Source organism: Neltuma alba, unplaced genomic scaffold (assembly GCF_004799145.2).
Source record: "Neltuma alba isolate B1F8T4 unplaced genomic scaffold, ASM479914v2 tig00011326_pilon, whole genome shotgun sequence".
NCBI lineage: Eukaryota > Viridiplantae > Streptophyta > Magnoliopsida > Fabales > Fabaceae > Neltuma > Neltuma alba.
In genome coordinates, this window is record NW_021636032.1 from 4,076 (window position 1) to 72,885 (window position 68,810).

General features: G+C 36.2%; 10 protein-coding genes and 2 pseudogenes across 16 annotated transcripts; 4 read left to right on the forward strand and 8 right to left on the reverse strand.

The window, feature by feature from the left end:
• Positions 1–1,135: 1,135 nt before the first annotated feature.
• LOC114712030 (anthranilate N-methyltransferase-like) lies at positions 1,136–4,080 on the forward strand (annotated as a pseudogene).
• A 313-nt stretch (positions 4,081–4,393) lies between these two features.
• Positions 4,394–7,321, reverse strand: LOC114712035 (protein CURVATURE THYLAKOID 1B, chloroplastic-like). The gene is made up of 6 exons (XM_028896490.1): positions 6,932–7,321; positions 5,640–5,782; positions 5,300–5,386; positions 5,120–5,182; positions 4,778–4,815; positions 4,394–4,640 (listed from the first exon to the last, which is right to left on the reverse strand). The coding sequence occupies exons 1-6, from the start codon at positions 7,098–7,100 to the stop codon at positions 4,580–4,582; spliced, it is 561 nt and encodes a 186-aa protein (XP_028752323.1). The 5' UTR covers positions 7,101–7,321; the 3' UTR covers positions 4,394–4,579.
• Positions 7,322–13,226: 5,905 nt separating this feature from the next.
• On the reverse strand, positions 13,227–16,570 carry LOC114712031 (transcription factor bHLH67). The gene is made up of 4 exons (XM_028896484.1): positions 16,113–16,570; positions 15,184–15,756; positions 14,701–15,084; positions 13,227–13,622 (listed from the first exon to the last, which is right to left on the reverse strand). Exons 1-4 carry the CDS (start codon positions 16,146–16,148, stop codon positions 13,536–13,538), a joined length of 1,080 nt encoding a protein of 359 aa, XP_028752317.1. The 5' UTR covers positions 16,149–16,570; the 3' UTR covers positions 13,227–13,535.
• Positions 16,571–21,401: 4,831 nt separating this feature from the next.
• Positions 21,402–25,709, reverse strand: LOC114712028 (metal tolerance protein 1). 5 transcript variants are annotated; one of them, XM_028896482.1, is made up of 5 exons: positions 25,481–25,709; positions 25,193–25,336; positions 24,918–25,002; positions 24,743–24,836; positions 21,402–22,978 (listed from the first exon to the last, which is right to left on the reverse strand). In XM_028896482.1, the coding sequence occupies exon 5, from the start codon at positions 22,976–22,978 to the stop codon at positions 21,740–21,742; it is 1,239 nt and encodes a 412-aa protein (XP_028752315.1). In that variant the 5' UTR covers positions 24,743–24,836; positions 24,918–25,002; positions 25,193–25,336; positions 25,481–25,709; the 3' UTR covers positions 21,402–21,739. The 5 variants fall into 5 exon arrangements, with proteins under 5 accessions (XP_028752315.1, XP_028752314.1, XP_028752312.1 ...); XM_028896481.1 differs by lacking the exons at positions 24,743–24,836; positions 24,918–25,002 and having other exon boundaries at positions 25,584–25,708; XM_028896479.1 differs by lacking the exons at positions 24,743–24,836; positions 24,918–25,002 and having other exon boundaries at positions 25,541–25,708.
• Positions 25,710–31,763: 6,054 nt separating this feature from the next.
• Positions 31,764–32,942, reverse strand: LOC114712034 (NDR1/HIN1-like protein 12). The gene has a single exon (XM_028896489.1). The coding sequence runs from the start codon at positions 32,699–32,701 to the stop codon at positions 31,994–31,996; it is 708 nt and encodes a 235-aa protein (XP_028752322.1). The 5' UTR covers positions 32,702–32,942; the 3' UTR covers positions 31,764–31,993.
• Positions 32,943–33,575: 633 nt separating this feature from the next.
• LOC114712026 (pentatricopeptide repeat-containing protein At4g01400, mitochondrial) lies at positions 33,576–35,308 on the forward strand. Its single transcript, XM_028896476.1, has one exon. It carries the CDS (start codon positions 33,645–33,647, stop codon positions 35,070–35,072), a length of 1,428 nt encoding a protein of 475 aa, XP_028752309.1. The 5' UTR covers positions 33,576–33,644; the 3' UTR covers positions 35,073–35,308.
• A 93-nt stretch (positions 35,309–35,401) lies between these two features.
• Positions 35,402–37,831, reverse strand: LOC114712032 (30S ribosomal protein 2, chloroplastic). Its single transcript, XM_028896485.1, has 5 exons — positions 37,394–37,831; positions 36,849–36,950; positions 36,451–36,756; positions 36,294–36,364; positions 35,402–35,805 (listed from the first exon to the last, which is right to left on the reverse strand). The coding sequence occupies exons 1-4, from the start codon at positions 37,829–37,831 to the stop codon at positions 36,308–36,310; spliced, it is 903 nt and encodes a 300-aa protein (XP_028752318.1). The 3' UTR covers positions 35,402–35,805; positions 36,294–36,307.
• Positions 37,832–39,219: 1,388 nt separating this feature from the next.
• On the forward strand, positions 39,220–43,608 carry LOC114712024 (conserved oligomeric Golgi complex subunit 4). Its single transcript, XM_028896473.1, has 2 exons — positions 39,220–40,964; positions 42,877–43,608. The coding sequence occupies exons 1-2, from the start codon at positions 39,333–39,335 to the stop codon at positions 43,504–43,506; spliced, it is 2,262 nt and encodes a 753-aa protein (XP_028752306.1). The 5' UTR covers positions 39,220–39,332; the 3' UTR covers positions 43,507–43,608.
• A 632-nt stretch (positions 43,609–44,240) lies between these two features.
• On the reverse strand, positions 44,241–47,754 carry LOC114712027 (pyruvate dehydrogenase E1 component subunit alpha-3, chloroplastic). The gene is made up of 3 exons (XM_028896477.1): positions 47,391–47,754; positions 45,945–46,725; positions 44,241–44,701 (listed from the first exon to the last, which is right to left on the reverse strand). The coding sequence occupies exons 1-3, from the start codon at positions 47,637–47,639 to the stop codon at positions 44,424–44,426; spliced, it is 1,308 nt and encodes a 435-aa protein (XP_028752310.1). The 5' UTR covers positions 47,640–47,754; the 3' UTR covers positions 44,241–44,423.
• A 1,459-nt stretch (positions 47,755–49,213) lies between these two features.
• On the reverse strand, positions 49,214–50,847 carry LOC114712011 (pyruvate dehydrogenase E1 component subunit alpha-3, chloroplastic-like; annotated as a pseudogene).
• Positions 50,848–52,115: 1,268 nt separating this feature from the next.
• LOC114712025 (granule-bound starch synthase 1, chloroplastic/amyloplastic) lies at positions 52,116–56,147 on the forward strand. The gene is made up of 14 exons (XM_028896474.1): positions 52,116–52,218; positions 52,527–52,897; positions 53,006–53,086; positions 53,180–53,278; positions 53,365–53,454; positions 53,782–53,845; positions 53,939–54,039; positions 54,155–54,264; positions 54,351–54,594; positions 54,693–54,869; positions 54,974–55,165; positions 55,273–55,359; positions 55,464–55,592; positions 55,751–56,147. The coding sequence occupies exons 2-14, from the start codon at positions 52,544–52,546 to the stop codon at positions 55,865–55,867; spliced, it is 1,845 nt and encodes a 614-aa protein (XP_028752307.1). The 5' UTR covers positions 52,116–52,218; positions 52,527–52,543; the 3' UTR covers positions 55,868–56,147.
• A 2,314-nt stretch (positions 56,148–58,461) lies between these two features.
• LOC114712033 (RNA-binding protein 24) lies at positions 58,462–64,814 on the reverse strand. 3 transcript variants are annotated; one of them, XM_028896488.1, is made up of 8 exons: positions 64,487–64,814; positions 64,241–64,373; positions 63,849–63,923; positions 61,430–61,432; positions 59,508–59,553; positions 59,275–59,350; positions 58,818–59,027; positions 58,462–58,717 (listed from the first exon to the last, which is right to left on the reverse strand). In XM_028896488.1, the coding sequence occupies exons 1-8, from the start codon at positions 64,688–64,690 to the stop codon at positions 58,664–58,666; spliced, it is 801 nt and encodes a 266-aa protein (XP_028752321.1). In that variant the 5' UTR covers positions 64,691–64,814; the 3' UTR covers positions 58,462–58,663. The 3 variants fall into 3 exon arrangements, with proteins under 3 accessions (XP_028752321.1, XP_028752320.1, XP_028752319.1); XM_028896487.1 differs by having other exon boundaries at positions 58,815–59,027; XM_028896486.1 differs by lacking the exons at positions 58,462–58,717; positions 58,818–59,027; positions 59,275–59,350; positions 59,508–59,553; positions 61,430–61,432 and adding exons at positions 62,366–63,094; positions 63,239–63,506; positions 63,648–63,690 and having other exon boundaries at positions 63,806–63,923.
• Positions 64,815–68,810: the final 3,996 nt, after the last annotated feature.

Below are 68,810 nucleotides of genomic sequence, written 5' to 3' on the forward strand. Positions count from 1 at the left end.
TTAATAGAAAAAGAGGAAATTTTTTTAATCCAAAACCGAAGCTATTAATACTTGATTGAACTATTTGAATTTAGTTATTGGACTGTGTTTGAATTTAAAAAATAATTTTGCACCAGTAAGAAATTTAAAAAATTTCAAAAATAATCTTTCTAAAAATTTAAAAATTATTTTAAAAAAATAGGGAATATTAATTTCGAGTTAAAATTGAACATCCCAAAATATTCATATTTTCAATCCAAAATCTCAATAGTTATGAAATATTTTAAAATTAATCAATTAATCTAATAATACATAAAAATTTATTTGAGCCCAATTTAGTTCCTAGATTAAAGTGGGATTAAATATATAAAAATTAAGCTTTATTAATATACATACTAGATAATTGAGTTTATAATTAGAGATACCGGGTGAGCATGATTTTAGCTATTTAACTTCATATAAAGTTAATTGAAGTATATTAGAGAAAAAGAAATTATTTAATCCTAACAATCATGACATGATTATATTACTAAAATATTATTTATATAAATAAATTATAGTAGTATATTAATTTATAAGTTAAATAAATTAATTTAAAAAATAATAAATAAAGATTAAATAAACTAAAATTTTATATTTAAACCAAAGTCAAATGTTTAACAACCCTTTGATGTGGGACTAGGGGCTACTGAGCTATGTAATTTCATTTTCGGTGATCGTGTCCATACTGTAATCAGTATCTTTAAATTATTAGGTGGTTTATTTTTCAGCTATCATATCCATACTTCAATCAATATCTTTAAATTATTAAGTCACAGAGAAAAATACTCCTTCAATATTAGATATAAAATATAATTATTAAATTGATTTTAATTTTAAATATAAAATTTATTTTTAATTTTTTTATATTAAGAAAAATAATTGTGATGTTTTTTAAACAAACATATCATATTTTTATAATTAATTAATTAATTAATTTTTTTAATTTAATTAAATTAGTTAAATAATTTATATTAAGTAATGAGAAGAGTAAATAGAAGAAAGTAAGAAAATGATTAGGCGAACGAAATGCCAATTTATTTTCTTTTCGAAATGAAGAGGCCCCATGGTCACTTCCTTTGCCAACACTATTATTTGTTCTTCAGAGCCCTATAAATCTGGTGATTCATAAATCTTTCGAATCAAAGCATACACATTTCTCCCTTCAACTTACCCACTCATGATGGCTCAGGCACCACAATCTCAGTCTCAGTCTAAGCCTCTTCACGACGAAGCGAGCAGTCACCAATCGCCAAAAATAGATGACATCGAAGAAGAGAGTTTCTCCTACGCCATGCAGCTCGCGACCTCCACCGCGATTTCCATGGCGATGCAAACAGCGGTGGAGCTCGGTGTCTTCGACGTCATTCATAGAGCTGGTCATGGCGCCAAGCTCTCCGCCGCTGAGATCGCGACGGAGCTTTCTTGCAAGAACTCCGAAGCGCCTTCCGCGCTCGATCGTCTCCTCTGGCTTCTAGCGTCGCACTCTGTTCTTACCTGTTCCGTCATCACCGATGAGGATCGAGGGCCGGCGTGTTCCCGACGAGTGTACGGCCTCCGTCCGGTGGCCAAATCTCTTGCGAGAAATGAAGATGGGGTGTCGTTGGGCCCTTTTATTGCGTTGATTCAAGATAAGGTCTTCCTTGACAGCTGGTTAGTAAGTGTTTTTTTAAATACAAAACAAAAACTAGTGAGAGATTCAATCTGGACCTACTCATAAAAACCGCATATATTAAAAAAATTTCATTCTAATAATATACATAATTAATAAAATATTTTAGAAAAGATAATACTGACAAATAAGTAATTTAACTAATTTTTTTAATATTTATGATTTGTTATATAACTCTTATATTAAAAATTGAGGATAATATTATAGGAATATATATGGATTTTTATCTTAAGATGAAAAGAACAATAGTCTAATTGAAATTTTTTGGGCCAGCGAGTGTGATTAAATATTGGATTCATTTATTATGATATATATAAGGTTAAATTTTAAGCTTACAATAAAAAAGGTTAAATTTATTAAGCTGCTATAAAGAGTGAAAGGAAAAAAGTTTTAAACTACAATTATATATATATTAATTTATTCGTTTACGCCTTTCCTCTATTTGACTCAATTATATATATTAATTTTAATTTATTAACTATTGAATAGTTGAAAATAGTTTAAAGCTTTATGATCATTCGATATAAAAATATTAAAATAAAGATAACCAAATTGGGAGAATTATAATGAGATTTCAAGGAAGAAAAATAATTATTAAAAAATCTTAATAACAACTTAATTAAACAGCCTGTAATAAGGTTTTAGAGTAGAAAATAACAATTTCTGAGACTTATTTTGTAATTAATTTTTTCCTTTAGAACTTGATTACAATTCTCTCTAACCAATTGACTTTTTACCCCTATTATTATCTCTGGTCTATTGCTTTTGCTTTATTTTAGGTTATCATATCATTTATTTTTATCTACGAATTACATGTAATATGAAGAAAAAAATTAGAATATAGACAAATAGAAAAGGGTTAATATAATTTTTTATCACTAAAATTTGAGCCTATTTCAGTTTTGATCCCTCAAATTTTAAACCCGTGATTTTAGTCACTAAAATTTAATCCATATTAAAACGTTATTTCCTGACAATGCAAAAGCTCCTAAAAACAATGTGTGAAAAAAAAAAAAGAGGCTAAAGAGTTTTGTTTTGAGGATCTGTTCCTTTTGTTTCTTCTATTATCCACACAAGGTTCGACTAGGTGTCATTTGGTAAGTTTAAATCACCAGTTTAACACTGTTTATGACACTTTAATAGATTTTAATACTATTACATATCCAAGGATTAACAGTTTAAAATTAACTAAATTCTAAGAACTAAAACTATGTGTTTGAAATATGAGGGACTAAAATCAAATTATACCCAAATTTTAGAGACCAAAAATTGTATTGGCCTGAAAAAATATTTGGTCGTCCCAATAATGTATTACAAGAAGTCATTTTCGACTTGCTGTAAACTTGACAAGTATGGAAATTTTAGGCGAGAATTGAAGGATGCAATATGTGAAGGAGGCATAGCGTTCAATAGGGTGCATGGCTCACATGCTTTCGAGTATCCGAGATTGGATTCAAGGTTTAACAATGTCTTCAACAAGGCAATGGTGAATCAGACCACCTTAGTTGTGACCAAAATTCTTGAATCCTACCGAGGTTTCGAGGACATCACCCGACTCGTCGACGTTGGTGGAGGTCTTGGGGTTACTCTAAGCTTGATCACTACTAAATATCCTCATTCAAGGAATCAATTTCGACCTGCCTCATGTCATCCAGCACGCTCCTCCTTATCCTGGTATGTCATTGCACACTGAATTTGGAACTCTCTGAAGCCTTCACGTAAGCTTTTCTTGAAAAAAAAACAAACAAACAATTATCGGTGAATTATATCAATGATTGTGACGTTCTAGGAGTCGAACATGTGGGAGGAGATATGTTTGAAAGCGTGCCTCAAGGAGATGCCATCTTCATGAAGGTGGGGTTGTGAGTAGTGATAATTATATAATCGATATGGTAATAGTTAATTAAAATTTCAGCTTTATTTGGTAAACTTTGTAGTGGATACTTCATGATTGGAGTGATGAATGGTGCTTGAAGCTGTTGAAGAACTGTTACAATGCAATTCCTGAAGATGGAAAAGTGGTCGTGATAGACGCAGTTTTGCCCATTGTACCACAGACTTCTGCTGCGGCAAAGAGCACCTCCCAGCTTGATCTCGTAATGCTGACTCAGAACCCAGGTGGCAAAGAGAGAAGTGAGCAAGAGTTCATGGAATTGGCTACGGCAGCAGGGTTTAGTGGCATCAGATATGAATGTTTTGTTCGTAACTTTTGGATTATGGAATTCTTCAAATAGATATTTCCATTTTCTGAGAGTATTATTACGCATTTTATAATTAACCTAATAATTAAATATGATAATTTAGTTTGCATTCTGTAATCCAACTGCGTTATTCGGAAGAAGTGGAAGAATCTAAATTGGATATGGAAGTACGGTATGGTTACCCTATAATTCTTCTCTCTTGTCACAACATTCCACACAACATATGTTTCTTTTTGATGATGACAGTAGCTTTACTTAACTCAGTAATACCTAAAATTCATATAGACCGCTAAAAGAGGCTTCAAGACTGTAACACCTAAAATCATCCTTGAGGTGAGATCTAACTAAATATGCTTTTTTAGGAAACGTAATTCTGAATGAATTGAATGAATCCCAAAGGATATCTATATCAAATAGATGCGATCTGCTCATGAGGTGTGCCTGCAGATAACAAATACAGGGGAGACAATATTCTTGTACTGGGTGAATGTGGCGCCATAAATTTATTGTTTTTCCCACCCTTAAAAACTGTACGAGATAATGGTGGAAATGATGTGAAAGTTACATTTATTTTCAGTACAGATAATCGCGTAACATTACATTGGATAATGTAGTATATGGTCAGAAGCATTTATCAACAATGGTTCCACATCTTCAACCAGAGTCCTTGCTTGTGTCAATGGCTCCTCTAGGCACTGCTCCCAGTTATTTCGTAGTATGTTTCTTTTACTTTTCGCACAAAAGCTTCCCTGTAATTGCGTTAAACATGCTTATTAATGGCATGGTTATGACTAAAAGCAAAGTAATTGGGATTTTGAAAAATATTGTTCAGAACTTGATGAATTGATTAAATTCAAAATTTCAAACCAGTGTATATAAGGCTTACCTGTCTGGCTTGAAAACTAGGTTCTTGTAAGCGAACCACTGTAAAAAGGAACAGAGATGATGAGTTAATAGATAGACCAGCAATATCTGTTACCCAAGAAGCAATAAGAAACAAAAGGATTACGAGGCAGGTTTCAAGTTTCTTGAGAAACTTGTTTCTTCTTCTTTTGATATTATAGAGCATTTTCCTGGATTAGCGTAGTGCATTTAAAGCTTCACTGTTCTAGTGTTTTTCAAAAGAAGCAAACACAGATCTCCAGGTTCTGGACAAATTGTTATAATCATTAATTGAGAAGAGTGAGTGACATACGGTGATAACAGTAGCGAAGCATATTAAACTTACCCCAGTGTAGCCAATGCCCACAACCTCAAGCATCCCAGGAATCAAAGGAAGCCTATCGATTGCCTGTTTTATAAGATAGCTACAAATAGTTACCAACTGAGCTAAACAAAACTTGAAACTGGCTGTAAATAGAAGGACGTTATGATCAGAGAATACGAACTAAGAATTCAGATAACCTACCGACATCATCCCAGCTGTGCCCCACAACGCAACTACACCAGCTGCTGCTACTGTGCTCACTGCATATTTATCTTCAACTTTGTCCCACTATGAACCCAACATAAAGTCAGTCACTTTAACCATTAGGGATAAACAAGTTAAAAAATATCAAACACATTCCTATAACTTGGAGCGGATCCTCTCTATTCATAGAGCCATTCATTCAAAGAGAGAGAAATAATACAGTGAAACTGCATCTGGAATCTAATCCAATCAATACTTTCATTGTATGCATATTCTTTTTCCTATCATCTCTCTGAATACATTATACAAGTGACTGCGGAGGATCTGAATTGCGTACAGCTTGTTGAATCTTCTTAACAAGCTCTGGGGGCTCAGCTGTGACAACTTCTGTTGAAATCTCTTGTCCTGTAACAACTGCTGGAGGGGCTTCACCTGTTGCCGAGCTTGCCATTGCCATCACATTGCGAGCAATTTTGCGACCTGAAGTAATCACTTAATGAATTACCACTTCCTGAATACGTTAAAAGCATTAGCAGCTAAACGCCCTGATAGTAACACAAACATGAATGGAGCAAGCACAGCAAAACATACAGTTTCTATCTGTAATTTCAAGGACCATATCATCTTCCATACAACAATTTTAAGCGTCCATACTTTATAGATTAGCTGTAACATTCACGAGGCTTATGTTTATATGGCAATGTTGTGGTCATTGCCAGAATATTGTGGCGATTTTGCGACATGACACAACCATTCTACAAAAAATCTCATACTACAAAAGCACTGGCAGCCAATGAAAGAGGTACAAACACATACACAAAAGACAGGATACTACACAGTTACTCAGACACAGAGAGAAGACACACAATAAAACACCAAGTGTTAATATAGTTTGAAAAATTGCTTGGTGTCTTAAAGTATTACACAAATATGGCGCTTTTTCTCCGTTTTAGGTTCCAGTGCAAAATTTTACATCCTTAGACAATCCGTCTGCATGTTACTTAATAGTATCTAATAAGAGTACCTAACATAGCCACAGCTCATTACTCGAATGCCTGTCCTTTAACAACGTTAGTGAGGCTTTTGTTTTGGTGATAGGTGATTGATTGTCCAACACTCCAAGCAGGTCTGATGTATCAAAACTGATACGTCTACATGACAAGCCTCACTCAAGCATAATAAAGGATGAGTGTGTGTGTGGGTTTGAAACAAGTGTCTGATACGAGCCCAGTTAAATATTTAGAATGTGTTTGTACTTCACCAAATTTGACTCCTTTCTTTTCTTTTGAGTTTCCATTGCAGAAGTTTATATCCTAAACCAACCCGTCTACAAATTACTCATAGTATGTAAAACAGTGTCTACATCATGGTACCAACGTCAGTGATGCTTTTATTTCGTCGTTTGGTAATTAATTGTGCATGCAGGCCTGATGTATCAAAACTGATACAAACAGAGACACCAACAAAATATCGAACAGCAAAACATGAAATTGAAGTAAATATATGCATGTCCATGTATTTTTTTTCTCCCAATACAAGTGTGTGATATATGAAGAGTTAAATGAAATATTTAGAATGTGATTGAGCTTGAACAACATGGATAAGGGCGTTTAGGGAAAAAGGACTTACAATAGGCAGCGGCCTTCCAGGGACGGTTCTGGGACTGAACCGGCGGAGGAGGGAGAGAGGGAAGGCTGACGCATTGAGAGGAAGCAGAAGCCGATTGTCTGGGAGCCTTTGCATCAACGAGGGAGGAAGAAGAAGAGATAGTGAGAGTGGAGGAGGAGGTGGAAGCCATTGTTATGAGTATGAGGTAGCTAGCCGGTGAAGGCCCCCTTGTTGAGTATAGGAATTTAGTGAAGAATGTGAAGAAGAGGAGGCTTTAGAGAGAGATTGAGATATTTGAGGATTTGATTATGGTGGGAGGAGAGGAGGAGAAGCTCTCTGGTTGGAAATGCTACAGGAAGAAGATGCAGAGCCACTCATTTGCAATGGTGTAGATAGTGTGGTGCTGACCTGGCTGCAACCAGATAGGGCTTCTATGGCATTTCTTTTGCCAGACCACTCTGCTTTCTTCTTCAAAACCTCCCCATATGCAATGCCAAGCCATCCTATTATCTTTCCCACCTTACAAAATTATCTTTATTATCTTTGCTCAACGCATTTAACATCAACCAGAAAAACAAGTTGTGATGGTTAGAGAGCAAGTCCCCAGCATGCTTTTATTGTTATGGATAACAAGTCGATAGCCCAATAGGCCCATGGTTAGGCCCAACTTCTAAACTGGCTGTTCCCAAATGATGTTTCCAGCTTCCCTGCTTCTCGTGGACTTGGATCCTCTGCCTTCGTAAAATTGGGAAACCCATCAATGATTGGAAAGGTGGGTAGACGACAGATCAAGGAAGAAATGTAGATGAAGGAAATAAGATAAATATTGCGAATCCATTTCTTAATATAAGACATATTTAACTAATTTGATTAGATTATAAAAATTAGGTGAGTTGGTTAATTATAATCAATATGACATATTTTTTCTAAAACATCATAATCATCTTCCTTAATATCTTCTATCCTTTTTTTATTTAATTATGGTTGAAAGAGTATCAATACAAATAATTTAAAAAAATTGATAAATATACAAAGTAGGTTTTACATTTAAAAACAAGATTAATTAACAATTAGATTTCACATTAAAGATCAAAGGAGTATATAATTGTTCTATAAAATAGGAAATCAAAACTCAAATAGCTTGTTTGGAATATCTTATGAGCAGTTTTTTAATCATGACTTACGAAATGTGAGATAAATATGTAAAAAAAAAATTTATCTCGACTTATATGAACATATTTCAAAACACTTTTAAATGTGATTTCAAACACGCCGTAAGAAAGTGATGAGATGGCTGTTTGAAATAGGTTGAGGTGATTAACTAGGAACAATCAAAATGGGATATAAGTAAAAAATTGAGTTTTAAATAATTTTTTTAGTAAAAGAAATTGGTGAGGCATGGTTTAGATGAATCTGTAGCTAACAAAAGCAAAGCCCGCAAGGTTAGAGGTTAAGGTTTAACTTCTGAAATTTTTTTTTTAAAAAAAGAAAAAAGTAACTGTGGAGAGGAACATCAAGACGAAAACAATGGAACGAGATCGAAGGATAAGGGGGCAGGCTAAAAACAAAAAAGAAACAAGCATAGGTATTAAAAAATGGAGGAAAATATATATTTATATATATATAGGCAGAATAGGGAAAGTACAAGGACAGGTACATAATACAAGGGTGGCCAATGATGCTAGGAGATAGTAATTAAGATGCGCTCCTGGAAACAGACTTGCCATCTTTTTTTTGTTTTGATCGTGCAGAAAACCACAGGGGCTGTGAATCTGCAGCAAGATCTCTGATTCTCTGTCTATGATCTGCATACCTCAGGATCCGAATCTCTGACCCTCCATTCCTCTTCCCCATGCCTATCCTCTCTCTTCCTTCCCATACTAATTCTGATGGCTTTCATGTTGAGACAATAAATTTATATATATATATATATATTCTTCACGACAAAATATGGTGAAACACACCAGCAACAAGCAAACCTACTCAAATACATGTCTTTATCCATTTGGTTCCATCTTTCCCTCAGATGATGCATCTTTCTTGGACGGCCCTACAATAATAATGCATTATATTGTTGCATGCATGCAACTACTCGGACGACATAATCCAATAAAGTTCCGTCAATTCAGTGCTGCAAAAACATTAATTTGGAATCTGGAATTATGACACACATTATTTGTGGGCTAGCTAGTAATATAACACAAACATTCATTTGACCTCAAACGTTATATCACTATTTTTTTTAAAAGATAGGCATAACATGTTTGGAATTGCGATCTGTTGGAGGTTGCTTGAAAACAAGACAACAATCCAATTTTAATGCAGAAAAACTCAAGGTACAGAAAACGTTGAAAATTGTGAAGCAGAAGTAACAACGAGTGAGAAACCCCAAAACATGGAAGCCATGGCCCATGGATGAAACTTTTCACTGTAATGCATAGGTGCAGACTAAAGAGAGGAAGAAGGGCTTGTCGTTGGAATTTGAAGCATGACCAGCAGCTGGAATAGGTCAGTGCAGGCTGCTAAGGAGCTTGCCAGCAATTCAAATGGTATGTACCACTTCTGCCTTTACCTCAGTTCCCCATTTTCCTCTCTCAGCTTTTCAATTGTCAGCTTCTCATATTCTCTTTCTCTCTCCATTTCCACTTTCCACAATGTTCATGGACATCTGCTTCCGCTTTCACAGCCTTCGTCCGCCTGAATCTTTCATCACCCATATGCATATAATTCATTTATATATGTATTTATATGTTTGCGTATGGGCACAGATTACCAAAACACTGTACTAGTGATGAGAAATCCATGGACCGACTAAGCAGAAACGGACTGTACACTTAATCTTATAGCCAAAAGGTCCAAAGGCTAGGAATATATATTATTAAAACAGCAAAGACAAGTTTACATTTAGTATTCTAAACCCGAACCGCCTCTCAAATCTTTAAAGGAGTAGTTATATGATTTAAAACTAGCAGTGTAAAACTTATGTCAACTCACTGCTCAAATCATCTATTAAGAAAATAGATTAGTTTAGGACTTTTTCCCATAAATGTTTAGAAAATGATCTGTCAACTGCTTTGATGCTAAAGTGGTGATTACGCACGTATACCCAGGCATCATTCCTCAATCTTGAAATATACATGTAAGACTTGTTGGTTGATTTAAGATATATCTATGTAGTATGCATACATAAAAGAACAATAATAAGTCGAACAAGGTTAATTGTATGGAAACGATGGGAAAAAGAGAAATGAACAGTGCACTGAAGAAATAAGAAAACTGCGATGTGGCGTCTCAATCAAAGCACGGGGAGATTTAACGCAGTTGTATGGATCAGAAATTGCATGGCAGGGTCACGTCAACTTTAAACGTAATATAACATATATATATTTATATATATGGACACATAGAGAGACAGGGAGAGAGAGAAATAAGTTTGAAAAATCACCAGGCATGAGCAACCGAGCGATCACCAGCAAAATCATTATGTTCTGGTCCACCTTAATAATGTTCCCTTCCTCGTAAATACTAATTTTGCCAAGCCCTGTACGACTACATTATCATTATATCCCTTTCCCCTCTTTTCATTGGTTTAGAGATCTTTTTCAAGTGTTAATTTTATTTGTAGATCAATTTTACCTTGTCTTTAAAAAAATATCTAAGATTTGCCTATTATCCACCTATATATCTTGTTATTAATTAGCTCGCATTTTATCATAGTCTTCATATACAATTATTTTTCCAGCTTTTAATATGCAATATACAACTCTCGAAACTCTAGTTTTAAGAATGAGTGTATATATTTATAATTTATTATTTTATGAAAAAACAAACTTTTTATATACAGCATGACCTCGATTCTATAACAATGGTAATGAAGTAACCCCAATATCTGAAAATAATGCTCACATAAATCTACTTGCATAATATTAGGGGCCAAAATTAAACTTATATAATGTATACGGTACTTTTACATCGAACTATCGGGATTTGACCAAATAATCAGATATAAAAATAGAATAGTATTATCCCGTATTAAATATAAGAGTTATTTAGCAGTTTTAAATATAAAATCTCAATTTATAATATGTTATCAAATATCCTTATTAATAATAAGGTATTTTCATCCAAATATAATTTTAATATACATGATTGAATGAGGATGAGTTAAGAAAGTCAACACACATTTATTATAAATAACTAACTTAATTTTTTTAATCTTGCTGAATAAATTATCTAATTTTATATTAAGAATTGAAGTACTACTTCCAATCCTAATTATAAGATCTTGTTTATAGACTATAATCAATATTTCATAATTAGGAGATGAGGTAGTGGTAGTCAAGGGACAGATTATTTGTGTACGGGGGCGCAGCTGAATTAACTGAGTCAGAGTGCGGCAGATGAATGATGCTAATTACAGGACACTAATGGCGGAAAAGCTAAAAAGACGGCTCATCTTTTCATGTAAAACACAGATTAATATTCAACCATCTCACCCCAGTTTTCCTTTCCTGCGTGCTGATGCCAGTGCTCATCCATGCGAATATCAAGGCATAGTTGAAAATCAACTCAGGAGATACTGATCCTATTTTTTTTAATAAGATACTATTAATTAAATTATATAGTTTTAAAAAATAATTAAAAATAATAAATATATAAAAATTAAACATTTTAAAGTCTATTCTTATTTAATGAGAGAATAAATAAATAAAATAATAGTTGTGAGATAAAAAATGAAAGAGAATATAAAATTAATTAAAGACAAAATTAGTAAAAATACATTTACTGTTGAGACAATCTTTAGTAGGATTTTATAAAAAAATCAAACCAATTCAAATTTTGAAATCTTATAAATAAAATTAAAAGAAATATTTGAAAAGTTCTAAAAACATATTATAAATTTGGAAAAATCGCAAAAACAGACCACTGAAATATAAAAATTGCACAAAGGATCTGTTCATAAAAATTTGTTATTTGTCAAAACACATACTAATGTTATCATGAGTCCTGATTTATAATTTTTTTATTTCAGTAGCTTTTTTGTCCTTTTTTCCAAATTTTTCCCTAACGATGGAAGGAAGAGGAGAAAAAAGAGGGGGGGGGGGGTGGCGTGTGGTCGCTCTCAGAGTAATGAAGGAGGGCGGGGCTTCTGCCTGATGTGGGAGCGTGGGAGCGATCTCATAATGTGATTAATATGAATATTATATATTATTTGCAATATTATAATATTCCGGTCCTTAAGATGTTGCGCATGTCTGGTGGTGTTTGTTGCCTTCCCCTTCCTCGTTATTCCCTTTCTTTGACTTTTCACTCTCACCGCCCTTTTTCCTATTTTACCCTTCTTTTCTTTCCTCAATTCTATAATAGCGGCAGATTATAGCTTTTAATTTGATTTTTTTTTTACCAGCAGCTTTTAATTTGATGTTTGACGGTTGGTTCATTCAAATTATAAATAAATAAAGTGGCCATAAAATTGAAAGGATACAGCGAGTGTGTGTCTGTGTATAGATTCATGGTCTATCTCTTTTTAAATATTATAAAAATGATAAAAGAACGGATTTATTTGGAATTAACTTATAAATAATTTCTTAAACATAATTTATAAAATACGAGATAAATATATAAAAAAAAATTTTATATCGGTTTATATAAACTTAATTAAAAATGTTTTTTGAACACGACTACAAATAAATCCAAGGCTGTGCAGACAGTAGCCAAAGTCAAATTGAAAAGAGAAGCATCATTCCTTCTATTCTGCATCAACGCCCAATCATTACTTCTTTCTTTGGGCCCTCTTTTCAATTCCAACCTTTTTCCCCCTTTCTTTCTTTTTCAACTTTATATGTACAATTAGACATTAAGATACACGCAAACATGTTAATCTTAGCTTTTAATTTTATAAGTTCATCTGCTGTTACCATACTAAGACAACTTGTTCATTGATAACTGCTTTTTCATTTATTTCTTATTTATCCACATTTTCATTTTAACAGTCTAAATCTTTTTACATGACAACAGATATTTTTGTACATTTATTCATAATCATTCCAATTCCAATGCCAATTTGTCAATCAAATCAATGTCCCACGCATATAAACAGACACAGACACACCCAAACAACCGCGAATAATCCAAGTTAGGCGTTACTTTTTTGCAGGTCTTTGGTTTCACACTGTAAAGTTGAGATGAGGAGAGAGATAAGAAGAAATGAAGCATATATATATATATATAGATATAGATGAGGGGATAATGTGATTGAAAATACTTTTTGGCAATCCTGAACAGATAAAGCATTCTTCTTAACCACAGCTGTGAATCTTATCCATCCAAAAAGGACACCAAACAAGAGTGAGAAAGGGGATTATATATGATATGCATATGATTGAGCTGTGCTGGTTCTTGGAGTGATTAGAGTGAAGAACACGCCCAGATAAATACAACTCACATGCATAAAAGCAGACAAGATTTTGAGTGCCCTGTGTTCCCCGTTTCCCTTCCAAGGCGTGCCTTCTCCTTCTCCTTCTTCCTCCTCCTCCTCGTCTTCTTCTTCGTCGTCCTTTTATTCTTGTTCTCTCTCTCTCTCTCTCTCTCATCGTCAACCTCAGTGCCCTCCGTGTCTGTCTTGCTACTGATTACCAATGGGTCTGAATATATGCCGGACCGCTTCTGCTATTTCATTCGCCGACGTCCCTACCCTGCACTCTTCTTCTATCTGCACCATCAATACCCTTTTGTACATATTTCTACTTCCATTACACTATAACATCAACCCAACAATCAAACCCACATGCATACAAAAGCTGACCTTTTTAATCTCGTTATTTTCAGAGTCCAGGATTAAGTCATCATTTTTGTTCTTTCATTATTCTGCATGTTTTAGGAATAAAACTTTTTTTCCTCTGAAAACACTGCCCTTATTCTGATTGATTGACATATAATAAAAGAAAAATTAGAGATAAATCCCTTGTTGCAAATTTAATTAGTAAATAGTCCCTGGAATGATTGATTGTGTGAGAAAAGATTACTTATACATAAAGAAAGATAAGTTGCACAAAAAAAAAAAGATGATTTACATAAAACAATTTGGATGTAAGGAATTAATTTGTATATAGAGAAGATGACTTGCACATAAAAAAATATCATTTGCTCAAAAGAAAATTGAATTACACATCGCATAAAGAAAGACTACTAGACACAAGAAAAGATAAATTACACACGAAGGAAACTAAGTTGCATGAAATCCTGAAGTCTCATTTGCTAAGTAAATTTTTAACGAGGATTTATCACCAATTTTTTCTATAATAAATTGAATATTAAAAAAAACGTGTCATGATAGGATCATATTGCTACCCTTGAGATTTTTTTTGGATGCTAAGCTTTTCATACTCTCAAAAACTTGGATAAATTGTACATGGCGTTTATCCATGAAATTATGAAAGCTGTAAAGGAGCTGTAAATTATACTATTCTTTTATTATTATAATTATACATATTTTAAAATATTTCAAAAATAAAGAATCTTAACCTCCTCAAAAGTACAGCCTAGCCGAAGAGGAAAAATAAAAAGAATCCAAAGAATAAATAAAAAATTGATTTTTTTAATAATCGTAGACATCGTTGGAAATGGGGAAGCTAGGTTTTGCTTAGGCTGCAAGTCAGAACACCGAAGAAGAACGGTACACTGACTCGATTCCCTTTTGATGAGTTGACCCTCTTTTTGTTTTTCAAAAAGCAACAAAATCGAAAGAAAAAGGAGGGGAAAGATAAAATAAAAGTAGACAAACGTGATACCTTGAGATTGAAACAGTAAAGTACCGATCCCAGCGAGGAGGTGATGTTGAGATGCAGAATGCTGAGCCTAAGATCTTCCAACCCAACAATGGCTCTCACCAATTGCCCCTGTTTCTTTGTGCATCGAATCTTCAAATTCACATGCGTCTGAATCACCATCACCTCTATGATCTCTGCTTCCTTCACCTCTTCTTCTTCGCCCCCAGTATTACACTCTACTTCTCCTTCTTCGTAGCTAAGCGTCGATGGTTTCACAGTCTCTCCATAAGGAGATCCAATCTCTTCGTTCTTTCTAATCCTCTTCTGTGCCTCGAGAGTTTGAAGTAGTTGCTCCAATTCCTTCACGAAATCAATTGCACCTCCGATGATAGACGCTTGGTCACCCTGAGAAATCAGACCAAAGATTGAATTTTTAACCTGAATTAGGAGAAAATAAACGATAATTTGAAGTGATGGGGTTTCGTTCAAATATTTTGTCATTACCCTTTGAATATAGGAAGGAGGCATGAGTGTCCTTAGAACACTGAGATGGTCGTTCATCTGGCGTCGCCGGTTCCGTTCGACAGCAATGTGGGTCATCCTCTGGTTCTCCACTTCTTCCTTGTTCTTCACAGGTCTCGTTCTCTTTCGCTTTCTCCGTTTGGGGTCTCTGCTAGAATTTTCAGCTTGATTGGTGGGTTCTTTCTGAACCATTGTGGCTGAACGAGGAAGAAGATGAGATTCTTCGTTGTTTTCGGATTTCACTGGCGAGGGGATCTCGACAACGTCGTGTGTGACGCAGCTTTCAAGTTCTTTGGCATGGAGTTGGGTCTCCAACCTGGGTATGTGAGCTTTTTCTTCCCATGCTGGTTGTTTCTTCAGGTTCTGTAGCCTCAAAAGTGTTTGAAAATTTGCCTCTGCGAATGGGAAAAACTGCTGTGGAGATTCCACACTCTGCAACATCTGCAGAAACGGCATCTTTTCATCCTCTAAGCTCGATATATAAGGTTGTTCCTCATCCTCTGCGTTGATGAAGCCTTGTTCGAAACAATTTACTTCCAAATGCTCACCAAAGAACTGCAAGACAAGTTATTGAGAACAAATAAGATAAGAGTTATTTATCTCATTTTTCAGACTAACCCAAAAAAAGCAAAGAATATAGCATATGCTTCCAATAGTGGGCTTCGGATTGAGGATCTCCAAAGAGAGGTGGGGCTATGAAAATCAGAACACAAATGGAATGTCAAAACAAGGAAAACACTAAACCAGTGCAGATATATATATTTCCTGGAAAATAACAGAATGTATTTAATGCAAGCGTTTTTTAGGGGAGTAAATGCAGTACTTTCCTTGATTCTAGAAATAGGGTTCGAGGCAATGAAAGGTGAAGAAGAGAGAAGAAAGACAGGCATGAAACTAGGAAAGTAACATACACAGGGATTGATGGGTCCTTGAATCCTCTCCATCATCAGAACTGAATGAGAGAGAGAGAAGAGAAGAGATCTTAATTAATTTCGCTCTCACTGTAGCTGGTGACCAACATTCCGTATAGTGATACTCACAAAACAATAGTAATAAATGTTTATCCCCAAAGAGGCAGAAGAAGAAGACGATATATTCCTCCCCTCGGCTATATATTCTTTTGTTTTCTGATGCTAACGATACTCTTATATATGGAATATAATAAATGCTGGTGCGTGAAGTGAAACAGCTACGACTCACGGCGCAGGGAGGTATAAATAGAAAACTGGTAATTTGGGTCAAATCGATGGTGATAAATAAGGAGGTTAACGGAGAGCTTTTGGTGAACAACGACGGGATATTGAACTCTCAGGCTGGGTTTCAACTTTAGATAGAAGAGATATAGCTGACGATGCATTTGAGAACTGTGACGAGTTGGTGAAAGCTTTTGAGAGTGAGAGAGAGAGAGAGGGTTGTCTGGTTTACAAGGTCCCGAGCATTATTGGGGGTGGCAGTTTTGTCCATCACAGGGCACGAACAGTTGTGGGACACACACACACACAAGCACAAGTCCCTCACCCTCACCCACACCCTCTCACGCGCTACCGAATTGATATTTTTTCCCAGGCAAGTATGTTGTGCATTATTTATGATAGACAGTAACATTTATAAATAGTGACAAGGTCTCCTTGGATTGAATATGAATTGAGGGCTTATTTAAAATAACTTATAAATAATTTTTTAATTATAATCTATGAAATCCAAGGTAGGCATTTGAGATAAATTTTGTCTCAATTTGCATAAAATATATTCATAATTGATGCCAAATAAGCACTTAGAAAATGTTTAAATTAATTTATTTTAAATAATTTTACGTTATACTTAGATAAATACTTAGGTCACCCTGTCAATTCTCCATAGCTCAAAATACTTAATTTTTTGTCATGAATTATTTGTGTCACTCCATTGGTTAAATCCAAAACTTAGGATAAGTTGTGTCTTGTGAAAAAGATAGACATTAAATTCATTCTCATCTCCTCCCATTTTTTGGCTACGTTTGTTCTTTTTTTTTTTTTAACTATGACTTTAATTTCTATAAATTCTGCATGACAAACTAAATGATAGTTGCAATTCATATGTCACTCCAAAAAGACTAAGAAGGTGTTTGGCATCACATAAAAATTTCTAAAAAGTATTTTTTTACAAATCGAGACAACTCTTTCATGTATTTATCTCGTATACTGTATAATTATTTTTAAAACTAATTTTCATCCTAACACTCTTTAAAAAGTAATGGCTTTAGGCTATGCCCCTCTTTCTCTTCGTATCTGACGTAGAGTGGGGGCGGGGCAGGGCAATGCAGGGAAAAAGCACCGGAAAGGGCTTCCGTGGCTCGTGTCACTCACTCATCTGATGAAGAGTCATTTCCCAATTTTTCCATAACCCCCCCTCCCCGGCTCTCTGAGGTCAAATTTTCATCCGGGAGAATAGAGATGATGGCTCATTTTTCCCCCTGCCTTGAGACCCCACTCGTCAATTGACGCAGCACATGGGGTGTGCAAGTACAGGGCTAACTAGCTAAGTTTCCTTTGTATAGCATGAGTAGGAGAAGGACACTAGACAGAATCTGTTCCATCTCTTTACAATTAAACAAGGACAAAAAGATCATTAGGGGCCTTATCTAGAGCTTCACGATGTGTCATAATCTACCCTCTGCTTTTACAATCCATACTCAGCTAAAAAGTATGTGATTGCCAAGTGCCAGTCCCAGTTGGTTCGCTTTGGCTAGACATCATCATGCCCTGCAATTTCAATTCTTATATTATCAGAAAACCGTATTTTTAGTCAACTTCTTCGGAGTTTTTTGACATTGAAATTCTTCTCACTCTATGATGCTCTGTTTCTGCATTGACCATTTTATATACACAAATGACAATCCTTGCTGTCATTTTGCCTGCAAAACACTAAAATGTGTAATTCTTTGCATGCACCGCTGCAGAGGAATTTGGTGTTTGGTAATGTTCAAGAAACAGAAGATACTCCTCTTTGTGGGCCCCCATCTATCGCTCTTTTCTTTTCAGTGCATCTTCTCTCCTAACTGTAGTCTGTGTGTTCCGTGAATAAACTTCTTGATGTTCAACCTCTGTGAGTAGGGTTTTGCTCATCTCTCTGCACATACTGAGATGTTGCATATTATTACTAGCGGAGAAAACCCCCCCCCCCAACATCAATTTCTATCTGTTCAATGTTAATTAATCCGTCTTCATGATTACAATAAACAGAAACCACACAAAACCAAGAAGAGAGTTGGTTGAAGTCAAGCTTTCAGAAATAGCACAAATGTTGATGCCTACAGAGAAGAGTCATTTTTGTTGCATAGACATGTCAGGCATTGTTCTGCTGCTGTGTGCTCTGTTTCTAATAATTGACTGCTTTTGGAGGGATGCCTGGTGCCACCAACTACATTACTACTTGAGTATTGATTGTGTCGGGACCTAAAGCTTTTTGTTTTGTTTTCCCTCATGGAGGCCCCCAAACTGGATCTCATACTCCTACTAACTAAGTTTTAAAAACCTTCCTTTCCCTTCATCTATCCCAATTCTAATTCTATCTTTTAGGGTCTCTTTTGCTGTTAGTTTCGTTTCCTAAATGTAATGCCAGCCTCTTCTTTGATTCTTGGAGGATTATGCTGGGGATGAGATTCTCCCTATTAATGATCAGATTCTCCCTATTAAAAGCGATGTGTGAGATGCGTGTTTTAAGCAAGCTAATGAGAACTAGACAGCATGCACAATTGGAAAATCAGCAAGCTAAAGATTAGTGGAATCACTGCTTTTACTAGGTAGAATTTGATGATTGATTCAGATTTTAAAACTGCAGTTTTAACATGCTCAACATCAACATTACTATGATGAAAAAGAATAAAACTTGTAATCTAACTGGAGCATAGAACTATTTCTTTATCTTTTTTCAGATAACTTCATATTATATGATTTGCTTCCCCATCCTCACCGCGCCAATAATGGCCCTCTTTGTACATACTCAATTTACCTCAAGTGATTTTCTCTTCAATAGATATCACACTAACTCTTCTTCATGTATGTTTATTGTGACTCTAAACTTTTCTTTTATGAATATACATTTATCTCAACCTACTCATCTAAGCTATCCTAACTTTATGCTCTTCTAGTTTGTTTAAAACCTAATATTCATTATCACATAGCATTGTTGATTTAGTAGTAGTTTGGTAAAACTTTCCTTCTAACTAATTACCTTGTTAAGTACTTTGGTATTACAAATAATCTATGAGTAATATCTCTATCAATGCAAGGCATAAAGCTGCAATTGAGGACCCTCCATGGGGGGTGATAAAAATGAAGAAAGGCTGTGAAATTTTGGGTTAAAAATAATATACATGAAACTTGACGCTCTTGATAATGCGAAATACAGGGGGGACCCTGGTTGACTTAGCAGATTCGGATAATCTAGTATATCATGAGCCACGTCTCTGTATGATGAACCAAAGAAAACGGAAACCTAATCTCTGGCCTCAAAACACCTCCCTAGTCTATCCATTCATCTCTTTTGTCATAGCCAGAACCAATATACTATCATCCAAAATCATTAAACACAAAATCTTTCTCACATTATGTATTAGAAAAGGCCTAATAAAGACAACCTACTGAAGCTTCAATCCATGTTATCAATCTGTTCACTGCTGCAGAAGCAAAGTTTTCCCTTTTCTGTCGTATAAGGCCGTTCATATCGTCTCAAGTTTCCTTTTCTCTCGGTAATCATATTCCCAGTGTCCAAACCCATCAGCTTTTTACGTCGTGGGCACTAGGAAGCAATTGAATGGAGTATATTCTCTATCCATTTTGCTTGTGAAGATCTTTTTCTGTTTTTGGGAATTGAATAATTTAACTAGCAAGCTGAGTTTAGGTCCCTATTTTATTCAATAAGGATGAAGATAGATTCCACCAAATAGATAGGCCTTCACTTGGAAACTCCAAAATCATTTGAATTCCTGAGAATCTTATCTCTTGGGTTTGGGGCTGCGGCTCCAGCCACACAATCACAGAAATTCTTTTCTCCGAAACATGATGTTTGTCCTCTAGGTTTCACAGGATGGTCAATTTATGCATAGGATTCGAGGTAAATTTTTCCCAAAAGATTCTGAGGTAACTTCACCCTGTTTTATTACAAGCATCACAGCGATTAATTCCACTAAAATAATACTTGACATATTGATAAATTTCTTTATAAATCTGTTTGATCCATAAAAGTTTAGTTAGTTTCTTTAATAACAAGATTCAAACATGACATGTTTTATTTTTCTTAAAAAAAAAAGAATTCATCATGCAATTCATCATGCGCGTCCCCATTCTCACCAGGCTGTCCAGTAACTCTACAAGTGAGGGGGAAAATGGAGACTGATTCAAAACAGAAAATAATAAATAATAAAATTTATAACGTTATTATTTTGTGCGGTGAAGATGCAATAATGGAAAGTTGAAAGCGGGGTAAGCCAGGTCTGTAAATCTGCACCAAACACTCTGAAATGGTATGGTAGCTATCAGGAAAACAACTAAGGACGTAGACATGCTCATGTGGTGTTGATACCTTCAACTTTGTCACTATTTCTATTTAAAACATACTGTACTGTGTGGTGGGACCCTCTTTGCTCCTGGCGTGGCTAAAATCTTGATCGAGACTTCAACCAACTTTTTGAAGGCTATGGGCCTGGATATGTATGGGAGCTGAAAGGGAACAAAAAGGAACGACACAAATTCAAATAGAAGAAAAAATGAGAGAGAGAAACATGGTTAAATAATGTGTTTTTAATTTCCTTGGCTTGGCAGGAAATTTCTCTTAAGAGAAGAGAATTCCATTGTTTCCATTTCATCGTTTTGGAGCGATGGTTAAGAAAACGCCATGATAAAGAGAAATTTTCAATTTCTGCTTCTCTAAAATCTGGCAAAGACCCGCGTCCTCGTATTTGCACATTTCGATCTGTAGGACTTTAGAGGAAGAAACTTTTTGAATGTAAAATCAACATCAGAGTGATTATGTAATGCATTTGAATACAAAATAATACCCTTAAAGTCTTTCCACCTAAAATTGTCAGAGTGATTATCGGATGCTCTTGAAACCGACAAGGCGTGATTTGTCAAAGGCAACTAATGAAAGCTTTCAGCGACCAACATCCAAAACTTGCCCAAAAGAATACAGGATATCACACATACAGAGAGAGACACAGGTGGGAAAAAGCAAGGATTTGAATTTACGATACATGCTAAACTACATACAGCCATGCAATTCCGAATCTAGTGATTCGGATGCCAAGATTTATTATAACGTACTGGAGTTCAGTGCAGCACTTTACATCTCTCATGTCAAATTCTACAACTAAAACATGACAAATATAAGAATCTTCACTCTTAGTTTCAGAGCTTCTTGATAAGAGATAATACAAGATACTGCTTAAATTTTTCCCTGCCACCACACAGAAGGTTTGAGTAGCAACGACACAATGCGTAAAGTCTAACCAGATCTTTCCCTCTAAAAATCATCACTCCCCAGAACCCAAACAAATATGCTAACGCTCTATCTGAACAGTTACATGGCTGATGTTATAAACCCTCCTTATGTAGTCTACAACCTTGTCCAGCACCATATCTGCATCTGCTTCAGGTCTGATTTTAACGTGACAAGCCAACAAAATCTTGCCCACTGTAATTGCCCATATATGCAGCTCGTGAACAGCCACTACTTCATCCATCTCTAACAGACCCCTCTCCAACTTGGTCGCATCGATCTCACGTGGTGTGCTCTCCATCAGAACTTCAAGAATGCTTCGCAGCATATTGATTGTTGTTAACAAAACAATTACTGAAAAAATAAGAGTGCAAATTAGATCAACTATTTGCCACTCCGGCTTGTACCAAATGATAGCTCCCCCAACCATTACTCCAACGCTTTGGATTGAGTCCCCCAGAACATGGAGATACGCCCCTCGTACATTTATGTTCCATCGCCTCTTCTTTTCTGGTTTGTCTTTTGATCCACCACCAAGAAGTGGCTCAGCAGCACTGTCATGACTGTGATGATGCTTATCATCCTCATGAGAATGATGATGATGCTCATGTTGAGGATCCTCTTCATCATGATGATGGTGCTTGTGATCCTCACCACTATGATGATCATGATGAGTTGACGCTTTAAACCCATGACCATGGTTGTGGCCATGGCCTAAACCATGATGATGATCATCATGTCCATGGCTATGATCATGACCCAATAACAAAGCCATGATGATGTTAACCACCAGACCAAATGCTGCGACCAAAAACATTAAGAAGCCATTCACCTTGTGAGAACCATCAATGATTCTTGCAATGGCTTCGTATACGAGAATCCCTGCAAGCAGCCATATTAGCTGAATAGAAACCAAGGCACCAAGAATCTCTATTCTAAAAAATCCATATGACTGACGGGGTGTGGCTTCCCATCCAGCAGCCCATAAAGAGAACAAGGAGATGGCAAATGCTGCGACATCTGAAAGCAAATGGGCTGCATCAGTCAGAATTGCTAGACTATTGGCTTTAATGCCACCAAATACTTCAACACTCATGAAAATGACACAGAGGATCACTGCAGTCCAAAGCTTTCGCATTGATGTTGATCGTTCTTTAGAATCCTTTGAGATGGACCCAGCATCTGCAAATCCACATGGTGCTTCCCCACAAATCTTGGTTCCTCCGGGATTTCTTCTTCCTTCAGGAAAATCACCACTGACTTCAGTAATTTGGGCATGTTGAGAGCTTTGTGCTTCCATCTGAGACACCAACAGGAAAGTGTAATATTCCTTCAGTTGCGTAAAAATAAACAAAAAGGGCCCCAAAAACACAAAACCAGTGTATGAGAGGGAAGAATTGTATGTCAAAAGGAATATGATTCCAAATGCACTAAAGAAAAGAAAAAAGGAATTCAAAGAAATTCAGCAAATAGCAAAACTCAATAAATCCACTATGTACAGCACAGCGGCTGTGTCAACCATAATCCAACAATACAGCTAGGGTTAACATTAGATTCTGATGATTTTCTAAATCATCCTAAAAGAATCAAAACTGTCATAAGGGTTATATTCTAAGTCAACACATAAAATTCTTTAGTTTGAAGATAATTTTGCATTATTGGAATTGAAATAGAATAGAATTTCCAACCCAAAGTAACAATACACCAGAACCAACGCTCATCTTCACTGCTTCATACTTATATAAACACACTAGAAACATTCAATAGGCTAGATAATTTTAGGAATAAGCTAAACAGCTATCAACTTCCCTACCACAGACACTAAACAATAACAGCACATGGAGAACACATACTAAGAACAAGCAAGCAGACACTCTCCATTCAGTTTTTGAATGGTGAGGCAGCAATCATGGCTACCTCATCCATTATTTTTATCCTGCATCTCCCAGATGCAACACATGGACAACCGTTTGTTTCTTTTCTGCCTTTTCAACAGAAGAAAAGACAACATTCTGGAAGGGATTTTAACCCCTGTGTTTTTGCAGCAACAAACACAAGTTAGCTCCATGAAAGACAGCCTTTTGCACTACCTGGGCTGCGTGTCCAGATCAGCATGCTTTGAAGGAGGGAGGGACATGCAGCGGCCATCATTCGGCATTTTGAATGATAACTGTATGTTTCAGGTGTGTTTATATAAATAAAAAAGAAATAAGCTACACGGCTATCAAGTCCCCCTATCACCAACACCAAGCAAAACAGTTATGGTGCACACAGAATGCAAACTAAGAACAAGGACTGGTAGGATCTGGTTTTCAAGCAAGTTACACTGAGTTTACACTAAGCCCATTGTATATGCATTAATCAACTAAGTAAAACTGTACTTTAAGTTACACACACACACACAACACACACACACACACACACACACACACACAAAAGATTATCTAGGCACGTTAATAATGAAATAAGTAGACCTCAAGAATTGATACTTGAACAATGCATCTTTAAATGGCCGTTGAGCAGGCAATGCATTGTTGAAGGGATAGACAAGAGCAACATTGATTTCAGATCTTACACCATAACGGATACTGGATCACATGCCATTACAGATATTCAACTCCTAAAGATTAGGTATAGGAAGAGAAAAACCAAAAACTACCATTCTGCGCATTGAAAAGATATTAATTTTTAAGCTCAGCCCTAAAATAAGAACAACAAAATTGAAGTTAAGAGAAAATAAAACACCAAGTTTGGTAGACAATAAGAGGCAAGCAAAGTAATAAGCACTTCCAAACCAAAGGCGAACCAATACAAGTGCTGCCAATCTAGTGTCTTGACACAAAAATCCCAAGTCCAGAAAGACGCGAAATAACAGCCTTTACAATGTCAACCCATGACCACCAAGTTAAGGATCGTCAAATGATAGATCAGCAAAGCAATATTAGTGAACAGCATAACAAATATCTCCATGCCACACGAAAACATTAACAAAAGAATAACACTTTGACTTCTTAGGGTTCACGAAGAATGAAGAAACAGGCATAATTGATACAGCAAACAATACCTCCAGCAACAACACAAATAATTGCACTCAGAAGCAAGCAGCATGAACTTTTTCGCCAGTCCCAACGTTGAAAGGTTCTATCTAAAAGATGCTCCTAGATGAACATAAAGATTTGCTCATAAAAAAAGATATAAAGCAACGGTACTAGTATTTAATTGATTAGGTGACTCGACACCTTGTTCTCACATCCATTTTAACGTCGAACAGAAACCAGAATGACCTTAAGATTCTTGACAAAGTATGCTGACAAAATTACAAATCTGCAACAGCATAACAAGAAGACTCACTTAAATAAGAAAAACAGAAGTCACCTAACAATAGTTTATCAGACAAATAGCAACCAGCCGATTCCGCATAAAATTAACAATAAAGCCTTGAGCTTTCCGACAAGATAAAACGAAGTCATGAGTCCAGTAGTTGAACGACATAAGACAGGGAAATAAGTCTTACATTGCTGGCACCGCCTGTCACTTGACTTCGAGCTTGTTCTTGCATTTTCAAGTATCAAGCTTGGGTTCAAACATTTATATCATTCACTCCACTCTTATGCTAGCAACAAGGGGGAACATGACGACGGAATTGATCAAATGGAATCTGAAAAAGACGGGGAGAAATGAAAGAAATTCAGGGATATAACTCAACCATCTTGCGCACAGATTAAATTATCTCAAACAGAAGGGAAAAGGACAAATAGAAAGGAGGTGGAAAGTGGGCGACTCGCAAGAGATAAATCATTACACAAACTTTTCACCCAACGCGAGAACTAATGAGTAAAGAAAAGAAAAGACGGCTCTTAACCGGACTCATTCTTTTCCCTCATTATGATGAGAAAAAGTAATACGGTTCTACTGAATCCACTGGCATGCTCCTGGGGATGAACTTGACAGTATGCGGGTGGCTGGCACCAAGGTTACGAATCTGAAGCCAGGTTTGGTGGAGTCATCGTATGACCCCTAGAAGGCTCTGGGATTCGCATAATCTGTCTGCCCAATCCACCAAGCTTCAAGGATTCATAAACAAAAACTAACAAACCCAAATGCGGGGCCAATTTTTTTTCCCCCAAAAATGCGTGGCAAAATTCAAAGAATAAAGTGAATGAATTGAAAAGTTGCTTTCCTTTTTAATTTTTTAAAGATTATATTTTATTTAGTTTCTGACCGAATAATTTATTCATGAAGTAATAATATCATAGATTTTTAAGATCTGATATTTAAAATTTATACTTCTCACTTCTGTAGTTGGTTGGTATCATTAGGAAGGAAAGATTCCTGTGCATTCTCATTTGGTAAACGTATTTTCATTTTTAATTAGGTGATCATCCAGTAATTATTCATTTCTTAACTTATATATTCTTTTTATTTAAATCATTGTACTACCTTCGTTCTTAATATAAGACCTTATTTGATTTTATTTTAATCCTAAATATAAGACTCCAATTCACTTTGTCTCTCATATTTATAATTTTTTTAAGGTAGTCCTTCTAATAATAGTAATTCTGGCCAATACACTTGATTAGCAGGGATATTTTAGAAAAAACAATACCTATTTATTACAAATTACTAACTTAACTTGTTTTCTTAATTTTCTTAAATTAGTCAACTAGCTCTTATAATTAAAACTGGAGGTAGTGTAATACGTCAAAACTAGTCAATCAATAAACCATATCACATTGATTTTTTCTAATTTGTACTCATTCGTATTTTATATTGTAGGACCACGTGTTATTAATTCGTTTAGTTTTTAATAATATATGTTATCCATCATATTAAGTGAGAATGGGCACATATAATTATTATGAAATATGAAATCCTGCTATCCTCACTTCACATGTAAATTTTTCAATGCGAAATAGTAAATTATAGAATTTACATTATTTATGAACTAGACAATTTTTACTAGATTATTTCATGAGAAATGAGTCACAAAATTTAAGATTTAATTATATGCTAAACATGTTTTTCATATATTACACGAAAGTTGAAAAATACTTTATATTGTCAATAACTTATAAATAGTATATAACTTACTGCATGTTTAAACACACACACATATATATATTGGCATATCCATGTATTAAGGATATTGATTAGGGAGAATTATAATAAGGTCCCAAGTAAAAAAGATAATTATTTCTTTTTTGTGGGACTTGATTATAATTCTTTTTATTGATATTATATATGTATTGGGATGCATTTCCAGAAAATCTTAAAGCCTAAAAATGACTTCCATCAATTGTGAAATATGAATTACAAAACCCACATTATATACATAGAGAGAGGGACGTTTTGTTGTTACTTTATCAAGAGTCGTTCGAAGCAGAATATTTTAGCAAACTTTTTAAAAAGGTGACTGAATATAAGAAGGATAAGATTATAATTCTGATACATTATTTTTCTTGCATCTTTTATTTTATTTCACATCTTTTCCACCAACTTTTGAAAGGACAGGGCTGCCAACACAATCTTTACTTTTTTTTTTCCCAAAATATTCCTTCCAATTATTAACGTGAAAATTAGTATATAAAATTATTTTAATTTTAAATATAGAATCTCAATTTATTTTTTAATCTATAAGTTCTTTCAAACTATTTTTATTAAGTATAAATATTAAATTAAATTACTTATTTAATTTCTAATACATGTGATTAAATAAAGTTTTTTTTAAAAATTAACACGTATTTTTATTAAAAAAAATAACACAGTTAATTTTTTTTAATTGCTATAAGTTATTTGCTTAGCCCCTGCATTTAAAATTAGAAGGAACAATAATATTGACGATGATACCTGACATTTTTGTTGAAAATAAGTTGGGCAAATCATATCTATAGTTATAAATTTAAGTACATGAGTGGCCAATTAGCCTTATATTATTTTTGCCATCACAATTGCCCGGATTATATTGATATAAAATGGGAAGAGAGAGGAAAGAGATCAGAAAGAGTAGAGAAATGGAAATAGGGAACGGAGAAGAGGAAAAAGAGAAAAAGATATTTGCAATATCATTCAATATCTAAAATTTGTTGTAGAATAAAAATCCTAAATCTAATTATACTTAAACAATAATAAAAAAATAAAATAAATAAAATAAAAATATTAAAATACTAATAAATTTAAATAAATCATAAGATGATAATAAATTCAAATAACTCAAATATCCTAGAAATATAATAAAATCATTTTTTTTTCATATCTCATCACATATCTATTTCCTTTTTCTGCTTTTATCCCTAAAGTGAAGCTAAAATGGGTATGGTGCAATTAAAATGGATGAATTGCTGTGTTGATTGTTAATATGATACCCATCCATTTAATGATGGCTTCCTTCCGTTTGAGTAAACAATGCCATGATAAACGTTTCCTTTTATTATTATTTTGATTACTTTCCCAATGCAACTCACTTTAAAATGATTGCCAGTACTCACGGGAGATTTTTAATATTTTAAAATATATTTTAAACCAATAACTAAATCTACTAGATAAATATATGATTATTTAGTTTAATTAATAAAGCAAAACAAGTGTTTATATGGAATGTGTGAGTATTCAAAAAGATCCCTGGTTATTTACAAATATCACAATTTATTATAAAAATTATATAATTTATTGATTGATGATTACATCAGAAGTTGGCCTGTGAGTTGCCCTGCATTCCATGACCTTGTTGGCTCCTAATGCTTAATATTGATCACGGTGTTATGAATATTATAACATGTGGATATCCATCTCCTCTTCTTTCTCTTCCTCTCAACTTTATCATCAACTCCCACTACTTCTACTAGGCATTAATCTTCCACTAATCCATTACCTTTCCACTATGCCTTTAATCCTGTAACTCCCCCACTCATATTCATGTGGTTTATTGTCCACTATCTATCATTTAAGTACAAATGTAACTTATGTGTAAGACTATGCCTATAAATAAGGCGTGCCATTATTGTGATGCAAGTGAAGCAAGTGAAGGAATGCAATATCATTTTCTTATTTTCTTGTCTACTTCTCTTCTCCAATCTAATTTCATTGTTGGTTAATTTCATAACAAGAGAACATGTTTGTTAATTAATACTCAAAAACTAGGCGAGCAAATCAAACTTAAAATGATCCAGCTAATTAATAAAAAAAATATAGTACTCCTCCGGTCCTTAATACAGGATCTAATTGTTAAGTTAATTTTGGTCTTAAATATAATATCTATTTCTCATATTTATCAATTTTTTCAAAATTATCCTTATAGATACTCACTCAATCATAATCAAGTAAGGAAGGAAGGAAATATATTGAGAAAGAAAATTATGATATTTTAGGAAAAATATGTCATATTTTTTATAATTAACTAACTTGCCTAACTTCTTTAATCTAATCAAATAGTTAAATATATTTTATATTAAGGATCGGAGGAGTAGTATTTTATACTAAAGATGTTGATATCAATTGATGACACTAATTGACATATCATACAAATCTCTTTGTTTTACATATTATGAAAACAAACAGATATATCTGTGAATGTCATCTCGGAGTCAAGTGAAAGCTATTGATATCCGTGTGTTGTCGTTCAAGTTCCCGTGCATAAGGTAAATGTGGGATGCTTCTAGTGCCATTAAAAAATAAAAAAATGAAAAGATCTGAACAATTCTTTTTTTTTTTTTAACCAGCAAGATTTGAACACTTCAAATGAAAAGGAAATATAGAGAATACTAATCAAAGCATGAAGATTGGCTGGAGATCCATTATGTGGAGCATGTGTGTGTTTTGATGTTGATATGCTGTCTCCATAACTTGTCTCTTTGTGATAATGCTACTGTCCTTTTCGTATTTATGTGTTTGGCTTGCCGTCTTCCGGTTCCGTGTCCCCTTTTTCCTGCTTTAAAAAACAAGACTTCAATCTTTTAAATCCCGGGTCAAATATCAAAGTTATTTTAATCGTAATATTATCGCATAATAAATTTTACAATTTTTTTTTTAAAAGAAGAAAGCGATCGGATACTAAATGAGAATACTTACATATAGATCCTACGGAAGAATATTTAATATTAATAGGATTCATGAAACTTAATTTTTACTAGTCAGACTTCCATATTTATAAATTTAGGTTGTCTCCTTCATGAATCAGATTTACAAATTAATATATACAACTTTTATTTTTATATTTATTAGTTGAGTCATGTGATTTACAAATTTACCTGATAAATATTAATTTTTAAAAAAATTTATCGGTATTAAATAAAAGTTGGTAGCCTTTTTTTTTCCCCAGTACATAACAAATTGGTAGGAATTCATTCTTTTTGGCTATGCATAGAAGGTAATTCTGTTTGAGATACTTTTAAAAACTAAATGTGAATATACTTTTTGATAAAAATTTAAATATTAATTTAATACGTTAATCGGCCGATGGCCATCAATAATTTGTATGCATTTTAGGTAATGGAAATTATAATAGCTGCTGCGTGGATCTTGTTTCTTAGTTTTGTAGCCCAGCCCATTATCAAATTAAGATGTAGCCCGGCCCATTACTGACTTTTCAGATAGCCCAAATGGCTGATCCACATTAGTAGGAGGAACATGAGCCAATTTTTGTCCATCACTTTATAACGGGACTTTGGAAAATTTACAATTTTACGTAGAATGTGAATGCGTAAGAATCAAGTTATAAACCTTAAAAGTGAAAAATAATAACGACTTTGTTAATTGAGCGGCGTGAATTTATTTATATTAAAATACTTAAGTAAATGGCACGAAGATTCGCACTTAATTCACAAGCGAAGGAGAAGTGTAAGCTGTGGCCCATTCACACTGATTAGTCACGTCGTCTTCCATCTATTTTAAAGTTTAATCACAGAATCAGGTGCTAATGCAAATGCTTTACTCTCAGAATCTTACCTCCCTACATTTTTCAAAAGAAAAAAGGAAAAAAAAAAAAAAAAGAAAAGAAGGCGAATCTTACATATTTTATCATTGTTTCTTCATAGATGCCATGCCCATATTGGGGGAACCTACCCAGGCGCCTTTTTTCTGAGATTTTTCAAACTAACAGTATCGTCAATCCTTAATACTATTACTATCCGCTCAAATTTTGAATTTCCGACTCTTTTAGTACTGGAAAATAATAAAAATTAAATAATAATTTATATATAAACATATATTGTGTTCTTGAACACAAAATAATAAATTTACATCGTGTAAAAAAATTCGCACCCTCATCCGCACCAAAGGAACTGTAACGCCAATTAGTTCAAAGTTCAAAGTGAGTGACCGTTAAAATCATACATATTACATATTACCTTTGGTCCTAATTATAAGACCTCGTTTATAGCCTATAAATAAGGTTTTTATAATTAAGACTGGAGGTAATACTTCTTAATCCATATTATTAAAATAATTGAAAGTTACTTATAATAAATAAATGTTATCTTTCTTAGAATACTCTTATTAATCATGTGTATTGGCTAAAACTACCATTTGATAGAACCTTTAACATGTACAATTACTACAAGGACTACTTTTAAAAAAATAAATAAATATAAAAAACAAAATGAATTGAGGTTTTATATTTAAAATTAAATTAATAGTCAAATTAATCCATATATATGATTCAAATAACTGAATGCTCTAGATTGCGTAGAATAAAAAAATATAAATAAACTCTCGACTAAATATGATCATATAAATATTATTTTAAGCATTTGGCAAGACTTGTCACAGGTGAATTATTTTTAACTTTTAAAATCAGGTATTTTATTCATATCTATCTCTAATTTTTACAGGGTCACCAAATGATTGGTTAATTGTAATTAAATTGGTAAGTCCTATACGTTGAGTTGAGTTTAAGGAGCAAGATGAACCACGCTTATACATGCAGGTTGTTGTGAATAAAACGGGTTATTATAAATTTTACCCACACATCCAATCGAATTCGATCGTGAATTAACAAGTGCAAGAAGCTACTTAAGTAGAGATATTTTGCTGCTAAAATCTCGCAATTGCATGAATTGAAATCCTTAAAAAGAATTAGGGGGATTAAGAACAAGAACAGATACAACTAACGTTCTGGTATATATATAATTATGATATGATGCAACCGTCAAGAAAATTGAAGTACAATATCTGTCACGGAAAAACAAAGATATGCGAGTATGCTGTAAGCACGAAGATCCAAAACAAATCAAAGAAAATGAAGAGTACATGAGAGGAAGTAAATGATCCAGAAAACTGTATGTATTAACTCTTTAATGGAGCCTTCGCAGCACAATCTTCTTCATACATCGACGTAGCATGCCGGAGCTCCGGTGAGAGGAACCTGACCGGATACCCCTTTCTTCAAGCTCATCATGACGTCGCACTTCACGTAAATCCCATAATGCCCTGTTTTTATACCTCCGGTCTTCCACCTCAACTTGCCCTGCATGATCACGCTCACCCCAACGACACCATAAGCTTCATCCGTCGCCAACCCATTTGACACATCCGGAGAAACCGGCACCGGCGACCCTCCTAGCATTGGCGACAGTGACACCGAGCTGTGGACCTCCATGTACAGCGGTGGAAGCGCCATCGGCGTTGTGATGGGGTCGTTCCGGTACGACACATAAACGTTGAGGGTGTCGAAGTAGATGGCGACGCGCCTGTTGGGGTTCGTTATGATGATAGTGAACTGCATGGAGGTAGTCATGAGCGGTGGGGCTTTGGCGTTGAGGCCATACACGGCGGCACCGACCACATCAAAGTGGGGCTTTGTGGGGCGATAGACGAGCCACAGGACAAGGATTACGAGGCCGGCTAATAGGAGGACGGTGGCGATACAGGCGCAGAGGGCCCGCCGGTTGGGCTCCTCCGGCCGGTATCTTGAGCCCATGGGTTTGGGCATGGGCATGGGCTTTACTGGAGTCGGTGGGGGTTGAGAATTTTGGTTTGGCCGACTGTTGGGGTTTTGCTCCTGTGGAGGAGGAGGAGGAGGATCCGCCATTGATATAGCAAGTTAAAAGGAGATGTGTGTCTGTGTATGGATGTGACTTTAGAAAGAGAAAGAGTGGGGGCTAGCGAACAATGTTGAAACTGGAGGACAGTGAAGTCCAAATTGATGGACCAGAGAGAGTTATCATATAAACAACAGAAATTGGAATCGGGTCACTTGCAGCCCAAGTAGAAGGCAGGTTTATCAAACGGTTTATCCGCTAGGTGATTGTTGAGTTGGCATGAATGTAGGCTATATGTTACTGGTGAGCTTTTTGCTTTTGCTTTTCACTGGGAGGGACAAAGAATACAGAATAGTAGTGGGGAGTGGAGGGAGCAAAAGGAGAGCGGAAATGTGTCGCATATGGCATGGGTTCAATTTTTTATGGATTAACCAAATGTATTTGCAGACAGAGTATTAGAAAATCGAATACTGAATGCGAGTTGGCTTTGCAGGAACAGAAAAGTGCATAGAGCGTTCCTCACGGAAAGGATTCGGGTCTAGAAGGAAAGAAAAGGTCCGCATGCAAATGCGATGCCGGATCAAAATTGGCAAAATATCTACACGCCACGTCTTAGAAATAAGTTTTTTTTTTGTATTATTAGACAAATTGTGTCCAAATAATTTTACTGAATTATTACGGCCATGTTCAGCAATTTGAACGCAAGAGATTGCTTGCTCACAAAACTAGAACAGCGCATGATGAGAAATAAAACCCATGGGCATATGTTAGCAGTATTCATGGAAGTGAAACCCACACAGTAATGTAAGAATTAACATCAATCAATTTTACAGTCAACGACCAAGACATGCCTAGATACCCAAGATAAGCCTTCGACCCAAAAGAAAGCAGGCCTCTTATGCGGAAAGGTCCAAACTCGGCAATTCATCTGCATGTCTTCGTCAGCCTTCCTCGCTCTTGCTCTTTTCGATTCCGAAACCAGAAGCAGAAGAGATGCCCAGACCAAATCTTCGTTCCTTCAACACCATAGCAACCGTCTCTTCTGTTAATATCTTACCTCTAAGGAAACACCCATTGATCCTCTTCTTCTCCTCACTGCCTCATCAGTTGCAGAGCCCAATTCAACACCAGAAACATCAACAAGCTTTCGATTCCTCCAATACAGATGGTTCAAATTCATCAATTGGGTCTCCTGTCAGAGTCCAGAAGCTCATAGCTTCGCAACGGGACCCTCTACTGGCAAAGGAAATCTTCGAGTATGCCTCTCGCCAACCCAACTTCCGTCACTCTTACTCTACCTACCTCATTCTCATTCTCAAATTGGGTCGCGCCAGATACTTCTCCCTCGTTGATGATCTCCTTCGTCGCTTGAAATCGGATTCGCAACCCATTACTCCGACACTCTTTTCATACTTAATCAAAGTCTACGGTGAAGCTGATTTGCCCGATAAAGCCCTCAAAACCTTCTATACTATGATGCAATTCGATTGCAAACCTTTACCCAAACACCTGAACCGCATTCTTGAAGTTCTCGTGGCGCACAGGAATTATGTGCGACCCGCTTTTGATCTCTTCAGAGATGCCCATAGGTATGGCGTTTTGCCTAATACAAGGTCATACAATATTTTGATGCGGGCATTCTGTTTAAATGGGGACATAAGTATTGCCTACTCACTGTTCAACAAAATGTTCAAGAGAGATCTCGTTCCAGATATAGATTCTTATAGGATTTTGATGCAGGGATTGTGTAGGAAGAGTCAAGTAAATGGGGCCGTTGATTTGTTGGAGGATATGTTGAACAAAGGGTTTGTGCCAGATACTTTAACTTATACTACTTTGCTGAATAGTTTGTGTAGGAAGAAGAAGCTCAGAGAAGCGTACAAACTTCTTTGTAGGATGAAGGTTAAGGGTTGTAATCCTGACATTGTTCATTATAATACTCTTATATTAGGGTTCTGCAGGGAAGGGCGTGCTCATGATGCTTGTAAGGTTATTGATGACATGCAGTCAAATGGTTGTTTACCTAATTTGGTGTCTTATCGTACTTTAACAAGTGGTTTATGCGATGAGGAAATGTTTGATGAGGCAAACAAATACATGGATGAGATGTTATCAAAAGGTTTTTCTCCCCATTTCTCTGTTATTCATGCCTTAGTTAAGGGCTACTGCAATGTTGGTAAGATTGATGAAGCTTGTAGGGTACTCAGTAAATCACTAGAGCACGGGGAAGTGCCTCATATGGATAGTTGGGCCATCATAGTACCTAGAGTCTGTGAAGTAGAGGAGAATGTGAGGACGAGGGATATTTTGGAAGAAGTTCTGAAGATTAAAATAAAAGGTGACACTAGAATAGTGGAGGCTGGCATCGGTTTGGAGAATTACTTGATTGGGAAGATACGAGCTAAGTCAAGGGAACGTTAATATATTTCGTCTACATGTCATGGCTTACAATTTGTTTCTGACATCTGTTTCTTCATGTTGGATCCTGCTTATTTTGTCTCAGGTGAGATTCATTGTTGGTATGGGTACTCTAATGGCTTCTCGCGCGTCCATTTGTATATATATGATCTTACATAAATGTTGTTTTTGGGATTCCGACGGGCTAATTTATACAATCTAATCTTCCACATTATGTGTTGCATAAGACGCTTTGACCATGTGTTTGGATAGAACACTTGTTTAGCTACACTGCAATTTTAATAGCTACAATTGGTGTAGGTATTCACATTATGAAAAGAAATGCCACCATGTTTGTAAGCCCTAACCATTCATTACTGCTGTTATATCTTCAAGGCTGTTTGGATATGCTACTTACATGACAGGCGTTTCATATCAATTTATAAGTAGGATGAATGCAAATGCTACTTACATTCCCGAGTCCATATTCACTGCTCGCCAAAATTACAGTTCTGATAGAAATACGGAATTCAAAATTTACTCCTTTTCTTTCAACATACAATTCAAAATTTACTAAATGAACTACTGCCCTTGCAACGCCTTTGATATTTGCTGACTGCCAGTTGAAAGACGACAAAAACAAGAGCAGGGATCCAAATCTTGATGACGCTGCCAAAGGAATAAATAAATAACTTTTTCTTCAGCATTACATTTTTCACGTGCGATAAGTTCTCAACTTTAGAAACTTTGATCCGATCTGAAACAAATAAAATTGTAGTTATCATTGTACAGAAATTTAAACTCAGGTTCACGTAACTTAGCATGAGCCAAACAGATTCACTCTATTTTAACATTAATTTTTTTTTCAAAAAAGGAGAGTTTTTAAGGTAGATAGCTATTGGTCACATACGAAGGATCCAGACTTATGGAAACACATAATTATGGAACTCGTGCGTTTTGCCTCCCCCCCCCCCCGGGGGGGGGGGGGTTGTTTATAGTTTTACAACTAGATAGCCCAGTATATGATAACGCTGGAGCAGATCATGTCCACTGCCAAGGATCTAAGAAATTAGTCGCCCTACTCATGATTTTGGTTAGAGTTTATATAGTAAAACCAATCTAATTTTTTTGACCACAAAACTCAACTATAGGACATGACATGATTAGAACATCGCAATACAATAAAAAATGAAGTTGAAATTCCATGCTCAACGGTCTTGAAACAAGGATCTTCACTGGACTTACACCGAAAGCTCCGGCTATGGCCCGGTCCTCTCTACGCCTTCTCTCACTACTATTGTACGGCCACGAAGTTCCTGCAACAAGAACCAAGTTAGGTAATGGAAGCTAACAACTGAAGTAATAAGCACAGAGCAGGAAAAGTGGAGGAAGCAAAGTTTACGGTTCCATTAAGAGACATTGCTGCATCACGTTCTGACTGTGAAAGGAAGGAGAGAAATGCATAAATGCGGCCATTCCCTACTTTATAATCATGCAATATTCTTACACTAGTCACAGTCCCAAATCTTTGAAAATGTTTCCACAAGTCTTCAGGTTTAACAGCCCTAGCCAGATTGCCAACATACAACTTGTGAGGAGTTTCATAGAATATAACTTTCTGGGGTGACGAGTTCATCGTCTCAGCACTTCTCCTTCCAGGATTCATCTCAGCTGAAAATCTAACTCGCATTTCACGCCCACCAATATCCTTGAGTAAATATAAAACGGGAGCTGTTCAGATCAAATACACAGAACAGAACACAATGAATCAACCACAAGTAAGGGACGAATTTCACTAACCGATGCATCTAATGCAGCAACTGCTTTTCTGGCTGAGTTTACTGATCCCATTGTGACATAACCACATCCTCTACTCTCACCGGTCCCGTCATTACGATCAACCTGCAGCAGGCATTTAAACTATAAACACAAGGCATGATGACGATTCCATGCTTTCAAGTCCCAAATAAATCATGATTTGGTGCTTATTTGCTTGTTTGGGAGTTTCGAGGAAGTTAGAATGGAGTGGTTATTAATGGAGGGGTGAAGTGGAATGGAGTGGGAAGACAGATAATTCCAATCTTGGAAGTTTGAAGAAAGTTTGATTGATATTTCATCTCAAATAATTCTGCATTGCTAATTAAGATTATCATAACAAAAAAGGCAAATTCCAAGACAATCAATTCAGAGAGAACAAGTTAAACAGTGATGAAAGTTTGAGATAAGATGATTGATTAACAAAATTTCACGACGACCCAGTAAGGCACGAGAAAGGAAATTAAACAAACTTAAAGCAAACGATTCAAGGGATGAAGAGGAACAATAAATGAAGAAATATGAAAAACCTCCGCAGACAGAACAGCTCCATAAGGCTTGAACATATCTTGAAGCTGCGTCGAGTCACAGCTCCTCGGAAGATTACAAACATATAATTCACACGGCCTACCAACTTTGCTTGGTTCTCTCTTATGGGAAACGTCATCGTTTGCTGCGTGCACATATCTTTCTCCGTTAATTTCTTCTGCAAGCACTGTTTCTTCATCCACCCCCGCTAAAGCCGTGCAAACCCTACCTTTCCTGCTTCGTCCCTTCAATGAAGAAGAGTGAGAAGAAGGGTCCGAAGGGAAGGGCTGCGGAGAGAAGATAGCACCGAAAGATAATGAATGAACCGAAGAATGAAGAAACGATGAGCATGAAGCGAACCGTTTCGCTGAAGCTGCGAGTTGAGGCTTGTTTCTTGATGCCGAGAAGGAAGGCGGGATGACGCAGAGAACAGCTTCCATTTCCCCCGATTGTCAAGGCCTTTTGTAAAGCATAGAGATAACGCATATAATTCGGGCTCCACCCGAGCCCGTGGAAACCAATCGGAGCTCCAACACCTTTGTATAAAATTTGAAGCGAGCATTTTCGTTCCCCTCATTCACAATTTCTGAGCTTGCACAAGCATCCTCAGTATTATAGTTTTGCGCTCCGCAATAGTCTATTGTTATTTGAATAGAAAGGCATAAAAATGGATTAGAGAAATTTTTTTCACACTTCCTTACTCTCTACCTGATTCACGCACCATCCCCAGATTCGTTTTCAGGCTCTCATATGAGAAATTATTTGTCAATGCCTCTATTGTTTCAGGTAAAATACACCGTTGAATGCTTTTTCAACAGTGATTTCTACTTTCCTTCACTGAACTTGAACTGATTGCACAAATCTTTTTATAATCTTGAGCAAGTAAAATGTTTGTGTTCTTGCTCAATGGCGGCTGTTTAGTTTTATGGAAGCCTCGGTGCTCTGTCGCATATTTCTCCTCAATTGATTGTTGTTATTTCATTTTCCTTTTGAGATACCTCGCCCCCTTATTGTAGTCCACCTCTAGTATTATTTATAATGTCAAGAGAGAAGGCTTTTTTGATAAATAAGCTACTAAGAGAAATTTTTTATATGGATGTACAATTTTGCTCCTTATTTATTATTATATTGATTTTATTTATATGAGTTATAATATATATTATACAGGAATAAAATTAAAATTTATTAAATTTTAAATGAAAGTTAATAAAGTTTAAGGTTTTTTTAATCTATATAAACCATATTAAAAGCAACTTATAAATAAAACCAGAAGAATATTTCCTTTGGACAAGCAAGTGGTTTACTACAAATTTGCAGGTGAAAAATGATAACGGTATAATTCATTCATTAGTTGTAGGATTTTTTTTTTATAATTATATTTTTTTTATTTTCATTCTTGAAGCTTTTAATTGTGGGGTGTATTCTCTTGGTCCAATTTTAAATATGAATTTGTTTTGTTAATATAGAATCTCAGTTTCTCGTCTCGCTCATTTGATTTTTTCATATTATCTCATTAATTTTATTTTTTATTCTCTTTCTCGCATATTTAATATCTTTATTAAAGGATGAGCAGTATTTTAGCAAAAGCAACATAATTTTCTTATAAAAGATAAATAATCATCTCAGTTAATTTTTTTAATTAAATAAAGTTAGCTGACCTGATGTTATATTTATTTTCAGAGTATATATTAGCATCAGTACTAACGAGGATATTGACGTTGATGATTAATTAGCTAATTAATTGTTGGCAAAAAAAAAAAAAAGCCAATTAATCACTACTACGTCTGGCGTCTCCTTCGGGTGTGTTTTATCGTTTTTGGACGCTTGAAGAAAACTCGCTACTGGTCTTCGGCTTCGCCGTCCGGATTAGTTCACTTCTCTCTCTGCCCCAGATCTCAGAGCTGCTGGATTATTTCTCCTTCAGGAGAGAGCTAAGAGAGAATGGGTTCTACTCCCACCGCATCAATCGCGTCCGTTGATCAAGACTCCTCTGTTACTCTATCCTCCTCCTTAGCCTTCGGCGAACCGGAGGCTCTCGAATATGTTCGTTCGCTCACCGACATCGGAGCCATAACTCGGCTCCTCCATGAGTGCATAGCTTATCAGCGATCCCTCGACGTTGAGTTGGACAATCTCTTGTCTCAGCGCCCCGACCTTGACAAACAGCTCCTCCAACTCCAGCGCTCTTCTGAGGTTCTCGACATTGTCAAGGCAGATTCAGACCACATGCTGTCCAATGTTAGCTCAACCTGCGATCTCGCCGACGATGTCAGCCGTAAGGTCCGGGAGCTTGACTTGGCTCAGTCACGGGTTCGTTCCACGCTGCTCCGAATCGATGCCGTCGTTGAGAGAGGGAATTGCTTGGAGGGTGTCGATAAGGCGCTTGGAATAGAGGACTATGAATCCGCAGCGAAGTACGTTCAAACATTCCTCAAGATTGATGCGGAGTACAAGGAATTGGAGTCGGATCAGAGAGAGAGGTTGATGGCGTCCAAGAAGCAGCTCGAAGGGATCGTAAGGAAGAAGCTCTCCTCAGCTGTGGATCAGCGTGACCACCCTACGATTCTACGGTTTATCCGGCTTTACTCGCCGCTGGGTCTTGAGGAGGAGGGGCTGCAGGTTTATGTAGGCTACTTGAAGAAGGTCATTGGGATGAGATCTAGGCTGGAGTTTGAACAGTTGGTGGAATTGACGGAACAAAGAGGTTTGGGTAATAATAATGGTAATGTCAATCAAAACCAAGCCAATTTTGTCGGGTGTTTGACGAATTTTTTTAAGGACATTGTGTTGGCAATTGAAGAGAATGATGAGATCTTGAGGAGCCTGTGTGGCGAGGATGGGATTGTATATGCGATATGCGAGCTTCAAGAGGAGTGTGACTCCCGAGGTTCTTTGATCTTGAAGAAGTATATGGAGTATCGGAAGTTGGCCAAGTTATCATCAGAAATAAATGCCCAGACCAAGAGCATGCTTGCTGTTGGGGGAGATCCCGAGGGACCTGACCCACGTGAGATTGAAATGTACCTGGAAGAAATTCTGTCACTTATGCAATTGGGGGAGGACTACACAGATTATATGATCTCAAAAATCAAAGGGCTTACTTCTGTGGATCCAGATTTGGTCCCCCGTGCAACAAAAGCATTCAGGAGTGGTAGTTTCAGCAAAGTTGTTCAAGACATAACTGGATTTTATGTTATTTTAGAGGGATTTTTCATGGTAGAGAATGTGAGGAAAGCTATTAGGATAGATGAACAGGCGCCTGACAGCCTTACAACTTCAATGGTGGACGATGTGTTCTATGTCCTGCAAAGTTGCTTGCGTAGAGCAATATCAACTTCAAATATTAATTCTGTCGTGGCAGTTCTGAGTGGTGCTAGTAGTTTACTGTCCAATGAATATCATGAAGCCTTGCAACATAAAATGAGAGAGCCAAACCTTGGTGCCAAGTTGTTCTTAGGGGGCGTTGGTGTGCAGAAGACTGGGACAGAAATTGCAACAGCTTTAAACAATATTGATGTTAGCAGTGAATACATTTTGAAACTAAAACATGAGATTGAAGAGCAATGTAATGAGGTAAGTGGTGTATTTCTAGCAACTTGCTTTTATATTTCACCAAAAATTTTAATATGGCAGGAAATATATTTGACCCGTCTTTTGGCTTTTGCACGCTTGTTCCGTTAGAAGCTAATTAGGGTTGCTGGAGATTAATCATAGAATAATTTGATGGATCATATATGCCATATATGTAGTTATCAGCACGCATGTTTAGTTCATGAGTCATCTAAACTGTACAGGCAATAATTCCAAATGTGCTGTGTTCTCATGGCCAAAATTAGAGTTTTAGAGTCCCACTGCATAAATGTTGGATACAAATAGAGGCAATAATGCTTGACCGAGAACAACTTCAAGATCGGCATATTAGCAACTTTGATACCAAACTGAGTTGAACTGCAATATCCCTCTTCAGGTGTTTTTGTTTGTCGAGGTAGGATAGATAGATTATAACGTTTGAACTGCTCTGAGTTCTCATTGTATGTTCAGCTTGCTCATATTGAGTGTTAAATTCGAATTGAAGACTATTATGTGAAGATTGGAAGGATATCTTCAAATGCGATTGCCATTGCCTCGCCTTTATACCATGTCTGAAATGCTTTTTGTTTTGTCATATCACAAGTGGAGTACTGATGGGGATGGCATCATACTGATGCCTGATTCCTAGGTAATTCTTAATTGAAGTGCTTGGTAAACTAAGGCAGAATTGCACAGTTTGGATAAGAAACAAATCAAACAGCATTTATGTGCCCTGATATTACATTTACCAAAACTAGAAGAAAAAAATTTAATGTACTCATCTTAGTTCTTGTACTGAAACAAAATTATGTTCTCTGGATTGGTCTTGCCTGCACTTGACAAGGACTGTGATAAAGTCAAGTTTGTTTAGTTGAGGTGGTGATGAAAAGTGTAACTCTCTTTTTTCTTTGGGAAGCAACTGCACACCTATTTTTTGAGGCCTTGAGAATGGGCGTCTTTACATGGAAACTCTTTTGAGCCGTGACGGTTATAATAAACAGAATGAAGAACTTCAACATAAATTACTAAATTCCTCGCACTATCAAGGATGTTTGCTGGATTGGCAAATACTCACCCATTGCACTACGTGTAGTATGTGGAAAAATCCAATGAGTATGGAAAGGGAAAATAAGACGTAAGTGTTTGGTGTATTGAAAATTTGTAATACACTTTCTAATCATAGTTAGGAGAATAGGTTTTCGGGGAAGCCTCTTTCCCATGTTTATTCCAATTCCCATTTTCATTCTCATTCCCTTGCATTAGTTCTGCTAGAATGTGATCTTTTTATGGGCAAAGATGGCTTATCAGCTCTGCCCTCACCCTGCCTCCCAAAGTGCTGGAATGTTACTATTAGACTTTACCCTGGCTTAAGAAAATTCATTGATGGAAACTCATTCAACTTGTTAGAGACCTAAAACATTTGCTACAGATGTTTTAAACGATGAAATCTACAGGAGCATAGTTATGGATAAGGGGGAATGAGCTCCTAAAGGGAACCTTGGTTAAAACTAGGCAGATTGCAAGTATTTCTGTCCTAGCAATTTCTTTTTGAATGTTTTGGTTGAACAGACTCATGATATTTATTAAAAAAAAAAAAACTTTACAACCCTGGAGACTGCTAGACTTAGAACTTTGATTTATTTACAGATTATCCTCCAGTCCCTTCTCTTTGTCGGACACAGATGAGGGACCAATTTGAAGAGACTGATGAAATCTCATCTCTTTAGTGTTGCTAACTAATATGAAAATCGTCTGCAGCTTCCAGGGTATGAAGGGATTTATGTATATTACTGATTAGACTGTTTGATGAGATTAATTGGATAATAGGAATCTTAACTCAGTTATTTATAGCAGTGTGCTCGGCTAAACATTATTTTGAAACAATAGGACTGACTGACTGACTGATTATATGTAGGTTTTCCCTTTGCCAGCTGATCGAGAAAAGGTAAAATCTTGTTTGTCTGAGTTGGGAGATATGAGCAATGCTTTCAAACAATCTTTAAATGCTGGTGTTGAACAACTTGTGGCAACTATTACGCCACGAATACGTCCTATATTAGACACTGTAGGAACAGTCAGCTATGATTTGTCCGAGGCTGAGTATGCTGATAATGAGTTGAATGATCCATGGGTTCAGAGGCTTCTCCATGCTGTGGAGACAAATGTGGCATGGCTACAGCCACTGATGACTGCTAACAATTATGATACTTTTGTTCATTTAGTCATTGATTTTATTGTGAAGAGATTGGAAGTGATTATGATGCAGAAAAGATTTAGTCAGCTTGGCGGCCTTCAGCTTGACAGGGATGCTAGAGCATTGGTGAGCCATTTCTCGGGCATGACGCAGCGGACAGTTAGAGACAAATTCGCACGTCTCACGCAAATGGCAACCATTCTAAACTTAGAAAAGGTGTCTGAAATTCTAGATTTCTGGGGTGAGAACTCAGGTCCCATGACCTGGAGACTAACTCCAGCAGAGGTAAGGCGTGTGTTGGGCCTTAGGGTTGATTTTAAACCAGAAGCAATAGCTGCCCTTAAGTTGTAATATCGATCTGTAAAGCCCTTTTGTATTCTTTTGTTCTTTTTTCATTGAATATGTAACTACAACGCTTTCATTTTTGTTTGAGCGGCTATCATACTTGAGTTCAATTCCAATAGAAGAGCAAGTGTAAACTGATTTGCCCCGTAAGAAATTGGGCATTGCTTCTCGTCTTTTTTGTAGTACTCTATAGACTTCTAGTTCAAGTTTCAGAACATTAAAAGCTATCATGAATGCGATGTGTTCATGACTTGTTTAAGTTCTGAGGGGAGGAAGTGGAAGGCGATTGGAAGGAGAAATCACATTTTCATTATTTGGATGATTGGCGAGGAAGGTAAACAAGATATAAAGGCAACTGGCTGCAGTTTCGACTTCGAATGATCACTATAATTTAGTTTGGATGAAAAAAAATTTTGTAACTTAAAATTTTTTAAAATGAAATGAAAGTGGTTCCTCACTTCCCTTCACTTTAAAATTAGGGGAGAAAAAGCGCCCAGATAAAAAAAATTATTCATTGCCTCTGCAGACATGCCCGTTACCAAATTTGCCTTGTTTGGGCTAATCTTCGAGAAATACGCTAAATTATTTAAACTGTCCATAATTCATAGCTCAACCAATATAACCTGTTAAAATTTTTGTATTGCTTATGGATAACGTGAAGAATAACTACAATAACCTGAACTACTATGCGATTTTTCTACTCGTAATCTCTTCCGTTTCTCAACTCCTCAGACAGACGATTAATATCGAATAGTTCATGAATTTTTTTTTTTCAAATTTTTATTTTAATGGCTACTAAATACATCTCAGACAACATTTTTAACCTAAAATAAATCATGCTTGTATTGTAAAAAGTAATACAATTTGGAAGTGTGGTGATAATGAAAAATCTGCTAAAAACCATGTATCCAAGGTTGAATAAACTAAACGTGAGCTGTGCCTTGAGTGAATTTTGGATCCTCGCACCTATACTTTCCATCTGGTCCAATTCCAAAACCTTTTGGATCAGCAAACACATTCTCCAGAAGCTGGCTTCGAGGTGGAAGAGGGCTCTCATCCGCAAAGTCAACGGAGTCCTCAATCACCTCATCAATCTTCTTCTCTATGGCCTTTAAATCCTGCTCACTTGCTAATTTGTTCTCAATCATGTATTTTTTCAATGCAGAGATAGGATCCCTACCAGCATAGTGTGCCTTCTCAGCTGCCAGAGAAGAAACGGTAGGAGACAGTTAAAATTAGGAATTGGCAGACTATACATACAGACAATAAAAGAGAGTAATGACTTTAGGGAAGCCTAGTTTACCAACACCTTATTATTAATATGGGAGAATTCCAAGTAGCTACATATATTAAGGGGAATCACCTTCACCATAACACAGTCATAACAAAGACGAGTAACAGTAGGAAAGAAACAAGAAGAAAAGGGAACGGAAGTCTAGAGTTCGAGGCGCTAGTCTGTCCAATCAAACTATAATTCAGCCTGCCTCCCATTCAAACAAGCACTCACATGTATTCCCTTAAACATCAGGCCGAAAAAAGAAAAATCCCTTAACAGATTCCCACCCTCTCCTCTTGTCGTGTGGTCCCTACCATAGTTACCTCAAGCAGCTCTTAATCTCCATTATGCCCCCTACTAATCTTACCTCACTTTTTTCTAGAATATGATTCCATATTTATGTTCATCACATTACAATCATAATAATACACATAGAAGCATACAAGAGGCGGGTTTGATTAAGATGTGTGTCTAAGATGCTTACATCTTAATCTGACATGACTATCTTTTGTACTTCCAGTCAAAATATTGTAATATGCGATCTTAAAGTTAAAATAGAATTTCAAATTAAAAAAAAGGGATCAAAATGTAAAATACTATAGCCCCAAATGATTTTTTTTTGGTTCCATTACAAATCGGAGGATAACAGCTGAAGCTAAAAGAAATTAACCGTTTTGGCTAGAGACACATAATTGATTACAATCTGAAATCTTGATCCAAAAGAGATGACCATCATTAATTGTTCCAATAATCTAGAACGAAATGGTACTTCGTAATTCTTCCATTAACATGTTAGAGTACATTACAGCAAGTTCAACCCCCTCAAGATCTATGGTTTATACTTGCTAATCAATAGATTAAAAATCAGTTGACAGAACAAAAATTATGTTGTCAAGTAAGTGGACACCCCTTGTACAAGTGTTAGTCAACAATCTGAATCAAATGCATTAAAATCAATATCATGTTGGGAGATAAATTCCAAGGAAGCTGAGAAATTAGTCACAGTAACAAATGGTAGAATATATTAAAAAATAAAGACAAGGATTCTGCATCACACTGTGCAACTAAATATATCATTAGAAATGCAAAGGAACAGAAGCATTATCAGCTTCTAGAATAGATATAAAGTAAACTTAGCAAAGACAAGAAAAATAATCAAAATGCTCACCAGGGTCACGAAGTTCATCAGGATCAGCCAATGAATGTCCTCTAAATCTATAGGTCTCGCATTCAACTAAAGTTGGTCCATCTCCTCTTCTAGCCCTTTCAATAGCCTCCTTAGCCACCTCCCTGACCTTCAAAACATCCATTCCATCTACATGAACCCCTGGCATTCCAAACGCCGGCCCTTTCTTCCATATCTCAGTATCTGAAGTTGCCCTGAGATGCGACATCCCAATAGCCCACAAATTGTTTTCCACGACAAACACAATTGGCAATTTCCACAGTGCTGCCATGTTTAAGCATTCAAAGAATTGCCCATTATTACATGTCCCATCTCCGAAAAAGGCCAATGTCACGTTATCAGCATCAACCTCTTTCAATACCTCCCTTCTATACCTACTGGAAAATGCAGCTCCAGTGGCTACTGGAATCCCTTCACCAATGAATGCAAACCCACCAAGCAAATTGTGTTCTTTTGAGAACATATGCATCGATCCACCTTGACCCCGACAACAACCTGTAGCTTTTCCAAAGAGCTCACTCATCACAGCACGAGCTGGGACTCCCTTACTCAGTGCATGAACATGGTCCCGGTAGGTGCTTACTACATAATCTTCTTTCTTCAGAAGCTTGATGAATCCAGTTGACACAGCTTCTTGGCCATTATACAAGTGGACAAAACCAAACATTTTGCCTCTATAATACATCTGGGCACACATGTCTTCAAAGGCCCTCCCTAATACCATGTCTTCGTATAGCTCCAAGCCTTCCTCTTTCGTAATAAGCTGTATGCATAAATCCAAACAATAACTATAGCCTCAAATAAAATGTCTACAGACAAGTGCCAGTTTCCAAAGTCAGATTCAATACAATTTTCACAATCTGAAATTAGTTGACAAACTATATATAAGATTTATTGGATGAGGAGAAGACAGAATCTCTTGGAAACCACTTTGTTGTTCTCTTCACTTGAGTTGGCTTTCAATCGCTAAGAGTACATGTATGCGTATTAAGTAGCCCTTCGACATCTAGTGAGTAGTGACACAAGTCACCGATTATCAATACACTATAGATGAACTTGAACATTAGAAAAAAGCACTGAACTTAACCCCTAAAAATGCCAAATTACTCATTCCATCAAGAGCTCTCTTTACATTTCACGGAGAAAATTAAAAAGAACAAAAGAAATAACATCGCATGCGGAGAATATACAAAGAAGACAAAAACAGATAGATTTGGGAAAAAGAAGAGAGGTTAGACTAAAATCAAGCAGATTGTTTTGCTTTGAGCTCAACATAAGAAACTAATTTAGGCTCAGTTAAGCTCGGCAGGGTGGAAAGCTTGGCTTAGTCTTTTATGCAACACATTACACAGAATCCAAGCAAAACATTTCCCGGCGGGCAGTCGCAGAAAGCATAAATGAATATCAGAATAAGGGTGTAAACGCTACCAGATTGGCGCTCGATTTGGACTTCTTTTGCTTGAGAACATCAGAAACAGCAACAACAGCGGATCGACAGTGGGAATTGTGCCGAGAAATCTTACCGAGAGCATTGAAGCGAAGCTTGTGCATGGACCCAAGGAAAGAGGAGCTAGTCCTGAAGGGGTCAAAGGACAGAGGATTAGGCTTGTTATTGGATCTAGCAGTGGAGGAGCTGGGATGAAGGGGTTGCACGAACTTGGTTGCAGAGAAAGACATTTTCGACGGAAGAGAGAAAAAGGGAAAGAGTTATGAGTCTGGAGGGAAAGTAAAGAAGACAAAGTAACAGGTGATATAAACAGAGAAGGCGGGGCGGGCGGAGGAAACGAGGGAAGGAAAGAATTGCAGGAGAGAATAACCGTCTTGAGCGGTGGAGGTGGGGCCTACAACAACAATCTCCTCAGACCTCTCGCTGGGTTTAGGCTTTCGACGCCCAATCCCTTGAGATTGTTTTTAGATCATGTGCGAAAATTTGTTCTCATTATTATGTATAATCTGAATTAAGTACTGTTTACAAATTCTAAACCGTATAACTTAACCTGTATTACTATTTATGATTTTTTTTTTGCATCATACAGTATTTAATAACCTATATACTACCTCATATTCTTAATATAAAAATGAAATAACTAATTTATAAATAATAAAAAAATTAATTAAGTTCATTATTTATAATAAATTAGTGTTAATTTTTTTTCTAAAATGTCTTTGTAAATATCGTGTGCATTCGAATGAAGACATTTTAACAAGTGTAATAACTGTGGAGATTATTATATAAAAATAAATAAATATAATAAATAAAGTGGATCACATTTATATGTGTGATGAGCATAAGCCCAACTCTTCCTATCAGTCAGAACCCGTATAAGCTCAAAAAGAGAACTCAATTCCAAAAGACTAATTTATTAGGAGGGAGAGTCTCTTGAACTTATAAACCCCACAACATTTATAAGATTTCCTAATATGGGACTTGTAACTGTATGAAGAGCATTGCAAAGACAAATAAATATGGTGAGGAGTGAGCAGTTTTATTAATTAGAATTCGTGTTAATACAAATTTTGATCCTTCAAATTTATTCTCATTTTGATTTTGGTTCCTCAAGTTTTAAACTATAAATTTTGGTCTCTCAAGTTTCTTTTTATTTAAAACATTAGTTTCTATAATTCCATAAAAACCTAGGTCATTTTACCTCTTAAGAAACCAAAACCTATAGTTTAAAATTTGATGGACTAAAACCAAAATGAAAAAAAATTTAAAAGATCAAAAGACTATACTCATTCCAGTCCTAACTATAATATCTATTTTTTAGTATAATTTATATTACAAAATAAGTTTATATTTAGGACAGGAGGAGTATTAACTTTTGGAATTTTTAAGGCCGAGAGTGTGTCCCAATGAAAACGTGAAACTCTATCACTTGTCAAGTTGGCACTTGGATGTGGATAAACTCCACGTCTCTCTCTGCTTTTATCTGTTTGCTTCTGCTGAATCAGCCTATATGCATGTCCAATAATCTTTTATATTATTGCTATCTATACGTATATGGGTCGCCATGTGTGCGTTTGTGTGGGATTTTTCACTCCAGATTCAAGTGGTCAGCGTTATGATCTCCTCAAAGCCGCTTTTTTATGCTGGTAAATTTTTCCCTTGTTCTAGATCCATGCTTGCTTTGATCATTCTTGTACATATTGGAATCGGAAAAAGTAACACAATCTGGGATTGCGGACTTGTACGCAGTAATAATGAAATATCTGGAAAAGATCGAACATTTATCCAAATAAAATTGAATAAACTAAACATGAGCGGTGCCTTGAGTGGATGTTGGATGCTGGCAACTATACTTTCCATCAGGTCCAATTCCAAAATCTTTTGGATCAGCAAACACATTCTCCAGAAGCAGCCTCGGAGGAGGAACAGAACTCTCTTCAGCAAACTCAATTGAGTCTTCAATCACCTCATCACCCTTCTTCTCTATGCTCTTCAAATCATCGTCACCCGCCCACTTGTTCTCCGTCACATATTTCTTCATTGCACCTGTAGGATCCCTACTTGCATAGTGTGCCTTCTTACCTGCGCCACCAGCACAGATTAACAGACGCCAAGTTGACAGATGATGCCAAGACACTGAATCAATGTAATTTAGAAATACATACACACACACACACATATTAGGGTTTGGTGCCTCTAATCTATTTCTCCTTCTAATGCTCTCTAATACCCTTTAAAATGTCTCAATCTCTCTGATATTTTTTTTCTCTTTCTTTTGATCATTAGATTCTATATAAAATGAGTAATATTTTGATATCCTATGATAGAATGATATAGTTTTGATTTTTTTAAAAAACCATAAAATGGCGTAGTTTTGATTTATTTTCTTTAAAAAATTGAAATGTGGTCGATATTGTTACAAAATAGGGTATTAGAGAAAGTCAGAAGAAGGGCCTTAAATCTGTAGGTCTCACATTCCACTAATGTGGGTCCCTCTACTCTTCCAGCTCTTTGAATGGCCTCCCCTCCACGTCCCTCACCTTCAGGATCTGAGGTCGTTCTGAGATGGGACGTGTTAGGAGCCCACAAATTGTTCTCCACCGGCCACAAACACAATTGCGAGCTTCCACGGAGCCGCCATGTTCAGGCATTCAAAGAACTGACCATTATTAAAAGAGTGTGCCTCTTTCAAAACCCCTCTTCTGTACTTTCTGGAAAATGCAGCCCCACAAGCAATTGGAATCCCTTCACCAATGAATCCAAACCCACCGAGCGCATTGTGTTCTTTCGAGAACACGTGCACGGAACCACCTTGAACTCAGCCACATCCTGTGACTTTTCCGAACAGCTCACTCATCATGGCTCCGGCCAGCTGCTACTCCTTTGTGCATGGACATGGTCACGATATGTGCTTATTACGTAATCTGGTTTCTTCGGAAGCTTGATGAATCCTGTGGACACAGACAAGTGAACGTAACCTCCTATTTTGCATTTATCAAACATCTGCCTGCACATTTCTTTAAAGGCCCTGCCTTCATACCATGTCTTCGTATCCAAACAAGAAAGAATAACCAATGTAATTAATTTGAAAAAAAATAATAGATATAAATACATTAAAGTAATTATTAACTTTATTAGTTAATTGAATTCTAAATTAAGAACTAGAGATGATTATACGCAGCTAATTTTAATTTGTCTTCTGGTAAGTGAGGAATAGTTTTGTTTTTTTTTATTTTGGGGTGGTGGGGGGCGTAGTGTTTGGTCAGCATCAAAGTGGAAAAAAAAGAAAAAGACTAGACCGGCCGGTTCAACCAGAAAATCAGTAAACCCGTCAGTGATCCGGTCTAGTTTATCGGTTAAATCGGATATTGATTCGAACCAGATTGAATGAGTCAAACTGGAATTATTGGTTTGAATGAGTATATTGTTATTTGTCATATGTTTTCTCATTCAATTTCTAATATTTCAGTCGTTATAGATTTAAATGAATTTTAATAATGATTTTGATATCAATAACTATTAATTTTAGTTATTCAGAAATCATAAATATCAAAATTCTCAATACTGTTGTAGTTTATTATTATTACAATCATACTATTATTGTATTTTCTTATATTTTCTATTAGTGATTATTAGTACTATTATATTCTGTTATTTTCAATTAAATTATATTATTTTAATATGACCGGTTTGATACTGAATTAATCCCAATCTGACTCTTGAATTACTATTTCAACCAGTTTAGTATGCGGTTCGGTTTTTTTTTCTTGGTCAGCATAATCGGAGTCTTTTTTCCAATGCAAGTGGTCCATGTATTCACATGGGTATGGAATCCTCATAACCACACCGCCTTCCTAAATATTTTCAAACAAATATATTATTAATGAGATTAGATCTAATAAAAGAGATTAATTCTTTATAATGTGACGGATTAATATTCAATTTTTTTTAGAAGGTATGTATCCACATCTAATAAGAGAATACATGTGCATAGCAAAAAAAAATAACTGTAAAATTCAAAATATAAATTAAGTTACTCATATTATTCGTAATAAATAAGAATAGTAGCGGCCCCCAATAAAACCATTACTTAAATAATTATTGAAAGGGAAATGCAATTAAGTCCAGCTGTAATCAAAAGAATGTCACAAAAAGTAATTGTAATAAGAAGAAAATCGTTCCTCTGCAGTGCATTTAATTGGAGGTACGTACATGGATTAAACTAAATGAGGAGAAGTAACAAATGGTTATTTTTAAGTGTAATTTTCCTCAATAAAAAATACAAATGTGTTAATAGCCTTGTAGCATGATTGTATATAGTGCGTTGATGCAAGAGAGCTTTCATGGAATCATACTACAAGGCTATGAACACGCTTAGAATGGCGAAAATTAGTAAATTACACTTCTGAGCATGACGATAATGATACTGAAAGATCCTGGACCCTGTGATTAGTGGGGTTGTGAGCAACGTGGTGACACAAAAAGTTCCGCCGCTCGGGAAGGAGTGGTGCCGCAGCTTCTCCGTGGGCCCAAAAGAAATCTCTGAAGCGTTGTGAGCCTCTAACTAGGTCTGCGCCGTGTGTGATGCTCGCTCAAGAAACATCCTCAGGCTGCCACGTGGAACTGGATGGGAAATGTTACTTTGCGAGCAAAACCACATTGCTAAAGCTGCACCCCTTTGTCTCTCGTACAGTCATACTCAATGCTTCAACTCCAATACCCAAGCTTTTATGTTTCCAGTGTCATAGTTGAATTCCAGTAAGATAGTGCACGAGAGGCTCTCTCCCTCTCTCTCACATTTGTCGCCTGGTTAGTTCAATTTTCCCTTCTCTTCATTATTTCATACACTCTGCGATTTTTACCTTATATTAGTTAAATAGTTAGGAGTTAAAATATCAAATGCATTTCATGGAGAAAAGAGCACAATTTCTTTAGCTACGGAGATTTTTAATAAAATTACGCAATTTCCGCTCAAGGAAGCCTCAAGTATTGTTAGACGTTGTAGTGAGGGTTCTTAATTGTCGGCTGCATGATTCGCAGCTGGCATTATCTGCTCTTTTTGGTTATTATTCATCGATAACCTGTCAAATGTATTTTCATGGGATCCTTGTTCTCAGAATTTGAGTAAGCAGAGATGGCAGTGCTGAGTGCTTCCAGCAATTTAGTATCCAGAAGTACTCATGTCAATCATGGACCATCTGTTTCATCTGATTCTAAAGTGACTTCGGTTGGAATAAGGTTTCTAAAGCAGACAAATACTCATAATGGACTAAGAATTTTGAACCCAGTGGATGAGCTGCTAGACAGTACTCCAATAAAAGCTAGTGCACGACAAACTAGGACAAAGGCTTTTAAATGCAAGGACACGAAGCCTTCAGGTGTCATCGTCTGTGGCATGAATTTGATCTTCGTGGGAACTGAGGTTTCTCCATGGAGCAAAACTGGTGGGCTTGGGGATGTTCTTGGAGGTCTCCCACCAGCAATGGCAGTAAGTTTATTGTATCTACTTTCATTGTTCATTTGCTAATAATATGCTGGCTGGGAAATTCAGGTTTTTCAGTTAGGGAAATATTCTCTCTAATTAATCCTTGTCCAGGCTAACGGGCACCGAGTTATGACTATAGCTCCACGTTATGACCAATACAAAGATGCATGGGATACAAATGTTGTAATTGAGGTATACAGTCTAGCCGTTATCTTCATGGAGGACTTTTCAGTTTTCACCCTTTTGTGTTCTTACATAACGGTTTATCTAAACTGTTTGCTGTAGGTAAAAGTAGGCGACAGAGTTGAGAAAGTTCGCTTCTTCCATTGCTACAAAAGAGGAGTTGACCGTATCTTTGTGGACCATCCAATGTTCCTTGAAAAAGTTTGCAACTTTTCACAATTTCACAATTTTTAGCCTTGAACTAAGAATACATACATTTGGAAACTTATGGATGACTAACCTTCAAGGTGTGGGGAAAAACTGGAACCAAATTGTATGGACCATATACAGGAGAGGATTATGAGGACAACCAACTACGCTTCAGCTTATTCTGCCAGGTTCTATATCCTTATCATAATTTGTTATGAGAGTTCTCGTTAAAACAATAAGAATTTTTAGTTGCAATATTGTGTAAATAGTATTCAATAGAATGCTTTACTTTGCCTCTTGTATATGATTAAAACTTGTCTAGTCTAATCTGTTTGTACAAGTCTTCAACTTGTAGCATATTTCTGATACTAAGGCTGCTTGAAATTTCTGTTATATGATCTATTTAATATTCAGAGTAACTCATCCAACAAGTGTGTCTTTATGTGCACCAGGATTCATATCTTCTTAATTCAGCAGTCTTTCTTTTCACTGAACTTATTTCTTTTGATTTTTAGGCAGCCTTGGAAGCACCTAGGGTTCTGAATCTGAACAGCAGTAGTTATTTCTCTGGACCATATGGTAAGTTCTAAGGACACAAACTAGGTTCTTCAGAGATGGAACCAAATCTTTCAACCATGATATAATGCATGACAATCAACTTCCTGAGTTCAGGTGAAGATGTCATATTCATTGCCAATGATTGGCACACTGCCCTTCTCCCCTGCTACTTAAAATCTATGTACAAGCCGTTTAGCATTTATAAGAATGCCCAAGTAAGTCTAAAAATTACAATGAAGTATTGTACAGTTATATTATATTTACTAATTCTAGCGTTGCCCACAAATCAAAAGTTCCTCAAATATTCATTGTGGCTTCTGTCATTCATAGGTTGCTTTCTGTATACATAACATTGCTTACCAAGGCAGATTTGCATTCAATGCCTTTTCGCTTCTCAATCTCCCCAGTCAGTTCAGAAGCTCCTTTGACTTCATTGATGGGTAGGCCTTTCGTAACTGGTGAATTGTCCCCACTGAAGAGCCTGAAGACTTGCATGTTTGAACATTATGCTGTTCTATTCCTGCAGGCATATTAAACCAGTGGTAGGAAGGAAAATAAATTGGATGAAAGCTGGAATTCTAGAATCAAGCCTGGTGTTAACAGTTAGTCCATATTATGCCATTGAACTTGCTTCAGGCGTTGACAAAGGAGTAGAGTTGGATCACATCATTCGCAGAACTGGCATTATTGGGATTATCAATGGCATGGACGTCCAGGAGTGGAATCCATCCGCTGACAAATACATAAACCTCAAATACAATGCTTCAACTGTAAGAGTGATAGATCTATAAGAAGCGAAAATATCTCTAATCTGTTTTAATTAAAACTATACCGGCTAAAATGTTATTTTCCAATCTTCACTGCTTAGGCATTGACAGCAAAGCCTCTTTTGAAAGAAGCTCTCCAAGCAGAAGTTGGATTGCCAGTAGACAAAGATGTTCCTCTCATTGTTTTCATTGGTAGGCTTGAAGAGCAGAAAGGTTCTGATATTCTTGTAGAAGCCATCCCCCAATTTATTGAGGAGAATGTTCAGTTAGTAGCCCTTGTAAGGATCATATTGATAACAAAAAGTTTCCTGAACCCTTTATCAAGTCCCACAAGAAACTGTAAATCACATTTAAAGCTATGTTGTACATGCCATTGGTATAGGGAACAGGCAAGAAACAAATGGAAAAGCAGCTTCAGCAGCTGGAGATATTGTACCCTGACAAGGCCCGAGGAGTGGCAAAATTCAATGTTCCCTTAGCCCATATGATGATAGCTGGTGCAGATTATATATTGGTTCCTAGTAGATTTGAACCTTGTGGGCTCATACAGTTGCAAGCCATGCGCTATGGAACTGTACTTTTCCTACTTCGCATATTCTTCCATTGCTTAGAATACTCCTTGCTATTCCCTTTCCTCTACTCTGAAAATTTTTATTCCATTTTTGTCCTGCACTTTACTAGGTACCTCTCGTTGCCTCGACTGGTGGATTAGTCGATACAGTGAAGGAAGGTTTCACCGGATTTCAGATGGGTCCCTTCAATGTTGAAGTAATAATTGTCTGAAATCGAAAATTTTTAGTATGACCATAGTAGCTATACTGATTAAGTACTCACCACTTTCATTTTGGACTTCTTTTTTTTTTCGGCTTCAGTGTGAAGCTGTGGATCCTGCAGATGCAGCCGCTCTGGCTAGCAATGTCAAAAGGGCCCTTAAAGTTTATGGAACTCCAGTTTTTGTAGAAATGATCAGGAATTGCATGGCTCAAGATCTTTCCTGGAAGGTGAGTAAACAGAAGAAATCATGTAGGATCCTAAAAACTGTGACAAAAATTCAAAATTCAGCAATTGAGAAACCACAAAATCGGTGCTAGATTGTTATGTCAGCCTTGATGAACCTTACTAGTATATGTGCTTTATATGTGTTGTGTTCTGGATACAGGGACCTGCCAAGAAGTGGGAGGAGGTTTTGCTTAGCTTGGGAGTTGCTGGAAGCGAACCTGGGATTGATGGAGAAGAAATTGCTCCACAAGCGAAGGAAAACGTGGCAACTCCCTGAGAATCACCTAGAAAAGGATCTTAAGCTTGAATGGAGAGAGCTCAATTTAAATTATATCTGCGGGATAAAAAAAAGCCTGGTCCCCCCTTTAAAGGACAGCGTCTAGAATTGCGTGCCTGATGTATGGGGTCGAAATTGGATTCAGACTTCAGTTGCCAGAAATCCGCAGAACAGTAGAAGAAAGAAATCCTGGATTGAAGAAGACGACCCTAAACATGTAATCAAATTTTATCATTTATCTTAGCAATGCATGGATCATTCACCATTTTTTTTACCAATACCTGGTCATTTCAGAAAATGCTCTCAAAAGATGACTTGATTATATGACCGTGTTTTCAATCCTGAAAATTTACTCATCATTTTGAACCTAAATAATGCATTATAGCTAAACTGATTATAAACAAGATAAAATATTGATAAACCCATATTTGCAATATTAAGTATGAAGTAGTAAAAATTAAAAAAAAAAATCTTTAATTTTTAATGTAAGACCTAATTTGAGAGTTGATATTAATCTTATATATAAGATTTGTTTTACATGTTTATCAATTTTTTTCAAATTAACTCTATTGATATTTTTTTTAACAATAATGAGTAGGAGAGGAAGGAAAGAAATTAAGGAATATGATAAGGGTGTTTTAGGGGGGGAACATATCATATCAAATAATTTAACACCTTTAATTTACTCAAATTAGTTAATTAGTTCTTACATTAAGAACCGAATGAGTACTAAGTTCAATAGTCGTATGAGCATCATGTGTGTGTGTAACTTAATTTTTAATAGGAATTTACAGTTGATAAGGATAACCATTATTTCAATATAAAACACATAAGAAACATACAACAGTGTATCTTATCCTTATGCTTAGTTTACCCACAAATCAAATCTACACACACACACACACACATATATATATTTGATGATTTTTCACCCAAAAAAAAAATCGATGATTTGACTTGCAACTTATTTCTCAAACTTTACACAAAATAAAATGATCAAATTTGTTAATATACGCCTAATCCTCCAGCGATCTCCTCAATGGTTGGATCACAATTTTTATCTGCTTTATTACTTTAGTTTAATTCATTACAATCCCAACTCCATTTGTTCCTTTTTTTTTCTTGGCTGATATCATATTAATGATGATAGCAGTTAAAATTTCCTTGTGGATTCCATTTTGATTACTTCAAGTTATAACTATAACTTGCCACAATTGAGCCTATGCACCTCTCATGCACCGACGAGGAAGTTCTGGGCAAAAGCAAATCATTGTTCGAAATGTTTATGCAGAATGGTCTTTCGTTATTCATAAATTTTAAATTATTGCATTCAGTTGCTTTTCCATTTCGCATCATTTTTGGTTATATTTTTCTGATCATACAAACCCTAAAATTGTATGCGAAAGTTCAAAACTGACTCACAGACCCAACAACATGAGAACATATCCTCACCTGACTCCGATCACACACAACCAAATCAATTCACCGAGCTAAATAATCGTCAGGGGAATCATATTTGAGATCAAATAAGTTTAAAAATATCTACATCTTTCATTTACAATTTTATAATTACCAATTTTTAAGAAAGATTCAACAATTTGTTTTTAAAAAAAACAATGGAAAGAAATTTAACTTGTTAAATAAACCATAAATTCTCATGATCTGCAACTTTTCGACTACTAGTTTGCAAGTAAATCTCGTCTACTTATGAAAGAAGAGGAATAATTTGCATAGCTTGTAATTAGGTTAATACTCATATTTCTTAGACTCTTATTCCCTGACTAATAACTTGTTACTATCAATTTGCGAGTGAGATTCGAGAGTGATATTCTATTAAATTTATTATTTGGATCAAATCAGTAAAGGACCTTCCATTTTAGTCCTCATATTAAATTAACTTAATCTTTTGGTCCTCAAATGTCATGCCCCTAATCATTAATGCGTATCTTGCACGGCGTACCAAAAACATGACTCTGAAGAAGAGAATCAAGGAAGCCACCATCACCGAACAAAAGTGAACATCAAAGCACACACAGTAACATATCACAAAAATTTCAGCATTACTACCAGAAAAAGTATGACCCACTTAGAAGTAACACACCCAACAACTGAATCGTTACAATTCAAAGATTGTGGATAACGCAACTTCACGCAGATTTTACTGTATATTTGATATATTGATTTGGTGGCTACTAGGAAGCACAAGGCAGATCAAGTTACAGACAGGATCTTTAGTAAGTTGGCATAAACATAATTACAGCAGTCCGATAAAGAGAGTTCTAAGATAAGGAACCCAGAATTGCGTTGAAAATGAGATTGACAACACTGGGCGTTGTACGTGAGGCCACAAACTCCACCCACGAACGATGTTGCTTTAATACATATCGGGATATCGCATATAGAAGCAACCACGATTCATGGAAGATTCAGTCGGATCTCCCAGACCCCAAACACTTTAAGCAGTAACAAACAGACATTGAGCCACACTCAAATTTAACCCACCCAACGCAGAGGACTCACAAGATTTTATATATATACATATAGAGAGAGAAGGGGGGGGGGGAAGCGAGGGAGGGAGGGAGGGAGAGGGCATATTTCCTGCTTAAATTCTTTTTTTAAAAAAATGAATAGAAAGTGACATTCTCATCTCAAATTCAGATCACTGGCACTGCAAACTCAAAACTAACTCATATACTTGTAAGCAACATAAAGGGGCACCTACAAAATCCGTAGAATTAAAGTACCCTTGGAGTAACAAAAGAGAAAAAGACCAGACCATACTGAAAAAAGGACTTCCTAATCAAACAAGCTGAATCCCATATCATCATCGCTCTCTTCTTGGGGTTCTTCCTGTAAAATTGCAAATTACAATTGCCAATTAGATAACAAAATGGTCAGAAGACAGAATATGACAATACCAATACAGCTTTTCGCTAAAAAAATTTACCTTCTTCTTCTCCTCAGCAGGAGGAGGAGGGGCTGCGCCGCCACCAGCAGCAGCTGCAGCTGGGGCTGCAACGGCAACTGGAGCCCCACCTCCTCCAGCATTCAATATCAAATCCTCAATGTTTCGTTTCTCAGCAAGTTTAGCAAACAAGCTTGGCCAATAAGATTCAACATCAACATTTGCAGCTTTCACCAAGGTCGATATCTTCTCGGCCTATTGAAACTAGCTAAGGAAACACAATAAAAATCCACAAAACACCATATTTGGTTCTGTTCAGGTCAAAACTTAACTGGCTTGCCCAACCCAACCGCCCTCCTAAAAACCAAGGAAACAAAATCATTTCCCTGTTATTTGTTTTGAATAATAACAATAAAAAACAAGAGAAAATTGAGGCTGAATCCACAAAATTGTCCGCATAATCATTCATTACTGTAGAGCTTAAAATCTGAAACAAGGATACAGTGACCGGAATGTTATCATCATGGAGAATCAGAACCGCGTAAGTGCAAGCAACCTCTCCAGTCGACATTTTTAAGCTACGAAACAATAAAATTGCAATGTCAGACCAGAATGAATAGGGATCACATATAGTACTCATGCATAATTGTGTAAAAATATAAACAGTCATAATTCTCCAGCAAACATACGTACGGAAATACTTTCCGTGAAATCAGACGAGAAGAAGTAACAAACCTCAGGCAACTGAGATCAGAGTAGACTTTTTCCCCACAGTTTGCCGCTCGGCTGCCAAAGTGACTCTAGGGTTTGGGAAATCTCCCGAAACGACGTTTTATGCAGCAGAGCCAGGGAACGACGGCACTGAAATGGGCCTGAGATGTCTCATATCTGAAAGGCCCATTACAAGTAAGGCCCATATGTCCCACCTTCTCGTTTCACGGTTTTTTTTTTTTTTTATAAGCCGAAACTAATTACTTTTATCTGGCGAAAAGAAAAGGAACTATTACTCTCTCTCTCTTCTTTTTTTTTGTGTACAGAGGAGGGCTGAAGCCCAAAATTAAAAACTGTGTAACATCAATAAAAATTCTGGCATCCATGTCCACCAGGGTCTTCAAATGCACAGGGCAAGTGTCAAAAATGGAGGATTGTGATAAACCCATTTTACCTAGAGCATCCGCAGGCTTATTGCAATTCCGCGAAATATAACTCATTCTGACTTCCCAATTACACTGTAACATATCCAAAATTCTGAGATAAATGAGGCTGTCATTCTCACTTCTCTCCATTTTGCTTAGTTTCTCAATGAAGTTTTTGGCATCCGATTCAAGCAGCGCGCGTTTAAATTCAAGATCTCAGGCCAACCTTAAACCTTTGAAAATCACCCATTCTTCAGCTTCTAAAGGATTATAGATATTAATCTGATGGCGGAAACCAGCAATCCAAACAGCTACATGGTCTCGAAGAAGGCCGCCACAACTAGCCTTTGAAGAAGCAGGTATCATAGCACCATCAACATTGAGTTTTACCCAATCAGAAGGAGGGGAAACCCAAGCAAGCTCCCTAATGCCTGGTTTAGTTGTGGAAACCTTCTCCTGCACATTAAGAGAAATATAGTTCTGCCAAGAATGCAGAATAGCGCCGGCAGAGTAAGGAGGTCTTTCTTTAACAGGCTCAAAATCAGAATATTGCTCCATAACCACAGTTTCCAAGCAGAGACCCCCCATATAAGATGCCAATCATGCTGAATATGATTCCTTTTTTGCTACTTTAAATTATCAGAAACCCGATCTTTTAAAGAACCGTTGAAAAAATCAGATACATATCGGGGATTTAGTAATTCCAGCCACATTTTTTTCCGCATAATGGCAATCTCGTAACACACGAAGAGTACCCTCAATTTCCACTTGACAAAAACTGTGATACACTTAAGCTTGAGACCATATGCTTCTCCAATAGTTAGTTGGAAGTCTATCATTGAAGATTCTCCGAAGAAAAATTTTGATTCTTTTAGCTCCCTGCTGTTTCCATATCAATTTATAAGTAGGATGATGGAGACTCTGATCATTCTCCTCTAATACGTAATAAGCACTTTTCAGGCTAAAAATGCCATTTTTAGTAGCATTCCAAGTCATTATTGCATCATGCCCCCGCATTTTCAAAAGGAGGAAGAACACTGATGAGCCATTGTATAACTTCCTTGTGAACAATACTACTCAGTCTATGAAAATCCTAGTAACCATAGGGGGCCTAATCCCAGGTATTTTCCAATCTCATTACAGACCCTCATTTGAGTTGTTTTTTTATCCTCCCTTTCGTACAAGTTGGAACTTTAGGAGAGAAAAACAAAGAAGACTTGCTACGGTTAACCAACTCGCGCGAAGCCTGAGTGAATCTATTAAGACACTCCATCATGCAAAGAGCTTGTTCCTCTATAGCAACTCTAAACAAAATGGTAACTACTAATTACCTGTTGTATCAAAAAACCAATATCTTTATTTTAGTTTGGGCCAAAACCCAAAAATAGTTGGCTGGTGAAGGTTTTAGGCCTTTAGCCTAGAAGGCTACTTAATCCCAACATTTTTTTGGCCCAAAGACGGACAACCAGAGCAACAACCTTGTACCCCAATTCCCAAAACACAAATAACCCCAAGAATAACAGCCTCTTGGGTATTTGGCTAAACAATCGATAACTTTGTTCATGATATGTTTGGGTTTGACGTTTGAGGATAAATTTCACATATTGTCTTGCTGGCGAAAAAAAATTGCACTTGTTGACCCAATTATTTTTAACAGTGTAAGTATATTTTTTACTAAAGTATTTTAACAGTGTAAATTCTGAGCTATATATAAATAACTCCCTTTGAGATTTAAAACTGAACAAAACTTCCCTCTAAATAATTCAAAGTAAAAAAAAAACTTCAAACCTGATGGATTCCCTATTTCTCCACTTTTTCAATAAGGTAACATATGCTGGCGACATGCATCTATTTAATTTTTCAAAAAATAATCCTCTTAAACTTTGGTGATACATACCCAGGTAGTTTCTTCAGTTATTTTTTGTCATATATAGATAAATTTTTCCTATAAAATAAAAATACATGCTTTAAGAAGAAAAAGTTATATACGCAATTGATATAAACTGAGCATCCAAATATATCATATTAAACACAATTTTATTTTTCAAGTTGTAGGCAAGCAATTTAAATATTAGAATCATAATACAAACACACACACACGCTTGCAATTTGAAAAGAAAGATTATTAGAAGTATAATATGCTTCACGCGTATGTTCCATACGAAGGTAATGATGCTTATAGATTCCTCTCCACATCACATCCATAAAAATAATTTGGAAACTTCACAAGCGTGCATAAGACATGAAAAGTACTCTGAAAAAGCCCTAGAAAGGTTCCAACATTCATTGACTTTCAAAGTGAGCGATCCTCCCTCGGATGCCAATTCTTGTTTTCATTTAAAAAAAAAGAAGAAAAACTGAAATTCAATTCCCATTTTACACAGGTAATAGAGATTTCACTGATACGAAAGAGAAAAAAAGGGCATATAATGAAACAAGAAAGCGAGTGAGTGGGAATGATGAGTGTGTGCAATACTGAAAAGCAAATAAAAGTGACATATAACAACTTTCTATATGCCCATCCAATCCTGCCTTATAGATGTTAGATGTTAGCAGACTGAGCTATCCAAGCTCACCCTTTTCTCTTTGGGTTTGCCCCGAGCTGACCAACCAATTAAAGGGTTCCAAGATACAAAACCAATCTTTTTGAACCCATTATATGACTATATGTCATTGGATGCTCCCTCCACCCAAGACATAATAAGAGTTTAATCAGTAAAATTGGTCTGACTGTGCGAGGTAGAATCCAAAGCTCCCACTTTTAGATTCTGCCCTATCGTTTAATACAATTTGGAATCAATATGATCCTCTCCTACATCTAAAAAAGTTAATAAAATAGACTATTCTTCTAAAACGGACTTTTTTTTTTCCCCCTGTAATGATGATTTTGGGCTTGCATTGAGGACTCTGATACTAGTGACTCCCCCACACCCCCTCCCCCCTTTCCCATTGAGTTTCGAATCAATAACTTCAAAAGACTTCCCCCGTCTTCCTTCCCTTCTTTCCTCTTGACCCTTTTTTCACCAGATTTCAATGTGTTTAACCTTGAAGCAGAATGTTGCTTCTTTATCCCTCTAAAGAGGTTTTAAGTTGACGAGTTTTGTTCTGAAGCTTTTACTGCAGAGACTTGTGAAGCACCTGCCCCTACTGATGTTGTCTGCCCGCCTGCTGCTATTGATGCTGCCACTGTTACATTCACGTTTTACCCTTCAATCAATACTCATGTTTATAGATACAAATGAATATATATAAGCTAAATTACTATGAATAAACATGTTAACATGTTTGTTAAGAATGGCGACTGTTTTGGATTAGATAAGCCGTCATCACCTTCGCTGGTAGTTGACATTGGCATTGAAGAAGGAAACGACAGAACAGGAGGAGAGACCGTGGCAGTGCCATAGTGCTGTTGATGAAGAACTGGGAAGCGTACCATTTGAGGATACTGATGAACTCCAAAACCATGAGCCTGGCCACTCTCTGCATATTGAGCACAGAATGGGTAAATGTTACTACTCATTAACCCTGCTACACCAGATGCCCCACTGGATGAATAGTACGGTGAAAATTGTTGGCCTCCATACACACTGTAATAGTTCTGCACAAAATGTGTACCATTGTCAATGAAAGATGCAGCAAGCAAAATAAAAAGCACTTTAACCCAATTTTAATATACTTGAGTCTCATTTTTACAGTAGATCAGCCCTCTGATATAATGTTCTTGCACATGAGTACATACCAAGGGATACATGGAGTCTTGTGAATATCCAGAGAATCTGTAACTAAAGCCAAAGAATGGAAATCAGGGAAAACGAGGGGCAGGGAGAAAATATGAGACAAGAAATCGGCATGCAAAGTAGAGAGGCGACCAGGCCTTCCTATATATGGTATATTTACCCGTAAGCTGAATATGGAAATGTGTACTGCCCTGTAGGTTGACGGAAAACTGTGGACGAAGAGCCATGATATGCTGGCACGCCCACCAATCCAGGTGCTGCTCTGAACCTTCCCGTACCTTCAATGATATTAAGCTCGCATTTTAACCCTCTTTATCAATGATCAAAAGTGATGGATTAAGAGAACACTAGGTATCAGACACTAGTTTAAATTCACTTTTTTATAACAGCTACAAATATTTTTGAGTTGAGGCCCATTCAAGATGTGCCTGTTGCCTAAGGTGTGAAGAATGAGGTATAGTTATCATTACTGGTTGTTTATCAGATTGAAAATTTTCTCTGAAACTAAAGGAACACAAAAGCTATTTAAGCCTAAGAATTATGAGGAAGAGAAGAATGGAAACGATATTAAAAAAGCACAGGGATGGATTGAGACCAAGTTGAGGAGTTGGAGGCCGATTTTTGTTTGCACCAAGAGAAGCAAGATTGCAGTTTGCTCGTCTTCCATCAATAACTGGAGAAGGATTCTGACATGCTCGCATGGCTGCTTCTGGATCCTTGAATGTGACCTTTTAAGAAATGACCAAAAGCGAAACACACCTTGTCATGTTCAACATTGCAAAACCAAAGGAAAGTGGGAAACAAAAAAAAAAAAGAAGAAGCAAAATATAGGCAGGCTTACAAAGCCATAACCCTTGGATCTCCCCGTGTTCTTGTCTGTAATAACAACAGCTTCAAGGATTTCTCCGAACGGCTCAAAATACCTCCTCATTGTGTCCCTTTGAGTCTCCCAAGCAAGCCCTCCCACGAAGATTTTCGTCAAAGTCGTGTCGTTGTATTGCCCTCCCACCATCTGGAATTGCCTTTGTTGCGACATTATCAGCATTACACTGCAGAAACCTCGAACAGAGACAAGCACAGAGGAAGAACGACGCGAAAACCCCAGAACAATAATCAATCCAACAAACTTAAGAACCCAGACAATGTTGTGGGGATAAGGTGGCCGGATATATATAAATGTAAAAGCTGGAAAAGGGGCTATTTAATTTGTTTGATAAAGATCACAGCAGTGGAGATAAAAACCGCTCGTGCAGACGCGTGATTCCGTTGGTTTCTTAAAGGAATGGGACATTTGTTGAGGCTAAAAATGAAAACTTTTTCACACCATCAACGATTCTACAACCACCCCTCCTCAGATTCCTCAACTACGATACCCTCTAACGAGAAATAAAATCATTACTATTGAGGGTGGCCGGGAAGGAAAGGTAGGGAGGGGGGAGAGAGAATGAAAAAGAAAGGAAGAAGAAGATGGCGACGACAAAAAAAAGCTGCTAGTGGGACCCACGAATTGGGTGTCCAATGAAATGTAGAAGACCCAAAGACCAACCTTTTTTGTTCTGTATCGCCCACTTTTTCTCTCTCTGCCATATAATACATGAACAGAAAAATAATACAACTAAATAATAGTAATCGTTATTATTATAATATATGTTTGTGGGAGGTGGGTCTTCTTCATGGGGAAACATTGCTTGCTTCGCTGTCTTGTGGGCTGGAAGCTTTTCTTTCTTCTTCTGCTACGTTGAAGTGTAATGGCTGGCTTTGGTGTGGATTTGTGAATGTGTTTCCAGGAAATGTTTTTACTTTTGGTGTGTGTATGGATGTATATGTCCCTGTTCTGTTTCAGCGTCCCCTGCTCTTCGGTCTTGGGCAGTAATTCTACTAACGGTGAAAAGTACAGTACATTGGGTGGTCTTCCGTGAACCAATAGTTTCTGGCACAATCCTCTATGATTTTTCTAATAATCTTTTTTGGGAAACGAATCAGATTATATAAATAAATAAAAATTACATTTAACTAATAATTGATATAGGTGTTTCAAATACAGCTGCCTGCCTGAAGTCTTGAACTATTGCCCCACTCCTGCAGTCTTCTACTCGCTCACACAGACCAACTATATTTGTTGATGTATTAGTTTAAGTTAATTACACTCATAACAAAAACATAGCTTTTTTAATCTCTTAATTAATTATTGACATTGGCAACAACAGACTTATCCAGGGTGATGTTCAATTCAAAACCCAGGCCATTGTAACTCTGAGACACACAAGTAATGCCTTGATCTCATGAGCCTGGGAAGGAACATCAAACTTGTATAGTCTTCAGTTGTTAATTTGGTATATAAGCTTTGGGTCATCAAGCCCATCCCCGTGGCCTGCCTGGAATATCTGTGCTTTCCAACATAGTTAGGATAAAAACCGTACGTGTTAATTTCTTAGCCTTTTCATCTGAATGAAGAAGAAGCTGTTAATTTATTTGAAAATGAAAAAAGTTGTCAACTTTACCTATATCTTAAATATATGCTTTAATGAGAAAAAGAGCTAAACAGCAAACATTAAAAGGAGGCAATGTTGAAGAAAAGGCTTGGAAGCTGGAACGCATACGGTCTACTGACCAGCTCCTAGCAGGGCCTTATAAAAAGTGATTGAAGGAATTAAAATGACAGTAAGTAGCAATTCAATTAAACCAACCTTTGGATTTAAGCGAATGAGTTACTCTTTCGTAACGTGAAGACTAAGGTCTGAATTTCTATTGAAAGAAGTATTTATATTTAATACTTAGTAGTATCTCAAATGGGAACACCTTCTATTGAAGGATACTAAATGTCTAGCAAAAAAAATCAATTAATAGTGGGAGCCAAAAAAACAAAAAAAACAAACAAACAAAGTAGTGCTATTGCTATGTGAATGTAAAGCCCATATGCCATTGGTCTAAACAAATTTTCCCGAACGGCTGGTTTTCGCAGCCTAATTAGAGGTTCGTGTGGTTTGTATTCACCATTTGTGGTAACAATGTCCAATAAAACCCATTATTCAATTTGAAGCCCAAAATCTTGTACATATGTAGCAGGCCCAACGCACCCATCCACGTATGCATTTTTTGAGAAAACTGACTAAAATATCACAATATAGTACCAATATTATGTGTATACCAAATTTGTAGTGCCATTATACCTTCTTTGTATAAGAACTTAAGAGATTCCTCTTACGTATAAATTTTTTAATGAAGAATCTTATTGTCTAATTCTTCTATATAAAAAGAAAAGGAAAGCACATTGTTTTTAAATCATAATATCATGATATGACACATCAGTCAATCGAAGAACGAGTAAACATCTTAAGCTTGCCTTTTTAAATAGAAATTAAGAAGCGTGATTGTCTATTGTCTAGATCAACATCAGTTACTGTAATTTCTTTTCTAATTGTTAGAAATTATATATTGCTTGACAAATGCATTTCAGAAGTGTTTGTTTTTAAAAAGTAAAGATAGCTTGTATTAAACAGGGCATTTTACCCCAGTGATAATTTGAAGAGCTTTTGAGAAAGAGAAGCTAGCTAGCTAGCTAGCCTTGATATTTAGGCCTGGCAAATAGGGAAAGAAACATATAAATGAGTTGGGAACAAAATTAAATCACATAGGTCGAATCTCTCAACAGCGAAAATATGAGGTATCGTCAACCACATGAATCACGGCCAAGGCAAATAATCTATTCTTTTTTCTTTCTCCTTTTTTTTTTTGACCGAAGGCAAAGAATCTATTCTATATATGCTTTTTTCATCTTTAATTATTACAATACAATGTTTCGTGAGGCAATTTAATTGCAAGCAAAGATAAACCTATATATATGTGCGTGTGGCAGAATCTATCGACAATATTTCCATCTCTGAAAGCTACCTATTACACAGAAAAAATGATGGACATATCAACCTCAGGAGAATCAAAAAGGCACATTAAATTCGATGAACATTATGGATGGTTGTTCCCTAGTTAAATGAAATGATGACGATTGAACAGTATTAACAAAACCAAAAATCATCAAATTCAGAATCTATTGCTTTAATCAATCAGTACTACTATTGTATGATTCTGTCTTCCTTCGTCATTTAATTTTCTCTTAATGATCTTGCTTTAGGGTGCAAATGCAAATTACACACGCACACTCTAGCATTGCTCACAACTTTTGTTTGTGTGTCATTTTTTGATTGAATCATGTAGAATCTGCAGAATTTTCAAACTGTTAAGCAATAATTATTAATATTCATATAATATATCTAAATAAATGAAAGAATAGATAGAGTGAAAATTAAGAGTCGATATGTACACGATTTTAGTTCGTGTTATTATTTGATGGGATGACCCCACAACAGTAAAAGAATTTAATAGAGAAAAGAGAGGGGGATCACAGGGAGGGTTTGAGGGTCAATGTAATGGACCTTCAAAGTCCGCAATATTGGTGGATGGTACAAATCAAGAAGTTGAATTTGTTCTTCATTTTTTTTTTGTCATTTACCTCGTGACTTTGAACGTAGACATTGGCTCTTAGATTAGATTCCTGGTTAATCATCATATGCTCATTTAACACCACGACACTAATTATATTCATGTGCTAATAACATTAACGTTTTTTCAATTTGTTTACAATTTGCATCTTTCATTTTATTATAAACCTGTGGTTAATCATCCATCTTCGAATTGAGGATAACAAAATAAAGTCAGATGCTAATTTTTATCTTTATACATACATATATATATATATATACATCCCGATAATCTCACCAAGTTTTAGCTTGAGCTGAAAGCATCGCATCAACTGCATGGGATCTTATATATTTTATAAATTTTGTTCATTGAGAAAACTCCAGAAAATTATTGGATTGACTCTGTGCAATCTTTGATTATTTTCACATGCATGTGACTAAAATCCCACGTTGGAAACATCCTGGAAAGTGGTGTGGGGCTGTGGACGTGTTTATTTATAATGACCCATATATGACATCTTCTAGTGACTAAGTAAAAACGTTTTTATCTATATATACAGAGCCTGAAAAAAAAGTCCCATTATTCATAAAGTGTAAATATTTTACTTATTATAACTATTTTTTTTATTGCACGTCCCAGAAGAGATATAGATTTGATTTTTATATATATTGAGATATATATATTAGTGA

Bases quoted from the DNA above. Each gene is read 5' to 3' on its own strand.
- LOC114712035 (XM_028896490.1), bottom strand. From the start codon at position 7,100: ATGGCTTCCACCTCCTCCTCCACTCTCACTATCTCTTCTTCTTCCTCC. The intron at 5,783-6,931 runs GTAAGTCCTTTT...TGATTACTTCAG, and splicing joins CTGGAAGGCCGCTGCCTATT to GTCGCAAAATTGCTCGCAAT. The intron at 5,183-5,299 runs GTAGGTTATCTG...CTTATAAAACAG, and splicing joins GCACAGCTGGGATGATGTCG to GCAATCGATAGGCTTCCTTT.
- LOC114712031 (XM_028896484.1), bottom strand. From the start codon at position 16,148: ATGATGGAGAGGATTCAAGGACCCATCAATCCCTGT. The intron at 15,757-16,112 runs GTATGTTACTTT...CTTGTCTTGCAG, and splicing joins AAGGACCCATCAATCCCTGT to TTCTTTGGTGAGCATTTGGA. The intron at 15,085-15,183 runs GTAATGACAAAA...CTGATTTCTCAG, and splicing joins CTCCTTCCTATATTCAAAGG to GGTGACCAAGCGTCTATCAT.
- LOC114712028 (XM_028896481.1), bottom strand. From the start codon at position 25,237: ATGCAAGAACAAGCTCGAAGTCAAGTGACAGGCGGTGCCAGCAAT. The intron at 22,979-25,192 runs GTAAGACTTATT...TTGGTGTCTCAG, and splicing joins TGACAGGCGGTGCCAGCAAT to ATGGAAGCACAAAGCTCTCA.
- LOC114712034 (XM_028896489.1), bottom strand. From the start codon at position 32,701: ATGGCGGATCCTCCTCCTCCTCCTCCACAGGAGCAAAACCCCAACAGT.
- LOC114712026 (XM_028896476.1), top strand. From the start codon at position 33,645: ATGCCCAGACCAAATCTTCGTTCCTTCAACACCATAGCAACCGTCTCT.
- LOC114712032 (XM_028896485.1), bottom strand. From the start codon at position 37,831: ATGGAAGCTGTTCTCTGCGTCATCCCGCCTTCCTTCTCGGCATCAAGA. The intron at 36,951-37,393 runs GTTTTTCATATT...TGCCTGCTGCAG, and splicing joins GAGCTGTTCTGTCTGCGGAG to GTTGATCGTAATGACGGGAC. The intron at 36,757-36,848 runs GTTAGTGAAATT...TATTTACTCAAG, and splicing joins TTGCTGCATTAGATGCATCG to GATATTGGTGGGCGTGAAAT.
- LOC114712024 (XM_028896473.1), top strand. From the start codon at position 39,333: ATGGGTTCTACTCCCACCGCATCAATCGCGTCCGTTGATCAAGACTCC. The intron at 40,965-42,876 runs GTAAGTGGTGTA...GATTATATGTAG, and splicing joins TTGAAGAGCAATGTAATGAG to GTTTTCCCTTTGCCAGCTGA.
- LOC114712027 (XM_028896477.1), bottom strand. From the start codon at position 47,639: ATGTCTTTCTCTGCAACCAAGTTCGTGCAACCCCTTCATCCCAGCTCC. The intron at 46,726-47,390 runs GTAGCGTTTACA...TTATGCATACAG, and splicing joins CCAAATCGAGCGCCAATCTG to CTTATTACGAAAGAGGAAGG. The intron at 44,702-45,944 runs GTGAGCATTTTG...CTTCTCTGGCAG, and splicing joins TGATGAACTTCGTGACCCTG to CTGAGAAGGCACACTATGCT.
- LOC114712025 (XM_028896474.1), top strand. From the start codon at position 52,544: ATGGCAGTGCTGAGTGCTTCCAGCAATTTAGTATCCAGAAGTACTCAT. The intron at 53,279-53,364 runs GTTTGCAACTTT...CTAACCTTCAAG, and splicing joins ATCCAATGTTCCTTGAAAAA to GTGTGGGGAAAAACTGGAAC. The intron at 54,040-54,154 runs GTAAGTCTAAAA...TGTCATTCATAG, and splicing joins GCATTTATAAGAATGCCCAA to GTTGCTTTCTGTATACATAA.
- LOC114712033 (XM_028896486.1), bottom strand. From the start codon at position 64,690: ATGCTGATAATGTCGCAACAAAGGCAATTCCAGATGGTGGGAGGGCAA. The intron at 63,924-64,240 runs GTCTCAATCCAT...ATATCATTGAAG, and splicing joins GCCTCCAACTCCTCAACTTG to GTACGGGAAGGTTCAGAGCA. The intron at 63,095-63,238 runs GTGATGACGGCT...TGAATGTAACAG, and splicing joins AATGTCAACTACCAGCGAAG to TGGCAGCATCAATAGCAGCA.